This window comes from Podarcis filfolensis (assembly GCF_964270895.1).
Source record: "Podarcis filfolensis genome assembly, chromosome: 10".
Taxonomy (NCBI): Eukaryota; Metazoa; Chordata; class Lepidosauria; order Squamata; family Lacertidae; genus Podarcis; species Podarcis filfolensis.
Window position 1 is genome coordinate 54004466 of NC_139612.1, and position 70682 is coordinate 54075147.

The window sequence follows — 70682 nt, forward strand, 5'->3', positions numbered from 1 at the left end:
CCTTGGTTCATAGATTCCCGCTCATCCCACTGACTTGCACACAGGAGCCATCACAGACCCAAGCTTTCACAGTGCTCAATGTCATGCCAAGCAATGTTAGTTCACAAATTCAGCTGCCACTACATTGTATGCCCTATGTGAACTGCCCAGTGAGATGGGCTGTGCTTGTTTTGAAGAGTGCACCATAATCACCATGGAGTGTTGAGACTAAAGCTGGCTGTGACTTAGATATTTGTTATGGAAAAGGAGGCACAGAGTATAGTTCAGTGCCATGGTGATATCCCCTCTAGGCACACGAGACACACAGGTTTAAAAATAGGTGCTGTGTTTTATAAACAAGTGGCGCTCTGCCTGCTTCTTACTGCTGGGAAAATACCTAGAAAACGAGGAGCGATCTCATAGGTGAGGCAGTGTGCACCGTATGTTGTACACATAAACAGTAACTTCCCTCTCAATGGCATCTATATAGCAAACTGCACTTTTCAGCCTGTACAGCAGAGGGAGCATCGCTCATTTGCCAATCACATACTAATAGCAAACTCGTTTTTTTCTCTTAAGTGCCTAGCCTTAAATAGCACAACCACAAACGAAAGGCAGGTAACAGCAGGCGTTGGGGGGAACCCCAAGTATGTACTGTGCAGAAGTGCACAGAAAATCTGTAGACAGGAAAAAGCAATAATGGGGGTGACGGGAATCCCCACAGCCCAATGAGGACTGAGCATGCTCAGTCCACATTGAATGGGGGGTGGAGTATCCTGGAAAGGGCATGGCAGACTTGCTGGAACCCTGAACAGCACTTTGCGCTGCAACGTTTTGTTGCAGCTCCCACTTATATCTCCTATTTACAATGATCCGTGCACCACTGCAAAGTAGAACCAGTGGCTTCACCACTTTCCTGTGCCAGGCACTCAATTTTAAAACAACAAAAATACATATATATACAAAAAAGACGATACTGATCTCGTATAGGGGAGTTTTCAAAGGGCCAAAGCAAGGCTCCTTATTGAGAAACAGAATTTAAGCCAAGTTGCTGCTATGATCAGCTGATCAAGCACAAAGGCTAAAGCTGCCTCAGAAACCAGATTGGAAGAAGGGACACCCGTCCCACTGCCAGAGGGAGCTCTGCAGCTGGGTATGGAATACTACCATTGCAATCCCCATATGCTGTCTTGGGGTGTGTGAAGTTTATTGCACGGTGTCTCTCTATGCCAGGGGAGCAACTGGTTGTGGGGGTCAGGAGTAAGAGGAACTTCGATTGCTAAGATAAGCATATTACAGGGCGCCTACACTCTTTTTCAGGAGCAAAATCTTATTATCCATATGGGAGGAAAGAGAACTAGCAGGTTGCTGCTTTTCCTGCTTCTCCCACACCCAAGTGCAGAAAAGAGAAAGACAGATAAGAGTTCAGGAGGACAGGTTTTTAAACATTTCTATAGCTCAGCATGTTTTCTCCTAAACAGTTTGCGCAGTTTGTTTCTGATGTAAAAAGTCACATTGGTGCTCTTCTCTTGAAGCTTCTACAGCCTCCTGTAAAGGGCATTATTATTATTATATTTACAAGAGGAAATCTGGCTGGATTACCCAGTTATGGCAGGGCAAATGGGCCTAAAAATCATGTTTTTAGGAAATCAGGAGTCATGTTTTATAAGGTTTTTTAGCCCTGAAAGTTACAAAGACAGGAAGTGAACACAGCTTGATGAAATTTCAGAAGTCAAGGTGGAAGGAAATAACGTAGGCTGGCCAGCAGGCAGGGCAGCTGTGCTGCACGTGCCTCTTTGCCCCTGCCTAGCAAAAGCAAACTAAATTATGCAAAACAAGCAAAGAAGCCATTTTAACTGTGCAATTTACAGCAACCCTGGGCAGACTTCAGGTTTCCTGGAGCCCCGGAGATGCACAAACCTGATCCAGCTACAAAATAGGAGCTGGGGAAGTGGAATATCCAGCCTTGCATTTAAGCACTAGCCTGATAGCCATTACGTGACAAGGTGTGGCATGCAGCGAAGTGAGCGGGGTTGGTGGTGGAGGGATGCAGTGTTCTCTCTATACCCAGCACAGAAAGAAGCAACAAAGATCTTTCCAAGCAAGGTCCTGGGTCAATATTCTGACCTTGTCTTGCACGTTTTTCCTCTGCATTTTCCTTTTAAGAATCCACTCTGTTCCTGCTTCAATGTGTTTCCTGCTGTGAACAATAATCTTAATTCTGTTGCCTGGGAAGAAAGTGGTAGAAGAATTAATTGCCTTCCTCCTGCCTAAGTGGGGGAGGCTGTGGTTTATTTATTTATTTTGCAAATTGGAAGCTGCAGAGAGTTTTGGATTTGAAAACCAGGGCAGCAGATCTTTTCGAGAGAAAGCTATTTCCCTCTCCCACCCTAGCTGGTCCAAGGCAGCCGAGCTTGGGAACTGGTGATCTTTTCCCCCCTACGAGGAATCCCTACCTGCCCCCCCCAAAAAAAAATACCTTCCCCAGGATTGCTCCGTTAAGATAGGAAAGGTTCTCTTAAAACACCCACCATTTGACAGCAAAACAAATGAACAAGGGAAGGGGGTCCTGTAAGTAGTGTGTAGGACTTCATTAACAGTTCCTGCTCCTTCAAATTGCCAGTGCTTCTTTTATTTTCCTGGTCTTGTTCCTGTGTCTTTAGAAAGCAGCCTGCTGCCATGCAAAAATTAAGCAGTGAGGGTTTTTCCTAGCATGGCCGTAAACAGGCATGAAAGGCTTTTTCTGCGTTTCAGACTAGGTGACCAAAAAGTTTAACCTGTGGTAGGTACGTTGTGTTCCAGAGGTACACAGCAAGTGAACAGATTTATGAACCCCATACACATATAAAATAGAATTTCTGGAGTGGACAGCTGAGCCCTGCTGCCCCTTCTCCTTTCCATGCACAAACTATTGACCCTGACTCTGGATCTACATACTTAGCTACAAATATAATGTTCTATCAGTCACTGTCCTGCTGCAGCTTAGCGGTTTGGGAAAAGAAGCAAAACTTAGGCAAAGACCCCAAATTCAAAGGCTTGGTTTGTGCATGAATCAGGACCACCACAAAGGATATCAAGGGGAGCGAATGGAGAAACTGGTGGCTTGGAGTCACATGCTGAGCAATTATTATCTTTCACTATGTAAAATAAGTTACTTAAGCCCCAACGCAGGAAGACTCCTCCCTACAAAACAGCTAAATATGAGGTAGGAGGAAAGGGTTAAGACAGAGGCAGGGAATCTGCTGCCCTCCAAATATTATTGGGACTCCAAATCCCATCAGCGCCAGCCAAGGATGATGTAGTTCAACAACATCTGGAGGGCTAAAGATTCTGCATACATGGGTTAAAACGTAGAAGGAATGCGTCTTCTCTACAGAAAAAGATGAATGCCATCACTATTGCGGCTCACAAAAGGATTCTTCCATTGCATCCACCCTAGTCATAATATATGGGATGTGTTGTCAATAATAATAATAATAATAATAATAATAATAATAATAAAAAACAACTCCATTAAGTATTCCACACAAAGAGTGCAGAACACTAAAAGTCCAAGAGAAGGTCTAAAAACCAAGGCAGCACAGAGAATACTTGAAAAGGTAGTGGTTGATACAGTATAAGTTATGACTAGGCCAAAGAAATCGGAACCAGGGATGGCTCAAACGTACTGTATATTTCTTCCTCTAGTTAAATCTAGCTTTTTCTGCCACCTGCGAATAGTGGCTCTCCAGGCAGAAGAGCTGAAATTATTCAGTGATAGCAATAGAGCTCGAGTTAAGTCTCAAGAGCCTGTGGAGGCAGCATGAAAACACTGGTTAACAACTAACTCTGGCTGCGTTTTCCATTTATAGCGAGGGCTTCGGAGATAGCAGCATTGTCTCGGCCTGTTCCACCCACTGCCCAACAAAGTGCTCTCCAAACCAGGAAGGGGGAACTCAAAGCTCTCCAGATGTTGCCAGGCTGCGACTCTCATGATCTTTGATTATTGACCATGCTGGCTGGAGCTGTTGGGAGCTGTCCAAAAATAGCTGGAGGACTACAGCGTGTCCACCCGTTTTAAATCTCCAATAGACATGAGCAGCCAGTTTCAAAAGTACAAATATGCCACAAAGCAACAGATCCTTTATCGGCGCAAGTTTCTGCGTGTGAGCCTTGGCACAAGTCAAACTAAATTCTAAGCCCAAAAGTCCGTGTTGAACAATGCAAACTTGCAGCTCTGAGAAGTTCCACACTCATGTACTGCATTGGGAGTGAGGGCAGCCAACCAGCTGCCATACACAAGTCCAGTTCTCCCTGCAAGCAAAGCCCTGAGTCGGCGTACAATGAGGTCACTATTATCTACTTCTCCTCAAAGATACGGCCAAGCCCCTCGCTGTAGCGCAGCAGAACTGCCGGGAGATATTTACTGCCAGCCCTCACTGCTTTCAACTACCTCTTCAATATATAATCACACCACCAATGCTCCCGTTAAGATTCATGGAGGGCCTTCAAAATGGAGATGGGACTCAGGTATGGTTAATCCCTGCAAAAGAAAGCACACAAATTGCTTCGTACAGAAGGGGCAACCTCCCAAGCTGTGGCACGAGGAGAATGTACATATATTGAGATAGACAGGAAATTAAATAATATTTAAAAAGTAAACGGGGAGCTAAGTCAAGCAGACATAATCCAGACTAAGGCTGAGATGTGCACTGCTAAAGATGCAGACTGTGCCGGCAGATTCTGCAAAGCACATCTGAGAGCAAGGAACAAGGTCGGTGTGGCGTTTGCGTGTTCTTTTGGAAATGTCTGTACAGGGGGAGAGAAAGGGTTAATAGGTAGACCAATAGAAAAGCCAGAGGCGGAGCCTACCTGTTTTTAAAAGGCTTAGCCAGAGGTTTAGACAGTTGGGAAAAAGCAGTTGGAAGACAGATGGAAATAGAGAGACAGTTAGTGCAGTTGGTTCTTGTGTGAGGGGAGGTAGAAGAGTTAGAGATAGGATAAAATAAGACTAATAGGGTAAAGGGTAACAGTGTTTCGAACGCATTTAAAGTTTATGTGTGTTTGCAATAAATTACAATCTTCATTGTTAACTTGAGAACCCAACTGAGACTAAGTGATTTACCGGGGAGGACCTGGTTGGTGGCAGTGGATTAGTGGTGTACTGGTCAATAGTTTGTGAGACGACCGGGGGCTCCATACGAACGCCATAGCCGGCTGCTCTGGCTTGCAGATGGCGGGGGCAGAGAGAGGGGTCACTTGGTGTTGGGCCTAGACTTTGAACAAGGAGGCAAATGCTGTGACTCAGCAGGGACTAGCAAGAGGATATTCCTCACAAGTGGGATCTTCTAAACAAAGCTGGTCAAAAAAGCAATAACAACAGATCGTTCCTATCATTCAGTCAAGGGAAGGAAAGTACTTTTCCTTTTGAATGACTGGACACGGGAGAAAATGTTGACCCCCTAAAACCTGTCCCAACGAAAGCCTAACCCTTTCACAACATACAGGTAGAATTCAAGTATCTTTTGCATAAAGCGGCTCATTGGCTGGGGCCCTCCAGGTAAGGCTGTACTGCAGCCGGCAATGGCCCAATGTTCAGGGGGTGATGGAGGATGAGAATCAGGCAACACCTGGGGGACCACTGTGATAGGACTGTGCACGCTATAAGAGAACACAAAGGAAATTTGATGGGGGAGGTCAACTACACAAATCATGAAGGCTCAAAGCAGTGTTATTTTTTTTTTAAAAAAAAATCACATTGGTCCCAAAGAGAGTAAAGTGCTTTCCCCACCCACCCAAATTTAGGCTCTTACAACAGCTGGGTTGTTTAAGAGCAGGAAGGGAGGAAGGGAAGGAAGGAAGCAGACTATCAGTTTTACAGAACACAATGAGGGGCAGTGTGACTGCACAGTCTGTCCTGGAAGAGAGAAGCCACAACTTAAGTTATCTCCAAGAGCGATAATTAAAAGTGTGTAAGTGTGTGTGTGTGTGTGTGTGTGTGTGAGAATATAAATAACACTTTCTGTAGAGGGTTCTCATAAATAAAAGGCAATCCTTCACGATTCAAGCTGTGGTGAGTTCCCGCAACGCTGCCCTGGTGCTTCCAGTAGTCTTGGCAACAAGTGGCTGCCGTCCTCTCGCACTTGTTGTGTTCTCTGTCTCCTGCTCTGCTGCCGCCGCTCTCTGCTTTATGTACAACAAGGGTTATCAATGACCAGCATGACATCAATGCCATAGACTTCCAGTAGGTCCATGAGGAAGCTACGGTCGCCTTGGGGGTCCAAGCCCATTCCTCGGGCGTGGTCAGCTGTCAAGGTCTTGTCCTGGCTGGCTGACACCTCCATCAGCGTCTGGAATATCCGGTTGTTCTGCTCCATGAAGAACCTTCAGAGATAATGCGAAATGGAGATGTGTGAGAAGCCCAAAGCAGATCCAGCACCCCTCTTTGATATACTACGCCAGCCTTCTTTTCTCTTTGTTTTGGTTTAGATTTGTGGGGTTTTTTATTGCAATGTATTAGGAAAAGTTTTAATAAAATCTTACTTTTAACAAAATAACGGAAAAAATGAAAAAAGGAGAGATACGCAGACCTTCAGGCTCTATTTTTTACTAGGACTGCCAGAACCACCAACAGGAATGTACTGCAAAAACAGAACGAGAGGATTTTGAGACCCGGAATTTTGTTTTGAGTTCCAGAATTCCATAGGCCTTACAGTCCTCCCACCCACAGAAAAACAGTATGGCTTGGGGAAAACTGGGTGCTGCTGCCCTTTTGTTGCCACTATTGCCAAACAACTGGGAGCCCCAAACCATTGGTGATCTGCCACAAATCTACCATGTTTCACTACCAGTAAATCCTGTGCCAGCTACAGACCACCCCTGCTCTGAAAAATTCCACATGAACAACTCACAGGATAAAAAGGTCCTCTTCACAAGAACTGCAGTCTCCATCCACTTCCTGGGAGTACATCAGCATCTGTCTGAATGACAGAGAAACACAACTGTCACATCAAAACTGCTGCCTCTCAAATGACTCCTCTAGAGACTTCCAAAGGCAAATTCAAGTGATGCTATTGATCTACAAAGATCTGAAGAGCTTGAGAGCCTTGTATATCTAGGGGACCAACCATCTCTTTCCCTACATCCCAACTTGCCCCAAGATGACCAAGGCCACACAGCAGAAGTGGGGGACCTTAGACCCGGGTGCAAAATGCAGCCCTCTGGGCCTCTCTGCCTGGTGTTCAGGACTCTTCCAGCACCACACCCCCTATTCCCAGGCTACACCCCTCAGTGACCCTCCTCTGGACCCTCCTTGAGTACTGTTCTGTGGATGGAGGATGGAGATACGAGTGTGGGTATCTCTAGCTTTTACTGTACCAAGGTAAGAGTCACACCTGTGCCTCCACCCACTTTTACCTCTAGTTCATTACCTGCACGCTGCCCCCTGAAGATTGTGCATGAGGAAATTTGGCCCTCAAGCTGATGAAGGTTCTCCATCACTGAACTACAGCAAACAGATGAGTATTTGGTGGAAGTCTACAGCTAGGGAAGTCCAAGTTCAGGAAAGTACACTATTTAATTTTGACACTTGGTGTGTTTTTTTAATAATTAATTTTCACGTTCCTGGTCTTAAGACCAGTCATCTCAGAGACCTCCAAGGCCACACATATGCTCTGGGGTCCAGATGAAGGGCTCAGAAGTTGGGAAGAATCCGGAAACAATGCCCCCACACTCAAGCCATGGGGAGAATCCACCAGGGAAAGCTTCTGCTGCTGCTACCTCTGATCATTAAGCCTCCGGTACTTTTCTTTGTCGGCGCTGTTAATTTTCAGGAGCGGCTGCAGATGCTCATGGTGGGTCTTCACATTCTGGTTATCCACGTAGACGTCGTAGAGATCCCGCTTCTCCTCAAAGATTTTCTCCGTTGTGCCTGCCGGAAACAGAGGAAGAGAACGGGTTGGGCCCAGTCTACGTTAGTGAAATCAGTATTCATAACCATCAGTTTATTTGTATGCCACTCTGCCACAAAGCATCCCCACATGCAGCCACACACACAATGAAACAGCACAGTCTTAGAAAATGCTGCTCATGATCCCTTAGGTACCCACTGTTAAGGCAAGGCTCCACGAGGGGGCTGGAGGGTAGCAACACGAGAACAGGCCTTCTCTGCAGTGGCTCCCCGTTGTTGGAATGCTCCCCCCGGGAGGTTCAGCTGGAACCTTCATTATACAGTGGTACCTCAGGCTACAGACGCTTCAGGTTACAGACTCCGCTAACCCAGAAATAGTACCTCGGGTTAAGAACTTTGCTTCAGGATGAGAACAGAAATTGCACGGTGGCAGCGGGAGGCCCCATTAGCTAAAATGGTACCTCAGCTTAAGAACAGTTTCAGGTTAAGAACGGACCTCCAGAACGAATTAATAATAATAATAATAATAATAAATTTTATTTATATCCCGCCCTCCCCAGCCGAAGCCGGGCTCAGGGCGGCTAACAACAATCAAATAATCAAACAATCAAATAAACCAACATTCTAAAAATATTTCATTATAAAAATTAATTAAAATCAAGTTGATGGCAACCATTAAGCAAAACTCTGTGCAGGTTGCCAGAGGAGGGAGTCAGGCTGCGCCCTGACCAAAGGCCTGGTGGAACAACTCTGTCTTGCAGGCCCTGCGGAAAGATGTCAGGTCCCGCAGGGCCCTAGTCTCTTGTGACAGAGCGTTCTACCAGATTGGAGCCGCAGCCGAGAAGGCCCTGGCTCTAGTTGAGGCCAGCCTAACCTCTCTGAGGCCTGGGACCTTCAGGATGTTTTTATTTGCAGACCGTAGGTTTCTTTGTGGGGCATACCAGGAGAGGCGGTCCCGTAGGGTACCTCTTAACCCGAGGTACCACTGTACACCTTTAGGTGCCAGGGGAAAAGATTCCTCTTCAACCAAGCCTTTGGCTGATTGACATCGATTTTAAATGTGTTGTGGGAGGGGGGGATTCTTGGTTTGTTGTTGTTCTTACTTTTATTACAATTTTTGTATTTTAAATTTTGTAATTTTATGTTGTGAACTGCCCTGAGATCTATGGATGAAGAATACAGCATTAATTATTAATTAATTAATAATAATAATAATAATACTGTATGTAACAGTTTATTTTTTACTTCAGCCCAAACCCTTGCACAAGCAGAGCTGGAGAATTTCAGGGTGACAAAGCAAGCAAACAAACATGTGCCTATGGAAAAGGTGTGAGGAACCTTTTTCAGCCTCGGCTGCACTGCATCATGGGAAATCTTCTGGGGGCCACATTCCAATGGTTGGCAGGGCCAGAAGGAAAAGTGGGTGGAGCAATGGGTGTGGGTCTTACTACTGTTGTACAGCAGGCTACCTTTCAAGCCCACAAAAGCCAGAGGGTCCTATGCATGCACGCTCTTCTTTCCATCATTCATCCAGGCAAGCAAGACTCAATGTCACAGTTAAGGTGCCTGTTCCAGCCAGGCAAAGTGGTAGCGGAGGGTGCAGACCAGGGCCAGGAAGGGGCGTGGCCTCAGGAAGAGTACTGAGGGCTGGGCTAGAGGGGCCTGGAGGACTGTTCCCCCCACCCATTGCATGGGATGCTTCATACTTACAGGCCACATACGACACTTCCGTCTCCAGCATTTCAATGTCAGCCACGTTGACGTAAAAGAAAGGCTTGGACTCGGGAACAGTCCCACCGATTCCAGGCAAGGAGACATTGGCAAGGCAGCAGCAGCAATAAACTGCAGACAAGGGCAGAGAGAAGGCATGGCATTGTCTTCATCAAAATGCTACCCCATATCCCTGCTCCCTTGCCTTTCATAAAGATTCGCCGTTTCCTTTTTATTTATTTGTAACCCACTGGATTTTTGGTAGAAACTGTACATCTGGATTAAAACTTTGGGGTGTGTGTGTGTGTGTGTATAGACACACATACACATAAAGGTAAAGGTAAAGGGACCCCTGACCATTAGGTCCAGTCGTAGCTGACTCTGGGGTTGCGGCGCTCATCTCGCTTTACTGGCCGAGGGAGCCAGCGTACAGCTTCCGGGTCATGTGGCCAGCATGACTAAGTCACTTCTGGAGAACCAGAGCAGCGCACGGAAACACCATTTACCTTCCCGCCGAAGCGGTATCTATTTATCTACTTGCACTTGGACGTGCTTTCAAACTGCTAGGTGGGCAGGAGCAGGGACCGAGCAATGGGAACTCACCCCGTCGCAGGCATTCGAACCGCCGACCTTCTGATCGGCAAGTCCTAGGCTCTGTGGCGCCACCCGTGTCCATATATGTGTGTGTGTGTGTGTGTGTGTGTGTGATGGCATTTTGATGAGTACAATGTTGTGTGGATGCAAACCTTGCATGCAGAAGCAACACCAAGTCTGTAAACAAAGAGCCATGTGGAGGCACTCATCGTTTCTGAAACAGCTGCCCTCATGAGCAAGCAGGCACAAAAAAATCCAAATGCTATTTTTGTTTTATCATCAAATCTTTTCTTTTTTTTTAAAAAAAACTCCTGTTGGTTTTTCTTTATATGAAACAATTGATGAGTTATCAGTAAGAAGATCCTTTCCACAAGACACAGCGTACCAACTAAGATCAAGGACTCAGCTAAGATTTGTATGATGAATGAACAGCTCTACTTTCTCACCTACGGAGCACAGAACATGTGCTTGGTTCCCCCCCTGGCCATTATGCCCAAAACTCAGCCAAGAGGTGTCACAATAAGGCAGCAATCTTATACCCACTTACCTGGCAGTAAGTCCCACTGAACTCAATGTGACTTATTGCTGAGTAGGCAAAGGGTTGCGCTATAAAACACAGAAACGCCCTAACTAGGGTTAGGAGAGCTGGAGAAAAAATTCACATCGGGCAACCAATGGTTTCAGATAGCATATGAGTAGACAAGTCTAAAAAGCCCAGGACACAAATTTTCATGGCCCTCTAGCAGCTGTGGTGGCTCATTTACCAGTAGCAATGTATTTATTGTTAACTCTGGAATTATATATATACTCTGTTCTGACCAAACTAGCCTCTCTGGAGGCTTTTGCTCTGGGTAAATGAGTCAGCATAGCCTCTAGAAGGCGGTGGAAATTTGTGTCCTGGCCTACCATGTACTATCTGAAACCAGAGGGGTGAATAGGTTGTCAGATGTGACAACCTGCGGATTAGCATTCATATTATTTGAAATGCTGCCCCTGTTTTGTTCTGGCTGCAGGAATTTCTTTTCTCTCGCTGCATTTTGTGGTTTTGCGTTTGCTGTCTCAAACCAGCAGCAATTATCTCGTGTGGATTACGTTTTATTCACAGTTTCATACACCGCTTTGGAATCTGCTGGTGCAGGGCGTTTAGAAAGAAACATTTCAAGCAAACAAACAGCAGAGGGGAGAAACTTTCACCGTGCGCGATTTGATAACACGGACCACATCTCCCATTTTCTACGTACCTCTATAGCAGACCACCCCTACGGGAGGCGGGGAAAATATCAAAATGCGTTTCCGAAGCAAGGCGAACTTCCAGAGAGTCAGGATCTGCTCGCCAAAGAACTTAATGAACTGAGACATACAGCCTGCAGGGTGCGTGATCTGCAGCCAGATAAAAAAACAGAGCAGGGAGTTAGCAACGAAACAGATACAAGATGGCTCCCATTTTTGCTGCTGAGGTGATGACTGCTAAAAACAAACAACAGATCCGAGAAAGGGGAGAAGTACCCTGGAGCTTTGAATGTCCAGAAACTTCTATCCTTTCAGGCAAACAGAAGCAATGAACCACACAGCTCACTTTGCAACCTTGGGTCAACACCCTCTCTCTCAGCTTATCCTAACACACAAGGTTGTGAGGGTACATTGCGGAAGGTGGGGAAGATTCATGTACGTTGCCCTGAACTCTTTGGAGGAGGAGATGGAGGTGGATAAAAATGGAACAAACGAACAAATAAAAACACTTTTCTGTAGAGCACCTGCTCTACTCCTCGTTGTGAATTAGAGCAGTAAACTGGGTGATAGAGTGCACTGAATTTCCCAACTTTCCAAATTCCAAAATGAGAGCTGCTAAAAAGTTGTAACCTGACTTGGGAATTCAATATATTTTGGTTAAATTAATATAATTTGGTTTTGCTTGGTAAGTAAAATATGTGCAAAATTGCAGAGAAATCATTAAAAAATGATTGCCAAGTACTTATAGTTGTATATATTTATATTATTTATTTATTTATTTATTTATCTATCTATCTATCTATTTATTTATTTAGCAGTAAATGATATCTTCAGAAGGCAAAATTAAAATTATTTGGTTTTCCAAAAGCAGTTTATGTGCTTCTTCAACAAACATAAGACTTACCAAGCTAAATGTGCCCAGTCACAAACATAATGTCAGCTTTGAATTACTAACATCCAAAAACATTTTTAAAGGCCCCTCACAATGAAGAAATTTGCAAAAAATTAAGTTTCATGCCCTACTGTCACAGAATGCAAGAGGCCTCCAGAGATCCATCTTGGCCGCTAGCTAAAGCTACTTCGTGGCATCTGACCAGTGTGGATCATTGGCACGCTCTGCCTTCATGCGAAGCTCAATAACCGCAGCATATTTCTCACCTTCATCTCTGGGTACATGTATCTGTGGATGGAAGGCAGCCAGTGGACGGTTTGCTGGGAAACAAGAGTGCCAGCAGGGAGGACCCCTTTCTTGTCGTCATAAAACGCCTCCAGGTGAGAGTAATGCCCTGGCATCTCCAGCTGATGTCTGTAAGGCAAGCAGAAAAGCAAGTCACAAAGGGTAACCAGAGAACAACCCTCCGTTTACAAGCCAACGCTATCGGTTTTGCATCAGTGGCACCTGAGGGTCCCTCTTGCCAGTTCTGGCTCTTTGGTGGTCACATGATTCCTTTCCTATAAGAACACAGGAAGAACCTGCTGTTCTCACAGGGAGCAACCAGATGCCTATGGGAAGCCAAAAAGGCAGGACCTGAGTGAAACAGCAACCTCCCACATGGCTGCTGGTGCAGCACAGCTTCCATGCTTAAGCACCTGGTGGCCTAAACAGTAGCATCCAGCCTCCATGCATGCGTCTTTTCAGTGCCGTTATGTATTTCACTTACGAATTGCTTCCTACGAGGCACCTTGCGGTGGTTTGCAATGAAACAAGAGCGCGTTGCAAACAATCGCAAACATAAAAACAGTCAAAACGACTGCATTTATAAAAGCAAAAAAGGCATTGTACATAAAACCATTAAAACTACAATTACATATATATACAGTGGTACCGCAGGTTACATACGCTTCAGGTTACAGACTCCGCTAACACAGAAATCGTGCTTCAGGTTAAGAACTTTGCTTCAGGATGAGAACAGAAATCGTGCTCTGGCGGCGCGGCAGCAGCAGGAGGCCCCATTAGCTAAAGTGGTGCTTCAGGTTAAGAACAGTTTCAGGTTAAGAACGGACCTCCGGAACGAATTAAGTAGTTAACCCGAGGTACCACTGTAATTTGTTTCATGTTCAGTACATATACCAACAACATTCACTTGGGAGGCTTGTTAGAAAGAGAAGAATCTTCAACAAGTGCCTAAAAGACAACAGAGGTGGTCTGACTTCTACACGTCCCCGCTGGAAAATGACTTGGCAAAGTGGGTCATCCAAGTCACATCTGAAACCACCCCAGAAAAGCCACCACGGTATTCCAGCACGAACTAAACATTTCTCCCGAACCACTTTATGGTCCAGTAACAACCTCCCTCCCATGCTCCCTTTTTTTCTAATAACGTACCTGACCTGGTTCTCCAGGAAGTGCATGTATCTATATAGCAGGGTGTAGGAAGGAGAAAGAATCCCCACAGACTTCATCCGAGCGCCACGCTCTAACTCGCTCTCCACAGGCATGTTGGCGAAACAGGCCAAGCCAAAGCAAAGGCCTTTCCGGAAGTAACTGGAAAGGAAGATAGAATGGGAATAAATAGGCAAATTGGATTGGGGAAGGCATGCAGGGAAAGCAGGATGGAGACACGGTGCTTCCTGGATTGCAGGGGGTTCGACTAGATAACCCTCAGAGTTTCTCCCAAGTCTACAATTCTATGATTTTTCCAGATACGCATGTGTGTGCACTAAAGACGCACTGAATTTGGACACGAATCACATTTGCTTGCTTTCCAGAACAGCAGCTGGATTGGTCTGTTGTGCTACAAGAAAATAAATCCCTCTGCATAGTTCTCTGAGAGTTACTCCATGAAACCAAGTTGGCCTTACTTCAGAGTAGACCTGCCCAGGACTAGGAAATAATAATAATAATAATAATAATAATAATAATAATAATTATTATTATTATTATTATTTATACCCCGCCCTCCCCGGACAGAGCCGGGCTCAGGGCAGCTAACACCAGTAAAATTACAGTAAAAACATGCTTGGGGGGGGACACAATGTAAAATACAGGTTAAAATGCAATTTAAAATCCATCCTCATTTTAAAAGTAGCCCATAGATCAAAACCATAAGGGTTCTAATTTGAGAGCACCATGATGAGAGTCGAAGGAGGGCAGTCTTTATGCTGGGCTAGTTAATCCAGAACGTTTAGTCTCTGGGCTCTCCCCGTCATCAGCTCTGGCTCTGCTCACAACTAATGGGCTGCCTCCAACCAGGTGCTGGTGTGGGTATCTGTGCACAGAGCAAACCTTCCCTCCCCCCCCCCACAGACACCCAAAAGCCCTTGCAATATGCACTCAAACAGGAGAGTAAGGGCGGGGTATAAATTCAACAAATAAATGATTATATAACAAATATACCCTGTTAGTCTACAATGGTAATCGCCTCGTCCATTTCACCAGGGGCAGTCTGTGCCGTGTGCTTTCTGGACAATGAAAGGACACGCACAACTGAACAGGACAAGCAGGACCCTGGGGACGTTTTGTACACTCACATGAAATCCGACTGAACTTTATGGGACCCGCTGGCCATGGATTTGAACTCGACGCCTTCCAGGTCAATGTCTTGCGGCAAACACCACTCAACCATGTTACCTGTGGAGGAGAGGGGAGAACGCAGCATGAACACACACCTGGACACAAACACCAAGGCAATTGGCCCGAACGTATTATGCAGACAAGCCTACAACAGTCAAAGCCAGGTCACTAATTCTGCTAGCCGTGGGGAGGAAGAAGAGGCTACGAATGGCAAACTGCTCCTCAACTCAACAGTCCCACACCAACCTCTCAGATCCAAACAGAGTGGCTGGGGAAACCCAGCCAGACGGGCGGGGTATAAATAAATGATTATGATTATTATAGAGCAGAAAGAGACGGGAATCATGGCCACTCCATCAGCTCAGCTGAAAGAACAGTTTTTGCCTCCTTCCCTCCTTGAACAGTTTTCCATTGCTGCTTGTCTTTACAAGCACTCTGTAAATAAGATATAATGCCTGAGCTCGCTTTCACCCCCTCCTCCTGCCCAATCCCTTTTCCTCTTGTGTCGTGTCTTTTAGACTGCAAGTCTGGGCGCAGGAGCTGATTTAATAGAGATATTTGAAAGGCACTTTGGGAGCCCTTTGTCAGCTGAAAAGTGGGGTTAAAATGTTTATATAAGTCCATCTAGTGCAATAGTGTTATCTCTGACAGGCCAGAATTCTCAAGGGGCTGAAGCAAAGACAGACTTTTGACTTGATCCTTTTAAACTGGAGATGCCATGGATCTTCCACATGGAAAACCTGTCTCTGCTCAATCCTCTTGAGTTATAGTCCCTCCTTAAAATCTGTGCCTCTCCTGCGCCTTATCCCCTTTCCTTTTGGCCTTGTCCTTTTAGTTATCTTTACTGATTACACAGTTATCCAGCCCTTCATCGGAGGAGCTTGTGTCATCCTCACAACCCCCCAGTGAGGTAGGTTAGGCTGAGAAAATGATTCGGCCCAAGGTCACCCAGTGAGCTCCACGTCTGATGACAGGAGCCAGCCACCAGTAAATCACACTGAGCAAGTTGGAGTTGACTCTTTATTAGCAAAAAACAGGGTCTGCACAGGAGTGCCAGGCCTAATGAGAACAACAACTCATCTCTGGTCGGTCTTGCCCCCATGAAGCAGTTGAGGAGACTGCAGGCCCCTGCCTCCCCACAGCTGCCTAAGTCCCCTCTTCTTCAGGGTTTTCCCCATGCAATCTGAAACTGTGCCTGTGTGAAGCTAACTTCTCAACCCTTTCCATGCCTCTTTTGGTTCTGGGAGACCAAGGGGGAAGGGAGGGAGCTACTTGCAGCAGGAGAGGGAGACACCTGTGATTCCTCACCAGCTCTGGCTCTTGGCCTGCCTTATCTCCATCCTCTGCTTCTGCCTCTGATTCTGGACTGCTCTCTGTCACAGCCTCTTCCTGCTCACTAAGTCCTGTTACCTCTTCAGCCTCTGACACCTCCTCTTCCCAGTCTGCTCCCTCTTCTCCCTCTGCCCACTAATCGTCGTCCCACCACCACTCCCCAGGCTCTGAGTCTTCTTCCCTTGGGGTTCCCCAACTGTTGCCTCCCACCACTCCTCCGCATACAACCAGTCCATCACACCCGAGTTGGGATTTGAACCTAGGTCTCATGGTCATGATTTGACACTCTTAACCAGGCATAGGCAAACTCGGCCCTCCAGATGTTTTGGGACTACAACTCCCATCATCCCTGACTTCTGGTCCTGTTAGCTAGGGATGATGGGAGTTGTATTCCCAAAACATCCGGAGGGCTGAGTTTGCCTATGCTAGATCTTAACCATGGTATCAGACTGGCTTTCCACACCACACCACCGCCTGGGTGAACTTAGTCACAAGGATGACGTTGAACGAAGGTTGCCACTTATGAAACCTAGCTCCACCAAAAACACTGCATTTTTTTCTCCAAGAGAGACTGCGAAGGCTGATCCTCAAAATAGACGCTGCCACACTCAATACTTTTCAAGGTGAAACACGACCAGCATAGCAAAGGGGTGGGGAAAATACTTGAAAAGCACCCAATGCAACTGTTGTAAATTTTAGCTGATGATTGCAGGCTGTTTATCTCAGATGGGCAGAAATGACAAGCTTAGATTCTAGGCCCCCAAAAGTAACAGCTTTATTTTCCCTGTTCCAATCCTCTGCCCTAAAAAAACAACCACCCTGTATCCACTGGGATCCGTACACTGGAAAAGCTATCAAGCCCACAAAGATGTCCATAGCCTTGCTATTATGTCGTTGCCAATCGGGTTGTGTTTTATATAGAAATTTCTCATTGCATGCGCAAACATTGATCAATAAAATTATATTTAGCTGCTGAAATCAAGCGTTGCCTATCATGTTCCTTCAGGAGCCTGAGTAAGCCCTGGGCCTAGTTAAGCAATATTATTTGCTTCACGGAAAGAAAACCTTCATGCGTTCAGCCATCTTAACTTAGTAGGTAGCAGAAAATTATTATTACGGAAACCACATTCTCTTTCTCCCAAGAGCTGCCTGTTTAACATGCATCATTTTTCATTCTGGTACCTAACTACTTCACTTGAGCTGTGCCTCACCTCAAGCAAGCGGCCTCCTTCTCATTCCTCCTTTTACAACAAAATACACTGAAGAACATCTGATAATTCAGGGATGGGGAACCTGTGGTCTTCCAGACGCTACTGGAGTCCAACTCCCATCAGTCCCAGTCAGCATTGGCAAATAGGTCAGGAATAATGGGAGTTTATGGATGTATTTATTACTTTGATATCCCACGTTCTCCTTCAAGGAGCTCAAGGTGATGTTCGCCGTTCTCCCCACCCCCACAACAGTGTTAGAAATTAGCCAGGGGCCAGGCACGTTTTGCGACTGGCGCGGGTCCAGCTGCGACCAAGTTGAGATCTCTGGATGATAGGTTGGCAGCTGACATCTCCACCTGCCTGTTCCCCCCAACCTTTCTTAAGCAGGTGCTTATTTATTTGCATTTATATCTCACCTTTTTCTCCAAGGAGAATGTGGTTCACCCCCCTCCTCAGTTAATTCCTACAGCAACCCTGGTAAAGAGGCTGTGACTGGCCCAAGGTCACCCAGTGAGCCTCATGACTGAGTGGGGATTTGAACCCAGATCTCCCATGTCCTTGTCCGACAATCTAACCACTACACCACACTGTCTTCCTAGGGTACTTCTGCTATGCGGCAGCTCTATAAATTAAGTAGGTAAATAGATATGGGGAAGGCAAAATGTCACTTAGAGAAGGAACTGAAATATTTTCCTGGAAGCTTGAATTTTATTCTGGATTGGTTTATTTGATGTCTGAATGTGTTGTAAACTGCTTTGAGGTTTTTTGTTTAAAATATAAAGCAATATAGAAATGAAATGATTGATAATAAATAAATAAATATAATTCATTGCAAAACAGAGAGAGTTGCCTAGACTAGATCTAGGGATGGCAGGCTTGTTGGTTTTGAATATCTTATGTAGATTTATTTATTTTTCAATTTCGTTGTTCTGTATGGGACAATGACAATAAAGATTATCGTATCGTATCGTATTGACATTCCCTTGTAGTGACATTAATTAGTGTTTAAGGTGGCATTTGGGAATTAGCTTATATATCTGAGTTTGTAACATTGCTCTGCAAGGTAGGTTAGGCTGAGAGGCAACGAATGACCCAAGGTTCTCCAGTGAGCTTCCCTGACTCTGTCTCGCTGGGAGTTGCACCAGTTTTCCGAAAGCTTTGGAGATGAACAGCTGGGTGTGGGAAGCAGAGAGAAGAGCTTGTTTGCCAGGATGAAATGCTCAGCTGCCTGGAGCGTTATCTCACCTCCAAATTTGTGTTTGTCTTAAGCAGAACAAACACAAGGAACAGGATGGGGAGGTAGGAAGGAAGAATACTGACGCTAAACAGGGCTGTGGTGGCAACATGTTAAACCACTTAGCCGCATCTCTGCCTGCTATGGGTTCAAGTGCTGGCACTCTCATCCTTTCTGTTTAACTATAAATGAAAACCTGATCTTGATTAGAGGTGTGGCGGGGACGGGGATGAGAGACGAAGTGGTATAGTAAACTGTTCAAAACTGGTGCTTTAACTGCACCAGTTCGACAGATGAAGACAGCTAGATTTGGAACTAGGTGACCAAATGTATAAACCACTTATTCTCTTGTTTCAATTTGTATTCCTCCTCTCAACCCGAAGGCTCCCAAGGCGGTACACAACACAACATTAAAAGATGCATACCGACACCCCCACACAACACCCCAATAAACCAAAATAATAAAAACAGCAAAGAACCAAATTTACAGACAATCCAGCAGAAAGTCCAGTTCTCATAAATAGAATCAAGAGAACAAACAAGCAGCCTGTGCATTAAAGCCCAAGAAGTGCTGGGTACAGTAGACCTCTCTCCCCCCCCTGCCCCCCTCCCAAATCCTGAAAAATAGCGTGTCCAATGCTTGGGAAACATTTATCCCTTCCCTGCTCTCTCCCCCAGGCCCGGCAGGCTCACATGAAGTCACTCCTTTGTTTGTTCTTTGTCTTGCCCAACTGATTTGTATCTCTCCCCACCTACTCACCCAGACGCACATTTTTCTTGCCACGTCACCCATTTCACGCTCATGGAGCAAGGTGCTGAGGCAAGCCCTTGCCTGGTAGACGCAGGTAAGTTTGGCTAATGGCTCCTAACAGATGGTCAGCCTCCTCTGGGAAAGGCATTTTCTCACCAAGTCACACCAAGTGTGTGTGTGTGTGATATATAACATGCCAAGTAGGAAGACGTGTGCTGTGTCAAGCAAGCTCAGTGCTTTAATTAGAAGCCTCGTAAGTCATTAGTTTTGTTTGCTTTGAGGAGGACGCAGCTGTTTGAAACAAGAATGAGGGTGTTTGGGTTATTTTGGTCATTTGGGGGGGGGGACGGGATTACTGAACCCACACCCTCGCTCCCTCATTTGAACCCGGTTCATAAAAGCTAAATTATTAGAAATGCTCTTCTGGCAGTTTCCCCATCACCTTCACCGAGACAAGATAAGTAACCCTGGGACTGTTCTGACATAAAGCCAAAATATAGCTTGGACATCACATGAGTGGGCGTTAGGCCAGTATGTTTGCTCCCCTCACTCCCCTCATGTCTGGAGATAATCACGTCCTATTTGGGTTTCTTGCAAATCATAGTTTCCTGGTTTTTGTCCAAACAGGCAAACCATGGTTTCACACGCCTGCAAACCAGGATAGCCTTAAAAGAGAAAAGGGAGAGGAGGTTGGACGTGAGACTCCTCAGGACTCAAACTTGGGATGCGTCTGAAATAATCTATTGCCTTTGCGACAGAATAGGACTGCTCCTCAAAACAGGTTTTCACCCAAACCCTGAGTTCAGGAGTCACAAACTCAATGAAACAACAGTTGCTGGAAACCATAGGAGAGGAAAGTGCCCCCGTACTCAGGTAATGCTTGCAGGTTTCCCATAGGTATCTGGTTGGCTACTGTGAGAGTAGGATGCTGCATGGGCTCTGGCCTGATCCTGCAGGCTCTTACGTTCTTATTGCATGTTCAATGCCATATGTCAGCCAAGCAGTGCAACAATATACAGTGGTACCTCGGGTTAAGAACTTAATTCGTTCCAAAGGTCTGTTCTTAACCTGAAACTCTTCTTAACCGGAGAACAGAAATCGTGCTCTGGCAGCACAGCAGCAGCGGGAGGCCCCATTAGCTAAAGTGGTCTTCAGGTTAAGAACAGTTTCAGGTTACACCTGCACTATACATCTGAAGCCTTCTCATGCCCCTTTAAACAGTCTTGACCCTTGGTTTCCCACAAGTGGTATCATACCAATTTAAATGTAAAGTGCAGACGAGTTCCCAGTTAAACTTTTTCCCTTCCCTGTTTCAGCTTCTACTTCTCTCTTGCGTTCTGCGGAATGCACACACAACGATAAAGCCAAAACAACGGTATTTATAAAATGGAATGGCATGCGCATCACTGAGGAGATGCACCCATAAATTACTCCCACAACCAGGTTGGATTTGATTTAAATCACTAGTCAGTAAGACTTGATTTAAATCTTTTTTCTTTTCTTTTTTACAAAAAGACTCATTCTTGCTGGTATAATCTTAATATTTACAACCAGAGGAAGGTTTCGTTTTTGGAATAATACAGTTATATAAAAAATGACTGATTTGGTTATACTATTAGAAACACATAGAGAGATAATTACGAAATTGTTTTGAGGTTTAAGAAGTGAACTGTTTATATTTGGACAACTTTTCTGCTGTACTTTATTGAAAGGAGAAAATAATCATTTCCTTAATAACAATTTAAACAATTTAACTAACAATTTTAGTTCAGTTAAACCATTTATTTAACTAAAGCAATAACATTATAGCATATGTATCCATGTTTTTGTTTGTTTGTTTGTTTTAAAAAAGCTTAGATGGAGCTTTAGCACACATGAAAAACTTAAAACAAATCCTTATTTCCTGATGAATAGAGTTTGGACTATAATGTAACTTAAATAGAAAACTATCTTTAGAAAGATTTTTCCTTCCAAAGCATTTTATTTTAAAAATCCGATTTAAATCAAAAAAATCTGATTTAAATAAAAAGAACCCAATTATTATTATTATTTTTAATCATTTATTTTTATCCACCCTGCCCACAACCCTGGCACAAGTGCATTCCATACCGTACTCATAAGAGCTACGGACGCACTGACACTATGGGAAAAGAAAAACGTTTCCCACAACTAAACAAGGCAGTTTAAACAGCGGGAATTTGGGTATCACTGCAAGTTCTACGCTAAGGGAAGAGGTCTAGATCTTGGACAGAAGCACAATAGTCCCCTCCTACTGCAGTTCACCTGCAACTGGTATTTGTGCTGCCTCTGACACGTTCATACCGTACAGTTACACACTTTAAGCAGCCATGGCTTCCCTCGAATAATCCTAGGAGCTGTCGCTTGTGACGGGTGCTGAGAGATACTAGGGGACCCCTATCCCCCTGACAGAGTTGCAGAGTTCTCAGAGTTCTCTGCAAAGAAGGACTGAGTGCCAAACCACTCCGGGAAATGTTCGCTGCGAATGTGGCCACAGACATTGTGAATAGTAGCCGCTGGTGTTAACTGATAGCGCGTGTTTGCAGGGGATAAGGAAAGTCCTCCACAAAGTGACTAATTCTGACATCAGGAAGACTTTCAATTGAGCCCAAAAGCAGAACTTGAACAGCCCCAAGATTAGAACTGCAAATTTGTGGTCAGGGAAATAGCAGCGAGGCAATCCAGACTTTACTTCCTCCCATTCCTCAACATTCGCAAAGAACGTAACTGGTAAGGCGAAAGGGGAGGGGGAGAGAGAGTCTGTTGATGTTGTCATTCGCTTCCTTCCACAGAAGAAGAGGCAAAAGAACTTTGTCACATGAGGGGATGTGAGAAAACAGTGCATGGTGTTTCTATTTAAAACTGCTATCCTAGCCTGTGTGATATTTAAGCTACCGTTTCGTCATTAATCATTTTATTTTTTAATATCTAGAAATGACATCTTGCTATAACTTCCTTGTACTTTTAAATGCATTTGTATTTGCATATTTGGACAGCACTGCGGCTCGACTGTTTGTGCAAGTAGACATAAATCCATAAACTGTAATTTGAATTTTTCACTAGTGCTTAACCCATGGATACTAAAAACAAAAACAAAAAACCCCACTTCTCACTGTAGTCTGGTTGAGGCTGGTACTGTCTGCGAGCCTGTCTACATTCATAAATGACCAACAAATGACTCCACCATTTCTTCGAAGACATCCGAGGGACAGACTTGCAGCCAAAACTCAGGGAAGGCAACAGAGGGGACAAAAAGATGTGGGCAAAGTTGCAGGAGAATACAGTGACATGGGAAGATGCCTTATACAGTGGTACCTCGGAAGTCAAACAGAATCTGTTCCGGAAGTCCATTCGACTTCCAAAACATTTGGAAACCAAAGTGTGGCTTCCGAAAACAGACGTTCGGGTTCCAAAGAAGGTTCACAAACCAGAACACTCACTTCCGGGTTTGCGGCATTTGCGAGCCAAAACATTCAACTCGCAAGGCATTCAGAATCCAAGGTATGATTGTACTGAGATCAGACCATTGGTCCATTGCTGCCTACGATGACTAGCAGCAGCTCTCCATATTCCCAGCCCTACCACCGAACGCATATGAAGTCTGAAGTCACCCTCCAAGCACTTCCAACACAGAGGGAGAGAAAAGTCAGCCTCACCAAACAGGAGGATTAGAGACCACCATGCTCCTTTTGCAAGTACTTCTTTCCTCAACCCGCCCCAAACATAGCAGCCATGCAGACACCACCAGAAGCAACATCCCAAGGACGATCTAACACGCCATCACACACCTATCCACAACCATTTCATTACAGGTTTCATAATCAACCCAGCAGATTTTGCACCACATGGCTCGGGAATTTGCAAGGCATTTAAAGAACCCTTGAAGTTAAGTGCTCTTCAAGCGAAGCATTAATTATTGAGCTTCACAAAAGCAAGAAGCCACTCCACAGTCTCTCAAGCAAGGCCAACTCAAGTGGCTAAGACAAAACTGGATGCATGTATGTAAACTGCCTTGGCTGAGCATGGGCAGGGAGGTGAGCCATCAATACCTGAATTAGGACCAAATAAGATATAAGCTACTTGAACGAACTTGTTGAAGGCGAGCGTGGCATCGGTCAATGCTACAGGTTACCCTGGAAAAAGAATCAGCTGGAACGCAGCCCAATCATTTAGCGTTTTTGCTCAAGTTCAATAGGACTTTATTCCATACAAGAAGAATTGTAGGACTGTAATTGTAGGATACCCAGGTCATTTCAGGAAGGCCTAAAAAGGCTAAATAAGAGCTCAAGAGCCATGTTAAAGGTAAAGGGACCCCTGACCATTAGGTCCAGTCGCGGACGACTCTGGGGTTGCGGCGCTCATCTCACTTTATTGACCGAGGGAGCCGGCGTACAGTTTCCGGGTCATGTGGCCAGCATGACTAAGCCGCTTCTGGCAAACCAGAGCAGCGCACGGAAACGCCATTTACCTTCCCCCCAGAGCAGTACCTTTTTATCTACTTGCACTTTGATGTGCTTTCGAACTGCTAGGTTGGCAGGAGCAGGGACCAATAAACGGGAGATCACCCCGTCGCCATGTTAGAGAGGGTCAAAGGCTTCTCACTGTTTTCACCTGGCAGATGCCCCTAGGATTCCTGCAAGCAGAAGCTGAGTGCAATTGCAGTCTCCCCACCTGAGGTTTCCAGAAACTGGTATTCATATTGCCTCCCATAACATGATCGACCTAGCTGGTAGACACTGATAGACTTATCCCCCATGAGTTTTATCTAATCCTCTTTTAAAGACAAGCTGGCAGCTGTCACCCTATCTTGCAGAGCTATGATGTTATCTTTTTTATTTAGACAAAATGTTTTTTTACTTAAACAGGCTTTTGGCCTACAAGCCGGCTTGTGAACATACTGAAACTGGTTTTCACTAGGTTTTTTAAATGACTGATGTTTTTTTACCTGTCTTGTTTTTTAATGGTGTATTTCACAGCTATTTCTATATCTATTTTTAATATATTTCATTGCATTATTGTTGTTAGTTGCCTTCAGTAACCTCCAGTGAAAAAGCAGGAAACAATTTTAAAAAACAAAACCCACACAATTTGCATATATTTCCAAAGAACTTGTTTAAACTGTTGAAAACCTGCCACATATTCATGCAACAGGATGTAGGTAAAGGACACAACACAAGAAATGAGGAAATATTGAGCCACTCCAAAAAGATTCACGCTGCAGAAACTTCACAGTGAAAATGGTACTCAGTTTTGCTTATCCTTACAAAAGCAAGGCTGGGCTTAATTCTTCCTGTTAATGTTCAAAAACAAAGATTACTCCAGGAATATGCATCAATGCCTTTAAGCATGTGCAGAGTATTTTTCTCCCCACCAGCCAAGTAACCACAAACAATCCTTGTAAAGCTGGAGTTAAAGAGCAGGACATCCAGGATCAATAGCATTTGGGAGCTTTCTGATGCCACAAATCTCTCATTTTAACACAAGGGTTGCCAACCTTTTTGTGCCAATGGGCACATTTGCAAACCGGATAAACTATTGCTGGCACCCCACAACATTTCCAATGGGCAACAACAGAATTTACCCATTTCAGCCAGAAGGGAAAGGACCCTTCTGGTTACAGGGAAGGGCTTTGCAAGCACGCTGGTGACCTCTAACAGGTTTCATACTATATCGGCTTAAGACAGTCCTTCCAACTACTCCTAATTGGTAACATTCATACAGAACATAACAGAAAACATATCTTCAACTTTGCAGGTGAGAATGCAATGGGGTCTGACCCAAGGCCCATCTAGTCCATCATTCCGCTTCCCAGAGTGGCCAATAAGACACCTTTGGGAAGCCCACAAGCAGCGCTTGAAGGCAACAGCCTTCCCTTGTTATTTGGTCTTCAGAAACTGGTAGTCTGTGGCATATTGCCTCAGAACAGTATGGCTCCTTTTAGCCATAATGGCTGGTAAGACCCGTCTTCCTCCACGAATTTGTTTGATCCTCCCCAAAAGCTACCTAAACAAGCCCACAGCTCATTGCTACATTCTGTGGCAGCGCATTGTGTAAGGCAGTGCAGTGCTTCTGGATGATGCTGGACTACAAATCCCATCAGTCTCAAGCAGCATGGCCAATGGCTGTAGTTGATGGGAGTTGTAGTCCACCAGTATCTGAAGGATACCCCATTGGCTACCCTGGTTGCAAGTTAAGATACGTAGTGAGAAGCGATACACCCTTTCTGTCCATCCACAATCAACACCCATCAATGTAATTGGGTAATTCCAAGTATTATGGGAGATGGAGAGAGAGAAATCCCTTCATGTCTGCCATTAAGAGCAGCAGAGACAGACAGACCAACCTGGGCATCTAAGGGTACTAGGAAGTCCTCTTGGGACAGCTCCACCAGAACAAGCACAACTGTGCACTTGTGCAATTCAATGACACTTCCACTGGAAAACGTCCCAGAGAATCATGCCCCATGTTCATGGATGCACCAGTGGGGAAGGGGGAACCATATGTATTTTTCACACCAGGCATCCAAATGCTTTGGGCTAAGCCCCTGGAGGTGTACCCTGAAGTTGCAGTTTGAGAGGTCAAGGGTCAATGGTGCAGGCCCTACTGCTTCCAACAGGGCCTCTCTGAACGCAGTGGGTAGACAGCGTATGACTCTATCCCCTTCCATCTCTGGAGATGTCTTCCGAGGGATACCTGTGTGGGAGGGGGATGCTACACAATTGGGGCAAACATGGCACTGTCCCACTAGCTTCAGTTTGCCCTCAGCCAGGCCCCACCTGCCTGTCTTCTCTGCTTACAACCAATCAGACCTTTCACCCTCAACGGGCATCATCAGCCACCACTGAGGTGGCTGCCACGAAGGGCATCCATGACTCATAGTGGGTGGAGACACTATTAAGTTTTCCATTAGGAAAAGCCTGGTGGAAAAGCAAACAGGTGCAAGTCACCTTCCCTGCCCATGGCTGATATCTTCATGGCTGATATCTTAGGAATCTCTATGGGCATCATAAGGTAGAAGGAAAAGAGGTGACACATCCCTAATGCCAACCTACCGGTTGGTTTCCTTCCTGGGAAGGTGTATGCCGACCTGCAGCAGCAGCTTAAAGGAGGGCCAGGGGAGCGCCCTTTGTGCATGGTCAGAGGAACTCGGTTCTGCCAGAAAGCAACCCAAAGGGGGAGAAACCACACACACACACAAGCTCCTGCTGAGGTCTTGCTGCTGTAAAGGCACCCACCACCGCGCGCAACCCGGGCTGCCAAGGAGGGGGGGGGGGACTGGGTGCGAATCCGAGTTCCTTCCTCCTCCACGGAGGAAAAGGGAGCTCCGGCGAAGGCATCCCTAAGCGATTCTGCTGCAAGCAGCCCTTACCCGTGCGGGGATCGAAGGTGACCACGAACACGGCCAAGATCTGGTCCTCCTCCACTTGCTCGGCTCCTTCCTGCTCCTGGAGGCGCCCGCCGGGGCCGCCGCCACCGCCGGCGGCTGCCTCCCCCTTGACGCCAGAGCAGGAGCCCCCCCAGCCGCCGGGCTCGCCGGGCTCCGGGAGGGAGACGGCCGGGCCCTCGGCCCAGAAGAGCAGCGGCGCGTCGTCGGCTTGCTCCACCATGGCCCAGCCAACCAACCAGCCAGCCAGCTGCGGCGCTTGGCGGAGCCGAGGGGCGGCGCTTGGCGCGCTCCGACGACGCCCGGCCCCCTCGCTTCCCCGGCCGGCCGGCCAGACGGGGCCTTGCGCGGGCTGCGGGCAGCTGACGCCCAGCTCGGAGGAGGGACGCCCGCCTGCCTCTGCCCGCGATCCTCTTGGTGCGCAGGGAATCGGCCGCCTGCAAGCCCGTGTGCGCGCTGGCGGCCGCGCGCAAACTTGGGAGGTGGCGCACGGGCCTCTGGACGCTTGTTCGGTGGGAAGGAAAAGTCCCGAATAAACACGCGCAGCGCTGCACCTGAAAGCCTAACTGCCCGATCCGTTTTACGCTACGTGTAAATACCCCCACCCCATTAAACTGCTCAAGGACTTGCACTGCAAATTCTTGTAGCCTTTTGCCTTTCTTAAAAGGCTTAACAGGGACGCACGCGCCTTTAAAATGAATGAAATTTTCTTCTGAGTTTGGAGGTTCTTTGTTTCCCACCTTTTTCTGGCAACAATCCTGTGAGGCTGAGTTCCATGCTATGAGGATTTGCACCCAAGTCTATTGCTCTAACCGTGTTGCTGGGTGTTAGTGCTGGCCTTTTGAATGGGGCTTACTCTGTGGTAAGCGGGGTTAGGAGTGCAACCACACATATCCGAAAGAAAAAGTCTGTCGGTCAAAGTGCCACCTATGAGTAAATACGCATAAGATTTGGTTGCAAGATACTCTGCACAGGATTACATCCTAAAGGCACAATCTCTGGGGGTGTCCAATCAGAAATGGGACTTCTTTTCTGGCACTCCAGCTTACGCACAATTATTTTCCACCAAGTTCAGTAGGACTTCCCTCTGGACTTGCCAATATGTTGGTTTGGACTGCAAGCTAGGTTATATATATGAATGCATATCCTGCCTATTTTTCCAAAGAGGTTTACCATCCAGAACACAAACGCAATACATAACAATAATACAAATACTAACAAATCATAACAATTAGCTTCAGAGCCAATCAGCCAGAAAATCCAAAACATGCAGACACTAAAGATAGACCAGCAAAGAGGGATCATGCCAAAGCATACCTGCCACTGATACCCTTACCCTTCTCTAAAGTGCCTAATTCTCTTTTAAAGCCTCGCAAGTTGGTGGCTGACACTGCCTCTTTTGGGAATGAATTCCATGGTTTTAACTATGTGCAAAAGTCCTTTCTTTTGCCTGTCCTGAATCTTCCAACATTTCAACTGCAGTGGATGGCCCTGAGTTGTGGAGAACAACATTTCTCCAACCACTTTCTCCATACCAACTCTACAATATCCTTCTTGAGGCAAGGCGGCCAGAACTGTACACGCTACTGCTCCCAAGTGCAGTTACACTGCAGATTTCAATAACTGCTCTGTGTTTTATTTTCATTTCCTAATGATCCCTAGTACCATGGTACCTTGGGTTAAGTACTTAATTCGATCCAGAGGTCCGTTCTTAACCTGAAACTGTTCTTAACCTGAAGCACCACTTTAGCTAATGGGGCCTCCTGCTGCCGCTGGAGCACGATTTCTTCATCCTGAAGCAAAGTTCTTAACCCGAGGTACTATTTCTGGGTTAGCGGAGTCTGTAACCTGAAGCGTATGTAGCCTGAGGTACCACTGTATGGAATTTGCCTCCCCCCCCCCCGCCCCACTGCTGCCACACACTGTGTCAACATCTTCAGTGAGCTGTCTACTGTGACCCCCAAGGTCTCATTCCTGGTAAGTTTAGACCTCATGAGCATATCTGTGAAATCATGTCCATTTGGAGATGTCCTTTTGGACCTCTTTGCCACCTTCTTTCTGTTTTAGCCACTCTGAACAATTTTGTATTGCCAGCAAACCTGGCTACCTCACTGCTCACCCTTACTTCTCATGGGCAAGCACTTTCCAGTGCTGAGGGAGCAGCATGGATGCAAGTCCTTGCAGGATGGACCATGATGAAAAACAGGAAGCTATATAGGGAAGGGAACTGCTCTTAAGTGGCATTTTGTAAAACCTCAATCCCAGCATGCACTGTAAGGCCAGACCTGCAATTCAGTAGGTTAAGCAGGAAGGAGAGAGCAGGAAATGGTATGGGGTCATTTTGAACACAGGTGATGCTGTGCTTTTAATTGTTGGTTTTTAATGGCAGTGGGTTGGAGCACTTATAAATTCTGTGAGGGCATTATTCAGGGCCAGTTTTTCCAGTCAGAATGGGCTATGTCAGAAAATGTTTGCTAGCTGGCTGGGTGCCTTTGCATCTGGCTGTGGCATAGGGCCTTCCTTCTGGAGATCAGTGTAAAGGGATTATTATGTGGGGCTTTTCTCTGCCTAGTTTCTGTATGTACTGACTTAACCCCTTGTGCAAGGACAGCTGTGGACTAAATGCTTATTCCTGATTAATATGAGACCTGTGTGCAGCCACAGACTATTCACATTTACTTGGAAAAACTCCCAGTGAGTTCAGTGGGGCTAATTCCCAAAGCAGTGTACATAGAATTTCAGGGTTAATATAATAATGCCCTTATTCCTGAGTCTCCTCAGAGTCTTTCTTTCTCTCCCTTACTATTTTTCTTTTTAAAATGCTGTCTTATTTTCAAATGGAGTATGTCTTCTCACGCCAGTGTAGCTGTGGGATTATTCAAAATGGATGTCTGTATATTGAGTAAAAGCTGAAAACTAGCTCTCGCAAGCAAATACAACTCTAGGGACAAAGTCAAGGTAGTTTGTGTGGCCTTTGCATTGTGTGAAATTGAGCAATTGAGAAGATTGAAGGGGAAAGTATCTAAGAACTTTGTTTTGAAGGAATTTGTTCCTGGAGCCTTAGGCTAGGTGTAACTTCCAGGGCTGAGTCAGGTATTGCAAAAGGCTAATCTCTGGGCTGTGTGTTTTGTTTCTTTCCAGCAACCATGGATGACTGGGAGAGCAGTAGTGGTAATAACTTCATCCAGAAGCTGGATTTTTCAAGTTGTGGAGAAGACACTGAGTTGGAAGAAGACAATAGCATGCAAGAGGAGGAGCCAAGTCATGTCACCCCTCAGAAAAACTGGGAGACTGGGAACTGGAGAGTAAACTGTCCTGTTCCGGTCACCCCACAGAGGCAGCTGGATGATCTTTCTTTCCCGAAATCGTGGGCAAGTCCAGTGAGGAAAGGTAAGGAATCTCTGAGGAAGAAACCTCTCCCATTGGAAGATTATCCTGGGACGCCGCTGCACTACATCACCTGGCAAAAGCTCCAGCTCTGTGACACCCCACATACTCCAAAGGTAAGGTGATGTGGTGTGTGTATTTATATGGCACATTGTGTATAAGTATTCTCAACGGGGGAGAGGCGGCTTTGGTTGCAGTTTAGACTTTCAACGTGGTTGAGGAGTCTTTGCGAGCATCCTTTTTTTCATTCCACAAATCTTAGTATTTCTACTATAACTTTTAGACCCAATCTTCCTCCAAGGGGCTCACGAAGTGGCGTACATGGTTCTCCCCCTGCACATTTCATCCTCAAAACAACCCTGTGAGGTAGGCCATGAGGCAGTGACTGACCTGGGGCCTGGTGAACTTCATACCTGAATGGATATTTCAACTCGTCTTCCAGGTCCTAGTCTGATATGTCTCTGGTGCCCTGCACTTAGCAGTGTTTTTGGGTATGTGTGCTTCCTGAAAACAGCATGATAACCATGGTTGGACTTTTCTCCAAGCACAGAAAGGTGGGGAGGCTGCTTACTGGATGCCTTCCAGTTGTTTATGCTTGGGGGTTTTTTAAGCGAAGTCTCTCTTACTTTTAAAGAAATGATCGTGGAGAACTCTCTTTTTAAGGACTTCCCTTGAACAAAATCATTTGACATACTAATCTCAAGCGCTTGGTAGCCAGCTTCCCTATCTTCCCGTGCTTTAATTTGAAGCTCGGGGGAAGATGTCATGAGGCAACTCGTCCCATGGGTCTTCCTGAGATCAGGAAGTGTGGGCAGCTGGGAAGACTGCAGAGTGCTGGAGAAACGTTTCACAGAAAAAGAAGTGCACAGGCCACCTCGCAAATGATACGATAAGTTCAACTGTGTGTGGACTGAGATTCTAAAGTACCATATGCATAAGCCAGAAAAATAGAAAACTCTTTCAAATGACAAGAACTGCTGAGAATTTGGGGACAAGTTTCGTTCTAAACCACAGAGCCTGGGGCTTGCCGATCAGAAGGTTGGCGGTTCGAATCCCCGTGACGGGGTGAGCTCCCGTTGCTCGGTCCCAGCTCCTGCTAACCTAGCAGTTCGAAAGCATGTCAAAGTGCAAGTGGATAAATAGGTACCGCTCAGGCGGGAAGGTAAACGGCGTTTCCGTGCGCTGCTCTGGTTCGCCAGAAGCGGCCTAGTCATGCTGGCCACATGACCCGGAAGCGATACGCCGGCTCCCTCGGCCAATAAAGCGAAATGAGCGCCGCAACCCCAGAGTCGGTCACGACTGGACCTAACGGTCAGGGGTCCCTTTACCTTTACCTTTCATCCTAGAACCAGACTGAACACTCTTAACTGCAAATTCCGATGTCTCACATCAAACTTCCAGGGAGGCAGCCAGCACCACTAAACACTGTTAGTTTACAGAGCCCACAAACTCATCTCTCTCCTTCTCTGATCTGGTTTAGACATATAACACTGAGCTATAATTTAGGGTTATGTGAATGAGCCTGCCTGAGCCTTGGGCTTTTTTTTTTTTTTTTTTTTGCTTTCCATCTCCTTAGTGGTCATAAGGAGCTCAGAAATTGGTTCCTGGTTTCATTGAACTGCTATTTAGCATTTTGTGTGCCCCCTGCTTAATCTTAAGTGTGGTATATTGAAACTAGCCAGCTTCATAAACTGAATGTGCCAGCGTGAATGCGGCATGTTTCAGTAAACCAAAGTAGTATACAGTACTAAAGTATAGTAGGTCAGGGTTTGGACATAACACATAGCTGTGGTTAGAATGGAAATGAGAGCTTACAGAGTGTAAGCTCTGAGTGTAGCCACACTCAAAAAGGGGAGGACATGAACCTAAAGCCCGCCCAGGTCTGTTCACATGCTCACCTAGCCCTCTATCATCTCTGTTCCCTTTCACAGATACCCACACATACCTAGATTACATCTTTAGCTTGGAGTGATAAAGTCAGTTCCACTTTCCACATATTTCCAAACTACTCAGAAAGCAACCACTACCACTTAGCTAACGGCCATCCTAACAGGACATACCTGGCAACTTTTCCACTGACTGTTAAGGAACACTTGCAGTCATTCTGGTGCCATTAACTTTTCCTGTCCAGTGGCCCATGTCCCCATAGTATGGTACCTATAAAAGGAAGTGCCATGCCGTGTTAGTGTCATAGACCGAGACTGGAGAAACCCAAGTTCAAATCTTCACCTGGCCATGAGCGACCGCTCTCTCTGTTGAATCTACTTCACCGGGTTGTCGTGAAGGTGCAATTGGGGAGCAGGCAAAGCATGCCTGATGCCTTATGCTCCATGAAGGAAAGGTGGGGTGTAAATGGATTGCACACCTGCTTAACAAGTGATGCTGGGCTAGGTAGACAGGAACACCTTCAGTGGTGGTTCTTCTCCCTCTGTCATTGTAAAAGCTGCACCTGCATTCTCTCAGATGAATAGTTGACTGTTGAAGTTCTTTCTAATGGGTGCACCATACTGTGAGTGTATTTATATATTTTTACCATCAAAAGGACTTCAAGTAGCATTGCAGGAACAAGCTTTACTTCAAAGCAGCTTCTGTCACTTCCAAGTCCCAGGCTTGGATGTGGAGCTTCTGTGAGCTATAAAGACACAATCCTGAGTGAGTCTCTTAATTGCATTTTTGCTCTCTTAAGGTTTGAAATGGAGCAATTTAGAAAATCCCCTTCATCTTCCTGCTTGTTAAGCTGGATGCCTGCAGATCCTCCTGGCATCTGCAGTTCTGTATTTAAGCTTTGCTGCCAAAAATAGCCTACTGTGCTAGTAACATAGTTGAAAGGACCCCTTTTTGTGATTTAAATCCATATGGCTGACAAGGATTTGACTTGACGGGAAGTCAAAGCCTACACATGACTCTGATATTCCAGCTGCAATTTGTGTAGCAGCTGCAGCCATTGTGGATCCTTCCAGATGTGGCTGGACTTCCATTATCCTAACACTGGCTTGGATGGACCTTGGTCTGATGTAGCAAGACAGGTCTTTTACATTCCTAACCCACTGGCACTTTAAAGCATAACAAAGGTGGGAAAACTGGTTCTCCAGATGTTGTTGGACAGCTCCCATGGTCCCTTTCCATAGGCCAGGTTGACTAGGCTTGATGGGAGTTGAGAATCCAACATCCGGCGGGCACTACATTGCCTACTCCTGGCTTAATGTGCTGTACAGTGGTACCTCGGGTTAAGAACTTAATTCGTTCTGGAGGTCTGTTCTTAACCTGAAACAGTTCTTAACCTGAAGCACCACTTTAGCTAATGGGGCCACCCGCTGCCGCCGCTGCACGATTTCTGTTCTCATCCTGAAGCAAAGTTCTTAACCCAAGGTACTATTTCTGGGTTAGTGGAGTCTGTAACCTGAAGCGTATGTAATCTGGAGAGTATGTAACCCGAGGTACCACTGTACAGGTATTGGTGAGTTTGGGAATAACAAGCACTATGACCTTCTTCTTTATTGCAGGATGATGCTAGTGGACTAGACTGTTCTCCGTTGACTGTCTGTTGTTGTTTTCTATCTAGAGCCTCTTGTCTAAGACTGCTTTCCCTTCACCTGTGGGAAAGTTCCCCTCCAAAGGGATGAGGAACTTGAGGTTCACTTCCTGCCCTGACTCCGAGGAAACGCCCCCCGCTTCCTTAGTTAACATTAACCCCTTCACACCGGAGTCTTATCGGCAAATGGTTTTCCATCCCAGTGGCAAGAGGAAAGCCAGAGGGGAGCTGTGAGTGTTTTCTCCTTTTTCTTAAGAATATATATTCTATAGGGGGAAAAGGGAGATACGAGGGTAGCCATCTTGTAGCCCATTGGTTTTTAATACTGTGTTGCAGGGCCTCATGAGTGAGAAGTTTGATATAATGGACAAGCTTCTTCTGACAGCTTGCCTGCTATAAATTTCTGACATTCCTTTGCAACAACAACAACAACAATAAATAATTTAATTATACCCTCCCCATCTGTCTGGGTTTCCCCAGCCACTCTGGGCGGCTCCCAACAGAATATTAAAAACACAAGAAAACATCGAACATTAAAAACTTCCCGAAACAGGGCTGCCTTCAGATGTCTTCTATAAGTCAGATAGTTGTTTATTTCCTTGACATCTGATGCGAAGGTGTTCCACAGGGCATGCACCACTACCAAAAAGGCCCTCTGCCTGGTTCCCGGTAACCTCACTTCTTGCAGGGAGTGAACCATCGGAAGGCCCTCAGAGCTGGACCTCAGTGTCCGGGCTGAACGATGGGGGTGGAGATGCTCCTTCAGGTATACGGGGCCGAGGCTGTTTAGGGCTTTAAAGATCAGCACCAACACTTTGAATTGTGCTTGGAAACGTACTGGGGGTCGATGTAGATCCTTTAAGACCAGTGTTATATGGTCTCGGCAGAGTGTTCTGAAAAATGCCTTCACAGTGGTTGAAGAGGCCCAACTGGGCTGGCCACATGAACTGAGCATGCGCCCTACAATCCACATAAGAAATCTCTCCAGAGGCTGTACAGTCATCTATGGAGGGGGTAGTTTGGAAGCTCCTTTATCTCATATCAGACTATTGACCCACCAAGCTGAGAATCATCTGTTGGGACTCCAGGGTTTCAGGCTGTTGACATTCCCAATCCTACCTGGAGATGCTAGGGACTAAACCTGGGATGTCTTCTGCATGCAAAGCAGATCACTCCTCCTCCTTCCTCGCAGTTCTTTGCAAGATGGTTTGCGTTTCAAATGAAATCTAGTTCAGTATCCCATTCTTGCAGTGGCCAGCCCAATACCTACAGGAAGCAAACAGCACTCTCTCTACTTGTGCTCCCCAGAAACTGGGCACCCGGGCATAGCGCCTTGAGCATCAGAGGTAGAAGATGTTTTGTTGAAGCTCAATGGGTTTGTAGGTCAATACAGCTTCTGGATTTTTGGAGGCCTTCCTGGGAGCATGGCTCTGGTGTGGGAAGGCTGTCCTGCTCAGCTGCTTCACTTCAAAACACACTCCATTGCTGTTGGGGATGCTCTGGACTTCTTGCATGAAGCAGGGTATTGGATAAAACTGTCGGGATTCTGGGAGTTCTTGGCAGAAAGGTTCTCTTAACAACAGGAAGCTTTGAAAGCCTTTGCCTCAACCCAAAGAGGGCTCCTTTGTCTTTGCTGCGTGTAAAGGAGACATCCAGCAAGTGCTGTGTTGATCAATAAAAGCGCCACTCTAATAACCTCTCTGTGTGACTCTCTTAAACCACTGGAGCACACCGCAAAGCTAAGAATTGGCAATCTTCCTGGAGGTGGGCGGAGGGATGCAGAAAGCGTTCTGCGTTGTGTCTGTTTCTTAGTGTTAAATAATAGGCTGTGTGTGTTTTGTATGTTTACAAAAAATAGATTAAAAAAAACAATAGGAAGATTATTCCTCCCCCCCCCCCCGATTCTCAAAGCCATGCCTAGTTGGGGGAGCTAGCATGCAGGGAGTATTGTATGAGTGAAAAGCATAATGGCACTTGACTGTAAAGATTACTGACAATGGGTCGTGGTACATCTAATCGGATGGCCTACTGTGGAAAGACAGGTTTCGAACTTCACTGGTCCAACCAGCAGCTGTCAATTGTCAATGCGTAATCAACTGTCACTAAGCAATCAGCATTGCATCAATATGGGTTCGGATGCCAAAGGCTAACTGAGAAGCTTAATTGCTTTCAACTGCAGGAGTTATTCCTGTATCTTCAGGCACAGGAAGGGGGGGGGAGTAGGATTTCAAAAATTAAGCTCTCTGCAGGTAGGGATGGTGGAGGATGTCATTTGGTCTGCATTTTAAAGCAAACTGAACTGATCTGCACCTCCCAGACTAATAGCACAAATCTTTGGGATTCTGCACTTCCCTGAATTTTGCAGTACTGCCGGCTCAAAAAGAAAGAAATGTACCAAAATGCATTAAGCACTTTATTCAAGAAATGCAAATATTGGAATATAAAACAAATATTTAAGTATGTGTGTTATGATAAAATACTGTTTAAGGATATGATTAAACACATTTTTTCCTAAATTTAAAAAAACAGAAATTGCCAAGTTACTGCAGAAATGGGACAGGGCAGGCTTATGAATAAATACATGCAAAACTTAACATGGGCGTAGCAGTTGCCCCTCTCTAGATCAGGTAAAACAACAGAAATACTTAGCTAACCAATCACGTCGGTTCTGCTCCCACCCCCGCAACAAGAATCCTGGCTATGCCCATGAAACAACATGGATTGGAGGTATCACCAAATCCATCCCCTAACCTCAGGTCTGTCAGAGTTGCATGAATGCTTGTTTCCAAGTGTCTCGGATTTCACAAAGACTGGGATTGGATTTCATGCCTTTAAAATGCTGCATCACTAACCCCCTCTGTCTGCAGATGTCAGGGCAGCTGTGCATTAATTTGAAATCCGAATTGATTGTAAACTAGAATGTCGATCACCCTCAATTGAGGGCTATAGCCTCTGTGGTCTTTGAGTGATTTTTTTTCTAGTGGTCTCTTATGCTTATGCGGAAATGCCTACATAAATACTTCATGCGGCTTGAGAAGTTCCTGAAGTTGGTGTTTGAAATATTTAAATGGTGAAACTGAATAATAGAGTTGGGAGTTGTGTCTTGTCTTTGCAGCCGGGATGCTTCTTCACGTGATTAAACTTACCGTTTCAGGGATGATCCCAGCCAGAAAGAGAGCCAGGTGGAACCAGGGTTGCCAGCCAAGGTGAGTAGTGTGTTTCTTCAAACAAGTGCACAAAATGCATCATGACCATAAGTTATCGGTTTAATACTGAAAGAGGGAAAGCTGTTTGCGAGCCTATAGCAGCAGACAACAGTATTACTGTAACACAAAGAGTAATCTTAGCACTGACTTTCTTTTCATTGTACATTTTCCAAGAAAGCCCATAGTTTTATATTTTAATGAAATGGAGTGGGGAGGAAAAATTCGGTGGTGCAAGACAATAGTTATCACAACACCACACAGTTACTTAACAGGCTTTAACAACAACACCGTTCAAAACTAAACTATGTGTTGCATCAGAACTCTGTTTTAAGTTATAAAGTACGGCTAATAAGCTGAGGTATAGGCTGAAGGCCAAGTTGAAAGTTTACTTTGGTTCAGCTTTAAAACTACATGGAAGTTCAGCTCCCTGTTTTCTTCCAGTTCTACCCTCTCCTGCCCATTTTCAATGATTCTCCTGGTAGTAATGCACTTGCCATAAATGAACCTGGTGGAGGAGGTTTTCAGGTATTAGACTAGGACTTGGAGAACCAGGGTCAATTCCCCACTCAGCCATGAAGATCCTTGGTTGACCTTGAACCAGGCACTGTCTCTCGGTCTAACCCACCTCACAGGGTGGTTGTGAGAATAATACAGCGAGAGGGAACACCATGTATGCTAGCTTGAGCTTGGAGAAAATGTGGGATGCAAAAGCAAAAATAACTAAAATACTCAGACTCACTGTAATGAATGGGCCTAAGCTACCAATGTTTATTGAAATTAATGGGTCTCATCTGCATTGGACTAACTTTAGACGCAGCCCTGTACATGGGTTGATAATATCTTGGTCAGAAATCAACAAATTCCTAAATTTCCATTCCAAAAATCAACAAATTCCAACTTACACAAAATGCTTATTTGCTTGCTGTGTACCTTGATAAAGCTAGCTTAGGTTTGACCGTATGTGCTCCAGTCTTTTCCTCAATTAAGCTAAGTGAAATGTCCCCCCTCCCCCAATCGTAATGTAAACTCTAATAAATTATAGAACAACCTGAAGAGTACTTCCTTAGCATCAATAACAATCCAAGAAGTGAAGTGATGTCTGTGTAATGCAGTATCTGCCTTAAGATGGTGGTACATTCAAACTCCCGTCAGGCCCAATTAGCATGTGCGGTAGTCAGGGATGATGGGGACTGTAGTCCAAAACATCTGGAGAGTGCAGGAATGGGGGAAGAAGCACAGAGTTCTGGGGGCCACTGGTTTGATCTGGTTTGACCTTCACTCCTGCGAACTTGCAGGCAATGTGGTTTAGCAAGAAACTTGTCCCAGTCCATATCTAACTCTTCAGGCTTCATTAATTTGAAATGCTGCTGGGAGCATAGGAAGCGGCCTTCTACCAGGTGAGAATCATTCTCTATCTTACCAATATTGGCCGCTCTTTGGGTCAGGGTCTTTTCTAAGGGATTGAACTTGTGGCTTCCTGTGCACATAGCATGCCCTCTGCCTCTGAGTCAGCACTGATGCTATAACTTACACGCAGAGTGAATTATTCAGCCAGAGTTGTGGGCTGAGAGGGAACAGAGTGCTGACCATAGCCGTCAAAAGCAATCACATGCCAAGGGAAACAAAATGGGGCAGGGCAGGCACTTTTATGTTGGCACGGCTGCTGGCAGTATTTTGACTCAGCATATTGGATCCATTTCCATCTGCCCTGAAGGCTTTGATGTTTGTGCCTCTCCAAGTTTAATTCTAGGTTAGTGCTATGATCTACTAGGAGCTCTTAGCAGAGAAACGGTGCCAACACCATTGATTAAAATCTGAACATCTGTCGTAGAATATGTTTTGCAGGAGGGGTGCTAACAATAGCATTTTCTGCAAGGGCATAAATACATACTGGGTGCAGTTCTTTGATATATCAGGCTTTATATTTTGCAAAATGTTGACACTGAGGCTGCAATTTGAAAGCGGGTGGTGGTGAACCAGTTGCAAAGAAGGGGGTGTCTTTAATAGTTCGCTTTTGCACTGCTTTTTTTTCCTGCAAAAAATCATGCCCAGTCCTTCCCCTCCAGCTGCTTTGACCCTGCAAGTGGAAAAGATACAACTTGGGAATTTTGTTTCATCTGCACCATGCTGCATAGCAAACTACTCTGAACACTAAGGGCACGTTCCAAAGTAGTTTGTGAAGTGACATAGTGTAAGGGTGGTGATCTTCCTTCATTGATAAATCAGGAAGAAGATAGGAAGCTTTTCCAGCGGAGCAGGATACCATACTGTGTGTGCAAAGTAGGGTAGCCAACTTGGTGCCAACTCCAGATCTTGCTGGACTCAAATGCCCACCAGGCCCAGCCAAGGTAGCCAGCGGTCAAGGATGATGGGAAACCAATGTTGGCTATTTCTGGAAGGACATCACTGCATCCGGGAACCAGAACCCAAGGCCTCACATCGCAAGGTCTCTTCAAGTCGTGCTCGGGATTTGATGGGCAAACCTGTCTTAAGCTTACGTGGATTACTTTCTCCCTCCTCCAGAGATTCCTCTTACGTGAGAGCAACATGGTTTCCCGCTACAAGAAGGAATTCTTGGAGCTGGAGAAAATAGGTGTGGGGGAATTTGGTTCCGTGTACAAGTGCGTCAAAAGGCTGGATGGGTGCGTCTATGCCATCAAGCGCTCCAAGAGACCCCTTGCTGGTTCTTCAGATGAGTAAGTGACCACTGCAGAACACACACAGACACACCATGATGAAATGAGTAGAGCCTTGGCTGGATTGGTCAATAAATTTCTGGATTGAATGACGCTAGAAGTTGTACCACGGCTGCTTATCTTAACTCTCACCCCACCCTTTTTTAAAATAGACCATGATAGGTATTGTCATTGTTCTTCCCACTATAGGCTCAAAAGGCAATGTTTGCATCTGGATTCCCTAAACCACATTGCACATCCTCTAAGATGCTCTCTAGCCAGTGTGTAAATAAGTTGGATTTGAGATTAGCCAAGTATTGGAAAAGGTCATGCGAAAAGCAGACTGAAAGCATTTAAAAATGACATCCGCCATGCGTTTCATGAACCTTTTCCTTCCCCATGTCATTCAGCGCCTGCCTTTCCTTAGTCCGTGCCCAGCGCTCCAGTGAAATCTAATCTAGTATTGAATTAAGAACTTTTGTTCCATAACAATACTGTTTCCTCCCCCCACCCTCCCACCCCAAAAAGAGATCTTTTAGCAGTGAGAGACTTCAGGGTCACCAGCGCTTACCTTTCTATTGTTTCTCTAAGTGTGGGGGTGGAGAAGCATATCCCCTTCCAGGTATTTCCCAGCCATTTAAAGAATAACTTTGTCAAGTTCTCCAGGAAGTCTTATCTGACTCCATTAACCCTCCCCTGTCCAAACTCCTGATCTCGCAACAATATTGTTCTTTGAATGATGGGTCATTTCTCTCCCCCCCCCCCCTCTCTCTCTCTCTCTCTCATTCTCTCTAGGCAAATGGCTTTGCGGGAAGTCTATGCTCATGCTGTGCTCGGCCATCATCCCCATGTTGTGCGTTATTACTCGGCTTGGGCAGAAGATGATCACATGATCATTCAGAATGAGCACTGCAATGGTAAGGATACCAGTGGGGGTAGAGGTGGCGGCTTAGGATACTGCTCAACTTCCCATGTTAACTGAAACTTTAAATTCACATGCACTTTGTGAAGTCCTTTGTGTACTTAAATTGAGATTAATGGATGCTCATGGAGTTTGGAAGTCCAGAAGAGCAAAATGAGCTGCCACCCTGTTGCTTTCTAGACTCATAAACTGCCACAAGGAATTGAAGCTCTCCACCTCCACCCCAAATGCAAAATCTGGGCTCTCTAAAGGACCAAACATGAGGAATGGTGTGGTTAAGGACCACCCTTGCATGAGGTCTGCAGAGTGTACCAAATCCACATGCGTTCATTCGACATTAGCAGAAGGATCTGCAGAAAATGGGTGTTCCCATTGCACGTACACTTCTGCCCAGTTCTCCAATCAAAATGATGTGTATAAAATGCATATACTAAGGGCAGGTGTCCATAAAATGCACATGTAAGGTTAAAATAAGGCAAAATTATATTTAGGGAATGGCTTGCAAAGGTTGACATACAAAATATGCATTGGGAGAAATTAGCACTAAAACACTGGTGAAATTATTTTAATAAAAATAAATCACAAACTGGTATGGAAATGTGGTAAACTGAATTTAAGATATGTAAAAAGACACAGTACTGAGAGAAAATCTACATGGGGGCCTGGCTAGCACAAATTTTGGGAGTTTCCTTATATAAAAGAGCCAATGCAAAAGATGTCAATCAAAACCCTTTGAAATGCAAGGATGGAAGCTAGTAGATTCAAACCAAAACTCTGTCTAGCAGATGTCAAGGCAATAAACAACTATTTTACTTTTAAAAGACAACTGAAGGCAGCCCTCTTTAGGGAAGTTTTTAATGTCTAATGCTGTATTGTTTTTAATATTCAGTTGGAAGCTGCCCAGAGTGGCTGGGGAAACCCAGCCAGATGGGTGGGGTATAAATAATAAATTATTATTATTATATTATTATGTCTAAGAGGCAGAAGTATGAGGCTACCACTTAACTGTTAACCAGATCTTCTAAATTCCTGCCTTCTAAAAGAGAGCAATCTGCTTCAGAAGAAGGCTCTGTGAACAAGTGGGCGAGGAACTCTGTCTGCTGTGATCTCTTGGCTTTCCACAGGTGGGAGCCTTCAAGATGTGCTTTTGGAAAAGGCAAATACATCGGATTATTTCAAAGAATCTGAGCTGAAGGAGATCTTGCTGCAAGTTTCCATGGGACTGAAATATATTCACACTTCTGGCCTGGTTCACTTGGACATCAAACCCAGTAAGCATTTCTGTTCAGTAATGCTTTGTTGTTGTTTAGTTGTTTAGTCGTGTCCGACTCTTCGTGACCCCATGGACCAGAGCACACCAGGCACTCCTGTCTTCTACTTCCTCCCACAGATTGGTCAATGCTTTAGGCATCAAGTATTTGTGAACAGCATGCATAAGCACATTGCCATAACCCTTTGAGAAAAGTGAGTTAAGCACAGTTGAACTTTTAGATGGGATGGGGGCCATTAAATGGGAACTGTGCCAGTCCTTGTTTAGGGTTTTGTTCTAAGGAATAAGGAAACTTGAGCCTAGCTTGTTACTAACTTGGACATAACCCCAATTACCTGGCCAATTGAATTCAGTTGGACCAACTTCTGCGTAGACAGGGTTGAGATTACAGTTTAATTCACTGAAGCTATGCATCCAGGAAGCTGAAATGGACCATATGAGGATAGGCTGAAAGAACTCTAGGTATGTTCAGCCTATGGAAGAAAAGACTGATTGGAGGTCAGGGTTGACGGTGGGTGAAAACACATAGAAGGGGACAAAGGCTCTGCTGCCTAAATCTAATGGGCTGGTATAGTTCAATCAAACATCAAGAGAAACATATTTATGGTAAAGGCAGTTTGTCAATGAAACCAATTATCTAGGAGGGTGGGCTGTCCCTTGTTGAGACCCCTTCCAGCAGAGACCATATAGCAATGGGGATATTCTAAATGTGGATTTCCTGCATTAAACAAGGGGCAGTTTTGCAATACTCGCCTTTCCTCAAGGATTCTTTGAAATAAAATAATACAAGCCCTACTGTACCCCGATTGCTGGAAAACTCTGGAAATACATCTTCTTGGGCTTCATTTGAATTTGGGGGTGATGATGCTTAGAACCGTAAAATCAGCCATAGCTCCATCCAAAAGGAAATCCACTTGTCTGTCTGACAGCATTTCCTAGACTTCTCTCTTCCCCAGATTGGATATTTAGTGGCAGGCTAGAAAGTGATTGTGGAATGCAGACTGCAATTTATCTGTGTGGACATTTCAAGCTTCCATGCTGTTTTTCTGTCTTTGCATTTACAGGCAATATCTTTATATGTCATAAGCTGATTGGGCCTGCTGGTCAGGAGGAGAGCGACAGTGAAGATGACGGCTTTGCCTCTTCTAATGTGGTGTATAAAATTGGTTGGTAGCGTAAATACTCTATGCTTCTAGGGCTAAGACTTGAATGGTTTTTAGGGTGTATATACCAATCTCTCTGCTTCAAATTCTCAGATGGGACCCATGGAAGAGAGGGCCACAATAAGTGGGAAGAGGGGCAAGTAGAACTGTTCTGGGTCCTGAATAGATATTAGAATGGGTTCAGCAAGAATCAACTGAACGCACATAACTGCATTAGGTTGTTTGGGAGTTGTTTATTCCATTTTTTAATGCATAGAACATATCCAACAAGGTCACCCATGGGACGATTCCTGCTTTGATGGATGGATTGCCACCCTTGCCTAATCAGGGTGCTGCTGGGCTTGAGTAATATAACCTGAAAGTTGCCTTCAGCCTGCTAGCTTCCTTCTCAAGTGTAGACATCACTCAAGAAATATATACTGTATGTGTGAGCCTAGAAGACTGAGAGGCTCAGGCCAGAAAAGCCAGCCATAGGTTCCAGCATGCAGGAAGAACCCTCCAGAGATTGCAAGATTACAACTGTCATCAGTGGCTTTGCTGGCTGGGATTAGTGGGAGTTGGACTACAACCACATCCGGAGGACCACATCCCTGGTGTATAATTCCCCTACTCAACAAATTTATACCTCGTCTTTCCTCCCAAAGAAACCCAGGGTGGCAAACAAATCTGTAATAAAAATACAAGTAAAAATAAAATAAAATTCTGTAGCACATGCTGAGTTTCTCCAGCAGCCTAATCTGTCTTGTGTAGGACTTGCTGAACGCAGAAAGCTTGCAAAGACCGCTGGCACATATGAATGCATTTCATGGCTCACAAGTTTCTTTTTCTTAGGGGACCTTGGACATGTGACATCCATAACCAATCCCCAGGTGGAAGAGGGTGACAGCCGATTTTTGGCCAATGAAGTCTTGCAAGAGGTAATGATGTGGGCTTTCTTTGACTCATGGGGGCTTCAGCAGAAGCAGGAACTTATACACTTCCCAGTAAAATCCCCTTTCCTGAAGAGAGATGCTGATTTGAACATGTTCAGACTTGGGTCCATAACCTCTCTTGACTGTTTTTTTTTCTTTTAAAATCTTCTTCCTCCATAGCAATACTGCTACCTGCCCAAAGCAGACATCTTTGCTCTTGCACTGACCATCTCTCTGGCAGCAGGCTGTGGTTCCCTGCCTACCAACGGCACCCTGTGGCATCACATCCGCCAAGGCAACCTTCCGCTAATCCCTCAGCAGCTGTCGCGGGGCTTTGCAGAACTGCTCAGTGTGAGTGTCCTTTGGGGGAGGACTGTAGCTCAGCGGTACAGCATCTGCTTTGCATGTAGAATGTCCCAGGTTTGGTTCCAGTCATCTCCAGGTGGGGCCAGGAGAGACCCCTGACTGAAACCCCAAAGAGCTGCTGCCAGCCAGTGTAAGCAATACTGAGCTGAATTGACAATGGTCTCATTCAGTATAAGGCAGCTTCCTAAGTTCCTAGCATGAGGAGAGCAGTGACATTTCCACGCATCAATAATGGTGCCGTCAGATCAGGACTTTGAGGCAGAAGTTAAGGACTCCACTCAGCAGAATGAGGAGGGTGCTCAAATCATAGAATCAGAGAGTTAGAAGGGACCCTGAGGATCATTGTCCAACCCCCTGCAATGCAGGAATACTCAGCTGTCCCATATGAGGACTGAACCCATGACTTTGGGGTTATCAGCACCACGCTTTAACCAACTGAGCTATCCAGTTATGTAGCAGGGTAGGCTTACCACGTAGCTGAAGTAATGCCCCAAACACATTGCCATCTAAAGAGCCTGCCCTCCCCCCCCCCCAAAAAAAATTCAGCATCTAAAATTACCCAACCGCATCACTGAATATAAAAACTTCTCTTTCCTCTGCTTGCATCAGCTGATGATTCATCCTGATCCGGTTGTGAGGCCATCAGCCACTGCACTAACCAAACACTCCATCCTCCGGCCTTCTCTTGGGAAAGCTGCCCAGCTTCAGGAACAGCTGAATGTGGAGAGGTTCAAAATTGCCATGCTGGAAAGGTAAAAAAAAGACCTTCGTGCTTCAGTAGCCAATCAAGATTTGCAAACAACAAGGGCACTGGACTACCTGGCTTGGAAGCAACTTCTCCTTTGCAGGGAGAACATGTTCTTAATCAGGTGTGAAGAACCATTGGGTCTCCAGATGTTGACTGAACTTCAGCAGCCACCAGGCCCCAAGCAAGCGTGGCCAGTGATTATGGGAGTTGTAGTTCAGCATTTGGGTGGCCAATGCTTCCTCTATCTGTTCTAAATGCAACTGTGGCTTTATGTCAGGGAAAAAATCCCAGCCATGTCTTTTCCTCATCATAGAATTCTGACATCTGGGTTTCCACATGCCTCTGATACAATCCTTCACTGGGAGTGGCACCTCTTTCTCGTAGACATTACCTAGACTAACTTTCCATGCCAGTTTTATTTACCTCCTGCTGCTATTTTAAAGTGAGGAGGAGGGTCTGTGACTTTTCATGCTAGTTTTGAGTGGGCAGGGCAAAGGGAAGAAAGGAGGTTGTGGCAAACCTACACCATGCAATTTAAAGCACTCTTATGCCACTTTAATCCATCTTGGCTTTCCCAAAAGAATCCTGGAAAGTGTATTTTGTTGCGGGTGTTGACTTGTTAGACGACCCCATAACAAACCACAACTCCCAGGATTCTTGGGGGGGGGGAGCCAATAAAGTAGCAAGAGTTTTGCCCATCCACACTGCAACCAAGCACACTGTTATGTACTACACCACAACTTACTCTGTTATCAACAGTAGAAAGCCCACTTTCAACAGTGGAAGGGGGCCCTGTGGGCAGGAAGGAAAGTCTGTATGTGCAAATGTGTTTGCGATGTTGGCAACCCCCTGTGTTAAATCGTATCAAATTCTCTTTTTTTCAGAGAGCTGAGAGCAGCCCGTCTTGCCCAGAGCTTCAAAAAGGACAAGTTTTTGGAATGTGCCAGGCCTCAAGAATCTGGAGCCAACTCAAAGCACCCAAATAGCAAGAAGCGTCTGGTTGGAGGGAAAAATGCCCGGTCGTTTAGCTTTACTGCTGGTGGCTTTTGATGGTTTAGGCTCCTCAAATCACTGAAAACACACCCCTTAGAAACAAGAGACACCTTCAGATTTAAGGGACTGTGTTTTTACTTATTCCATCATGCGATTGTCATAGTACTAAATCTGGCTACCTGCAAGAGATAGTTGCTACCCATCACATTACAACATAATCTCTTTTTAAACCTGTCTGTCGCTTCCTTTTGCCTGAAACGAGTGGGTTTGTTTTCCCTCCCAGGATTATCAGAAGAGTGTACAACTTTATTTCTTTTCTGTAGCTTTTAGGTTATCCTGTGTTTTCAAGACTCCTTGTGTTTTTCACTTTAAAAAAACAACAACACACAGCCCCTAGCTGTATTTCAAATGGAATACGATTCAGGCAGCAAATGGCTTGTTCCTCTTGCAGTTGGGGAGGGCCCTGCCATCACTAACATTTAAGTCCCATCTAGCGAGCCCGAGAAAGTAACCAATGCAAAATATATATTTAATATTCAATAGACCTAATGAACAGGATCCTTCTAAAATCAACAGATTAGCCCTGCTGCCAATAGGGGTTGAATAAAATGAGTATATTTGGAAACAGATTATTTTTTCCATGAGCAATAGCAGACAGGATACAGCCTGGCCTTGATGGCTGTCTTTTTTGTGTCCAGGATAGAGCACCCGCTGTTCTTAATGTGGGTGGCTGACAATACTGACAGGTAAAGGATTGATCTGTATTTTTGCCAAGTGTCGTCTGGGATGGGTGGTTGGTGTTTCAAGCACATTGGAAGGGAATAATAAATGCTTTTTAGAACGCCTTGATGTTCTGGGGATTATGTTATGTAAAGTGTTCATAAATAAAATAAAGTAAACCTTATGCCCCTGTCGAAGTGTTAACTTCTGTTGTGGTTTTCCTGAACACAAAATACTGCTTTGTTGACTAGCCCAGTCATGAAGACTTGGCCAATTGCAGCAGTGTCTTTTGGGGGTTTCAAGCCTCTCTGTGTGAGTTCCCCTGACTTTCCTGAAGATAGCTTTACTTCACTAGCTGCTGGACAGCACAAATTTTATAGCTGTTGAGAAATGATTCTTTTTCTTAAAAAAAGAAAGTGATACATTTGTGAATAAAGCTTCTAATTTTGTTTGCTTCTAAAGTGTGTGTGTGTGTGTGGAAATTTTGTTTCAGATCATACAAGGGAGGGCTTGATGACATTACCTGTGACCACACAGCTCTTGTGGCTGATTCAGGATGCATCTTGACTTGAGTTGCTCCACTGTGGGCTTTGCCAGAGTCTGTTGCAAACATTATGACATTTTTTGCTGTGCAAAGGCTGCACCGGGGGCAGGCTAGAGCTGGCATAACCAATATGGTGCCCTCCAGAGGCTTCTAGACAACATCTCTCATCAGTCCAGGTCTTTGGTCATGGTAGCTCTTCCTAGACTTTGGAACTCTCTTCCTAGAGAAGTCAGACTGGCTTCCTCCTTGCTGTCCTTCTGCCAGCAGGTGAAGACCTTGGAGTAACAGGCCTTTGGGAACTGGCTGCTTTTAATGAAAGGGCTGGTGCTGTGCTGGGTTTATTGTAATTATCTGTATGTTTTTAATAGATATAGCTTTAATTCCGCTAAGGGGTTCAAGCCCACCCAGGGCAGAACTGTGTTCCGACATCATGTGGAGGGCACCGTGTCGGCCGATTCCTGTGCTCGGTAGCAACATACCTGCGTTCATACATATCTATAGTTCTCACAACGCCCTTTGGGGGTTGTGAGGGCAATTGTTAAGAGTGCTGCTGGTATTCAGTGGACCCAATTGCCAAGTCCAACTATCCCCCCCCACCAGCGAAGCAGAAGACACGCACAGGCAGCATTCTTAAAAAGTGGGTCGTTTTGGTTGCCCCCAAAAGGCGGCTGGCCTGAGTGAAGTCTTCCTCGGATTCATTCGTTCCAACGGGTCTACTCTGAAGTAGGACTGGTATTGGCTTCCTCGTGTGTGTATAGGGAGAAACAAGGACAACCCCCCTTGCTTATTCCTTCTCCGGAGTCCCTTTTAAATACTCCCGCTTTTGCAGGCGGCAGGAAGCCGACGGGCCTGATCCCGCCTGGTCTCTGCCCGGCCTCCCTCTCCCCTCTGGTGGGGATGGAAATAATAGCGCCACTGAAATCCGGAAACTGGTCCAGGGGCTATAGAGGAGGAGGGAGGGAAAGGCTGCTGCTGATTGGTTGGTTGCTCGGTGCAGAGCCCCAACTTCCGCTTTAAAGGCGCCGTTGGGTCCTCGGCCCTCTTTCCGGTGCGGCGTCGCTCTACCCCTGCGCCTCTCTATGGTTCAACCCGGCGTGGTCTGCTCTGTAGGGGTCCCAATTCCATTTCACACCGGAAGCATCCGCGCGGACCCGCGGTGGGTTTCTCTGTAATTGCCTATCTCTTTGGACCCGCGTAGCCCCGAGCGCGTGAATCTGGGGAGGGCAAACGGAGCCTCGTTTCCTTCCAGGTAAATAGAAGGTGCAGAGGGCGCGGGGAGAGAGTATTCAGGGGTGCATTTTTCCTAATGCAGTAGATCTCCAGGTTGTTGTTGTTGTTGTTGTTTAAAGCAAGCCTTGCTTCGATTTTTACCTGCAATTTGATTTTACCTGTAATCCGCCTTGAGTCCCGCCCGGGAAAAAGGCGGGGTATAAATAAATATATTATTTTTATCACGTATTATTATGATCATTACAAACAAACCGCACGGTGCTCACCACCCCCACCCAGGATATCCAGCCTCTTGCATCCTCATGTAAAACCCCTGGAGCTGCACGCCCGCTGCTTTTGCCCGCGTGACTCCATGCACGTGTCCGCATTTTGGCCTTAATTGCCGCGGATTCAGACGTGCCTCTCCTGTTCATACGTGCATCTTAATTTTCTCCCTGATCCCTCGTATTGCACGTCGAGCGCTCCCTTCTCTTATCTCCCCAAAGCGGGTCCTGCCGGGAGCGCATCTCCACCTCTTCCTCGGCGCGCATCTCTCCCAGAGCCGTCAGCATCACAAGCTTATTTCCCCACCACCACGATGGGTTTGTTGTGAACTTTATAGAGAGAGCGACTTCAAATTTATGCTCTCTTAATGCAGTTTTTAAAGCACGCGGTTAAAACCCCATCTGCGCTACACATTTAAAGCACCGGCATATCGCTTTAAACAGCCATGGCTTCCTTCCCCAAAGAATCATGGGAGCTGTAGTTTGTAAAGGGTGCTGAGATTTGTTAGGAAGCCACTGTTCCCCTCACGGAACTGCAATTCTCAGAGTGGTTTAAGAGACAATCCCTCTTCCTAGAGAACTCTGGAAATTGCAATTCCAGGAGGACTTGCACAATAAACTAACTGCCTCCAAAGATCAGGCTTTGTGCAGTAAGGAAAGTGGAAGGAAAATGCACTGGAAAATGGCACTTGCTCTGAGGCAATGTCATGTAACCTCCCTGCCAGCAAATCGGAACGAATGCTTACTAACTAACCAGCTTTGTCTAACCTTCACCGCAAACAAGGGAGAACGAACGCTTAGCTGGCTGTGATGCCGTGTTCTGTGTATTGTGTTCATAATTTGTAACTGTTCGGTGAAAGTAATATGTCATCTTTTGAATCATTGTATCTTTTCACCCCAGATTATTGTCTCATTCTTCTCAGCCATGCTACTACATGTGAGCCTGCTAGGGTGAGCAGAGGTTGACAGGGTGGTGACCCTGTAAAATGCACCCACACACACCCTGCCCAAAGTATTGATATTTTGGTGGTGGCAGCTAGTGATTGTTTGGGATGATTAAGGGCATGGTTTAGTCCTGATTATAACCCTGGGGCAACAGCCAGAAATCCACTTAATTTGTCTTGTCTAATGACTCCTGTGGGCTAAGGAAAAGGGTCAGGATTTTCTGAAATACTTTGGGGGTCTGCCACAAAACGATTCACTTTAAAACAGGAATAAGGAATCTGTGTCCCTCCAGATGTTACTACGACTCCCATCACCCCAGACAGTTGGCTGCACTAGCTGGGGCTGGTGGGAGATCGAGCACCACAACATCTGGAAGGCAGGGTTTAAGTTATCCCCTTTTCTTCCATGTCTGTTAAGATGGCCAGACTGTATATGCAAGGTCTCTGATGAGATACTGCGTTTCTTCAGCTACTCCTGGCTTGTTTCTGTGCTTCCTATGCCTTGTGCTTTAGATGCATAGCGCAGACGGGACTTATACCAAATGTGAAGTGTGCAGAAAAGACAAAAGGGATAGCTTTATTGTGTTCTAAGAGGAGACAAATTGAGTAAGGTATTATGGCAACAGGAAACTGATTGTTTTAATAGCTGCTTTGTCTTTCAGAGGAACTGTCAAAGCCCCCTAAGAAGACGTAAAGAAAGCAGCAGAAATGTTGCGCAGGCCCTTACTGCAGGTAACAATTCCATATTCTTTTGGCACAGTTTTTAAGTGCTGTTTTCTGTGAAGTAGAAGACACATATCAAAAGCAAAGTCAAGGAGCTGGAAGTTGCTTATGGTTGTATGCCTGCTACTAGGCCTTCTGGGCAGGCTGTGGCTTTGAAGTGTGAGAAGTGGTACAAAGAAACTGTGAAGAATTGCAGCCCAGCTTAATTGCAAAAGACCTTTGCAGGCAAATACTTCAGACCTCTGGCAGGGGGAGAGAAAAGCAGTAGCCCTGTCCGCTTTTGCCATCAACTTCTAACAGATTACTCACAAAGGAATGTCACCCTCAACTGGAAAACAAAAAAGTTCCTCAGCACAACATGCCCTGGATGCCTGCAGAACCCTAGAATGCCAGCTTTAAGCAGCTACTTGTCAGCCTCTTGCTGCTCTGTTGTGGCAGGGTCCGAGAATCCCAGCCAGACCTGACCCTTTTAAACAATGTCAAAACCATATAGGTAAAGCACTATTATGCCACTTTAACAGGCATGGCTTCCCCCAAAGAATTCTGGGAGCTGTGGTTATTTAAGGGCACTGGGAGTTGTTAAGAGACCCATATTCTTCTCACAGCACTACTCTTTCCCGAGGGAACTCTGGGAACTGAAGTTCTGTGAGGAGAATGGGAGTATCTTAACAAACTACAGTACCCAGGATTCTTTGGGGGAAGCCTTGCCTGTTAAAGTGGCATAATAGTGCTTTGAATGTATGGTACAAATGTGGCCTTATTAAACCTTTTATTTATTGGCACTAGCAAATGAATGAAGATTGGTGATGGCTGTTAGCAGAGCTGAAGTGTGTCACTGGACACCGAACTACACAAATGGCTAAAACATGGATGCATCCTGGACCACTCACATCACCTTTTCCCTCTCCCCCACTCCCCCAAAATCAAGTGACAGTCCTCACCAGAAATGCCCTATTGCAGGGATGGTAGCTGTGGCCTGCATTCTAATTTCATGCAGACTGGAAAGAGAACAAAAATGGAGGAAAGGGGTGTGGCAAAAAGCGGGGGGAAGTAGCTTTGTTCCTCTCCCCAGCTCCATCACGTGGCCCCCAAGGGATTACTTCCAGGGAAGTGTGGCCCTTGACAGAAAAAAACACGATTCCCTATCCCTGCTGTATTGGCTTTGCCCATTGTTTTCCTTTCTTCTAGGTGATGCGCCAGTTTGTGAGGCACGAGTCTGAGTCGCCGACGCTGCCTTTAGTCCTTGAACGATGTAAGTAGCTCTTCTTGAGACGAGAGGCAAGCTCTGTGGGTCATGTGGAATCAGTATCAGATCATCCCGTTGTGCTATTTAACTGTCTTTTGTGCTGCCAAGGGTGTGTCAACACAACCATGTTGGTTCCTTCTCTTGTTATTCCTGCTCTCTTCTTCTTCTTCTTCTTCTTCTTCTTCTTCAAAGCCTTGAATCGTATCCAGTTACTTGGCCGTGTAGGACAGGATCCTGTCATGAGGCAAGTTGAAGGCAAAAACCCGGTCACCATCTTCAGCCTTGCAACCAACGAGATGTGGCGATCGGGAGAAAGCGAATCGTTCCAAGGAGGTGAGCTGCTGTCGCTGCTGAGAGCTCAGCGTTGCTAACTGCGACATATTTAGGGGGCTATTCTGGCATTACGCTGTGTTAGATGAAAGTCTCAACTCCTTCGTTTCAGCATAGGTTAATCAAAACCTATGTTATAATGCCAGTTTTTTTATTATTATTTAAGACCCTTTGTCAAAAAGACCACAGGGCAGAGAGCATAATAAAGAGAGTAATAATATACATAAGCATATCTATAAAATACAAAAATCCCATAACCAATATATTTATATTTTATTTATATTTATCTTTTATTGTGAATCGCCCTGAGACCCGCAGGTATAGGGTGGCATATAAATGCAACATAATAATAATAATAATAATAATAATAATAATTTATTTCAACAGTTTATATACCACTTAATTACAGTCTTCTCTAAGCAATGTACAAATCCCTCCATTCTCTGACTCTTCCTTTTCCTATCCCTGCCTTGTGTCCTTCATTGCTCTTCGCTCCGGGGGGGGGGGTCATTTTTCTTTGCCTTCTCCCACTCCTGCCCCTCATCACCTTTGCCATTGCTATTTCTGACCTTAGATCAACATCCTGTTCCCAAAGTTTTGGACAGCCCTTATTCCTGAGGCCACCTTCACCTTCCATCTCCACCATCTCCTGGCCCACTCAGTGCCCTCCAAGCACTTGTCCGTCCCCCACATACAGTACTCTTAACACTGAACAGCAGGAACTAACTCGCCTATGTTATAAACCCAATGTCTGCTGGAAAAGGTCCCTTGCCCAAATGAACATGGCTCACTGTAGGGGTTTCTAGGTAGGCATCTCTCTGGCATTGAGGAAGTTCATGGGGTTGCAGTGCAGCATAGCATGCCCCACTGTGGGTGTCCTCGACAAGCCATACTCTCCATGTCTTGGGCAAAGGGTTCTATGTGTGTAGAGTTCCTCCATGCAAGGCCGTGGAGTGCTGGGATTTGGGGCTAATAACAATCTTTGTTTGGAGGGTCTCTCTGCACATATGGCAACACACTTCACACAGATGCCGAATGCACTGTTGTGGGTGTCTGTTGTTAAGAAACGGGGTGGCTGCACCGTGAAACTCCATGATCGCACATTGAAAGAAGATGCGATGGAGTTGAAGTGAGCTCTTCTTCCACCCCATGAAAGTATTCGCCCAACATGGTGCCGTCCATATGTTGTTGGACTCCCCCTTCCATCAACCCCAGCCAGAAATGATGGGAGTCGGTAGTCACAGCAGCAGCTGGAGGGAGCCACGTTGCAAAAAGGCTGATTTAACCCACCCTCTAGAAAAGACCATGAATCCACGGGTGTTTATCTGTTCTGTGTTTCCTTTTGACCGAGGTGATATTACACAGAAGACGACATGGCACAGGATCTCTGTGTTCAGACCGGGGCTAAGAGATGTGGCGTATCAGTATGTGAAGAAGGGGTGAGTTAAACTGGGGGAAGTCTCCATAACAGAAGGGCGTTACAAAACCTCAGGAGCTTACTGTTGACATTCTTTGTATACCAATCTCCCCTGCACAGCAGACATGGGGGACCTGTGGTCTTCCAGGTGTTACTCAAGTACATCTCTCATCATTCCTGACTATTGGCCATGCTGGCTGGGACTGGTGGGAGTTGGAGTCCGACACATCCAGAGGACCACAGGTCCCCCACTTCTGGTATAGAAAACCTGGGGTTGGTGGCCTGGCCTAATGTATGAACTGAGGCAGGAGACCCCTGGCAATGAAATCACTTAGATGTTCTTAAGCAAGCCAATCTGTGCCTTAGACACAAGTCTACAATAAGGAGGGATACTAAGGCTTACCTAACTCACAATAAGGATGATAGATGAAATATGTTTTAGTGTTCTTTGGAGCTATTTAAATGCATTTTTTGTTGTTGTGGACCTTGACACCTGACGGTTAGGACCCACCCTCTTCTTGTGACTATCTTGTTTTAATTCTGAAATTTTAAGTTGTTCTAACTCACCCTAGGACCTGCAGGTGAAGAACTGGTAATAAATGTAGTGGCCGTAGTAATTAATGGTGCTTATATATTTAGTGGGACGCGGGTGGCTCTGTGGGTTAAACCACAGAGCCTAGGACTTGCCGATCAGAAGGTCGGCAGTTTGAATCCCTGCAACGGGGTGAGCTCCCATTGCTCGGTCCCTGCTCCTGCCAACCTAGCAGTTCGAAAGCACGTCAAAGTGCAAGTAGATAAAGAGGTACCACTCTGGCAGGAAGGTAAACGGTGTTTCCATGTGCTGCTCTGGTTTTCCAGAAGTGGCTTAGGTCGTGCTGGTCACATGACCCGGAGCTGTACGCCAGCTCCCTCGGCCAATAAAGTAAGATGAGCACCGCAACCCCAGAGTCGGTCACGACTGGACCTAATGGTCAGGGGCCCCTTTACCTTTATATATCTATTTGCACTGTCCTCTCCTATTTTGTTCATTACACCAGAATGGAAGCCCACGTGAGCCAGACTGGATAGTATATTTTGGCTGGGAGACCCAGATTCAAGCCCCCATGCAGCCAGCAAGAAGCCCACTGCCTGACCTTCTGACAGTCACTACCTGCCAGCCTAGGCTACCTCACATAAAATGGGAGGAAGGAGGGAACCGTGTAGGCTGCCTTGGTCTCCTTGATTGAAGGACAGAATATAAATGTAATAAATAAATAAGCCCTCGGGGATAGCTCAATTGGTAGACCCTCTTAATCTAAGGATTGTGGGTTCGAGAGCCATGTTGGGTGAAAGATGTCTGCACTGCAAGAGGAGTTGGAATATAGATTATCCTTGTGGTCCCTTCCAACTCTACAGTTTTAGGAGTCTGAGTCTGTAAGCCCACTCACAACTTAAAATAGCCTGTGTGTGTGTGTGTGTGTGTGTGTGTGTGTGTAGACCCAGAAGGACCCATTTCAGTAGCCTGCTGTGATGAGACACCCTCCGGTTTGCACATACACACCCCCCGCAATGGCTTTTGAAATTTTCCTTCCCTCTCACACCTTCTGTGACTACGGAATAATCAGATGAGCGCTATCTGTTAGCGGTAGCTCTTAAACCACTACCAGCAAAATGTCACCATTAATCTCCCCTGTTGTCTTATACTTGGCTTCTGGCAGTGCTCGGATCTACGTGGAAGGGAAGATAGACTACGGCGAGTACGTAGACAAGAACAACGTAAGGCGGCAAGCCACAACAATCATAGCAGGTAAAGAACTTCCTATGACAAGCCAGGCAGGGCAAGCGGGGGAGGGGGCTGTGCTTGTTGCCCATGCAGCCAAACCACCTTTCTCCTTCCTTGCTTCGAACAACAAGGCGGATTTAGATAGAACTGAGAAATGCCTTAAATGCCTAGCCTGTGCCACAAGGTGTCGCTGTTGGGTGCTCTTAGTGAAGACAGCTAAGTGTCTGCTCTGCTTTAATTTTGCACATGCTTCTTCAAGTTCTCCCATTTTATCGTTGGTGTGTAAGTCGTTTTCATTTTAGAAAGTTTGCAGGCAATGCATGCCCTTAAATGCATTTCCTCATGACATATGAATGTTCAGTCATACTTTATCCCATTGTACACATTTTAAAACTTAAGGTAAAGGTAAAGGGACCCCTGACCATTAGGTCCAGTCGTGGCCGACTGGGGTTGCGGCGCTCATCTCGCTTTCTTGGCCAAGGGAGCCGGCATACAGCTTCCGGGTCATGTGGCCAGCATGACTAAGCCGCTTCTGGTGAACCAGAGCAGTGCACGGAAATGCCGTTTACCTTCCCGCCGGAGTGGTACCTATTTATCTACTTGCACTTTGACGTGCTTTTGAACTGCTAGGTTGGCAGGAGCAGGGACCGAGCAACGGGAGCTCACCCCGTCATGGGGATTTGAACCGCTGACCTTCTGATTGGCAAGTCCTAGGCTCTGTGGTTTAACTCTGTGGTTTAAAACTTACTTTGTCCTAAAATACAAGTTCGTTTGTTTTCTAAATGCATCCTGATGTGTCTTTTGAGCTGAGAGCTGCATTCAGAAATTGAGAGGAGGGCAGAATCCAGAGAACTACTACTTCCTTGTCTATGAGCTTTTGCACGCTTCCCCTCTGCCGACTAAGAGGCTGGTCAGACTCGGTTTGCTTTCTCAAAGAAAGCGAGCCTTGTCTGAAAGTTCAGATTTCAGGAGTTTAGCAGGAAATACTTGAATGTCTGGCTGTGCCACCGATTATAGGTTTCCTCCCATCTTCCTGCGTTCTCTGTCCGACAGGGTGGCTGTTGGAGGAGAGGCAGCTTGGAGAGGTGGCTAAGGAAAAGAGGGAGAAAATAATTCCCTTTTAATGAACGAAACACCTGCTAAAAACACCCCATGGTATGCTGGTAATAACTTTGGGTTGTAGCCAGTGTTAGTCCTACTCAGGACTAACTGAAACCTATCAACATCTTTAACTTGGGTTCATTGATTTCAGTGGGTGTGCTCTGAGTAAAACTTAGCTGGATGCAACCCGTTATTAGGACCAACCCCAAAGTTGCAAAACATTTGTAAGCAGCTCACTGCATAAAAGCCATTAGCTTTATTTTGGATAGGTAGTCCTGGAACGGCTGCACCCTCTGTTCTCTCCTCACATACAGTGGTACCTCGGGTTACATACGCTTCAGGTTACAGATTCTGCTAACCCAGAAATAGTGCTTCAGGTTAAGAACTTTGCTTCAGAATGAGAACAGAAATCGTGCTCCAGCGGCGGCAGCAGGAGGCCCCATTAGCTAAAGTGGTGCTTCAGGTTAAGAACGGACCTCCGGAACGAATTAAGTACTTAACCTGAGTTACCACTGTATTGAGAACCCATGTGAGGTGGGTTGTGGGGTCAAGTTGACTACCCCTGCCGGCGCATTAAGTAGCCATTCTCAGCAGTGTCCACCCATTGTCTAGTATGTGAATGCGTTCTACTTGCCGTCTGGACAGTTGAGGACTTGCCTGCTCTGGATGGTGGTTTTCTTGTATGGGCATCTGGTTTTAGTCTTCTTTTAAATGCTTCTGCTGTTTTCATAGTTTTTAACTTAATATGTGCGCATCAACTTGGGATGGTCGCTTAGAAGGTGACTAATAAATCAGTGGTCTTTGACTCCGTGTTTGTGTCCATCCATGTTTGAATGCGTAACTTGTCTCTTTTTCTCTCCTTGCAGATAACATTATTTTCCTGAGCGACCTTCTTAGAGAAAAGGAATGAGCGGTCTGTCCTGGGACCAGGTTTTCAGCTGTTCCTTTTTCTTCTTCTTTTGGTAGCATTTCCTAATTCTGCAATCATGTGTCTGCCTATAGTTTCTTTTCCATGATTAAAAATAACCTTTTGTACAAATAAGGAGGTTGGTGTGAGTGTTCTGTGTCTATTTTTGCAGCCCGTCCTCCTCTTTTCTTGATTCAGGCTTTTGCAGGGCTTTTTTTTTCAGCCGGAACTCTCTGCAACCCAGTTCCTGCACCTCTCAGGTGGACACCATTGCCATTCTAAGAGAACGAGGGAGTCATTCATGGTGACTTTTTTCTAGAAAAGAAGCACTGGGCTTTTGACATCTCTGTGTTTCACTTTGCAGAGAAAGCTTGCAAAAGCAGGGTGTGTGTAAGAGAGAGAGAGAGAGAGATGTGTATTGTTTTTCACTTGTTAATTGTAACTGCTCTTCAGTTCTGTGGAAAATGTTGTGATTGGTTTCAAAGATGGTGGGGAGCTATGCAAATCAGCAAGGCCCAGACCAGAGCCATATTTGATAGCAGGACTAGCCATATTCCGGCATTCTGATTACTTGTGTGTAAGCAAATGTGTGAGGAAGCTCTGCCTTCTCCACTGCATTCTGTTCTCCTTTTTTCAGCCTTCTATGAGCAAAGCTGAGAAATATTTATTTCTGGAACCTTGGTGGAGCCAGTCAGAGGAGGCTTCACTGGGCTGGATGGATCAATGGCATGGCTTGTTATAAAGCAACTTCCAGTGTCCCAGGTCAGCGTCCCTAAGTGCCTCTCAGATCTGCATTCTGCCCTTTGTATAGCCTGGTCTCTGTTTGAGACCCAGCATATCCCCCTTGAAATTATGAGGCTGCCATTTGACCAGTAAGGTTTACTGCGAGGAGCCCATTACCTGAGATCCCTTAACTTGAGGAGTGCAGGACATTTTTATGTCAAGGGCCACATTCCCTCATGGGTAATCTGTTGGGGGCCGCATACTAGCAGTGGACAGAGCTAGAGCTACTAATACACAGAGCTAGATGGATTAACTAAGCCGGAATAAAGACCACCCTGCTACAACTTTTGCCAAGGCAAATGCTGTTTTGAATCCCCATTCCTGTGCCGGTCAACTTGGATGTAAGCGTACAGGGTTTCTTTGAAATAAAAGTATACAGAGGACTTGCTTATTCTTAGTAGTACAACAGACCAATACGGCTACAGTTCCAGGAAGCAAGTGAAAGCAATTCTTTTCTGCTTGTAGTGTGCAGATTCACACTCTCTGCAGAAGCCTACCAATTGGTTCTTGGTCAGCTGGGGGTGGGAGGAATTGTTTTCTCCAAGCCTAGGGCACAGAAGTATAACTAGATGGGGAAACCACTTTTAAAGGTCAGGAAAATTAAGGGCAAAATGAACAGGAAGGAAGCAACTCTGCTGGGATGGAAGGATTGGGGCAACTTCAGGAGGCGTCAGACAGAGGTCAGCTGTTTTTTAGCTGCAGGGATTGAATCTATGACTTGCACTGAGCTCAGCTTTGCCTTTCCTCTCTAGGTGTTACAGGATAGACACAGAGATTACATGTCCCTGAACTGCATTCTTCTGGGATCATGTTTAGTTTCGTGACCTTTTTATGTTCCTGTCGGTTCTCTGTTCAATATTTGCTTAGGTATGCATTGTGCCATCCTTTCCGCATCGCTCCATGGACTTGCCCCTGCCCTGGCCTCAGGCCCTCCCGACTGAAGCATGGCTGCATTGGCAAAGGGATGTGTGCAAACTGACAAAGTGCAGAGGAGCCACCTTGGGAGGAGCGGGGGGTTGTTTGTAGAAGTGGGGGCAGCTGAATGTGGGGGCAAACACATGCTGGCAGTGTGACTCAGAGCACACTCTGGCCAGTGTTTGCAAAGCAGAGTTTGTGAATGCTGGATTCTGCTTTGCTTCCCTCTGGCTTCTCCGCCTCTTTAGGAGAGCAAACGAAAGAGCAGGACCCTTCTGACAGCTTCAGGCATAGGTAAAGGTAAAGGGACCCCCGACCATTAGGTCCAGTCCCGGACGACTCTGGGGTTGCGGCACTCATCTCGCTTTATTGTCCGAGGGAGCCGGCGTACAGCTTCCGGGTCATGTGGCCAGCATGACTCTGCATGACTCTGGCGAACCAGAGCAGCTCATGGAAACGCTGTTTACCTTCCCGCTGGAGTGGTACCTAATTATCTGCTTGCACTTTGACGTGCTTTTGAACTGCTGGGTTGGCAGGACCAGGGACCGAGCAACGGGAGCTCACCCCGTCGCAGGGATTCGAACCACCGACCTTTTGATGGGCAAGCCCTAGGCTCTGTGGCTTAACCCACAGTGCTACCCACGTCCCTCGCTTCAGGCATAATCGCCAGCAAATTGGCAGCCAGTTCAGACCACTCTTGTGGTCCTTTTCAACTCTATAATTCAGTGCTGACCAGGTCTCGCTCCTCTCAGCAACCGTGCTGCAACATTCTGAGATTGGCTTAGCTCCTTGGGTGGGAGACTGCCAGAATCCCCAGTGCAGGAGCAGTATCATAGGTGAAAAAGAATACACAATTATTATTTTTTAAAATTCCCACCATCTGCAAATGGTACAGCCTGGCAAAACCGGCTCTGTTTGTTTCCTTTTCCCCTGCTCATTAGGCGGGGAAATGGTTTACAGGCTCTTTGCGCTGCAGAAAATAATCCATTTCACTCTGAAATGGATTGTTTTGACAGTGGCCAGGGTTGATATTGTTTATCCATCTTTTAGGGGGAAATGAGGGATTACAAACAATCACAGGAAGGCTGGCTCACTGACAATATTTGAGATGTGTTTATGGAATGCACATTTCCTGGGTGGTTTGCTTTTATCACATCCCCCTCTTGTATACCTAAAAAGCTATCCCCTTAAAAGAAACATCTGTCTACACAACCCACTGCGGCGAGAAACAATTCAATCTTAAAATATTTTAGGGTGATGCAAAGGTAGGGAGCCACCTGGTATTGAATCAGACCCCTGGTCCATTCTGATCAGTTTTGGACTAGTGGCTCCTGGTGTTTCATCCTTGGCTGAAGAGGGCACAGACTGAACCTGGGACCCGCTGCGTGTGAAAGGGCGGGGAGGGCCATAGCTTAGTGGCTGACCATCTGTTTGGTGTGCAGAAGGTCCCTGGCATCTCCAGTTAGTGCTGGGGGAGAGCCCTGTTTTGTAGATGAGCATAATGCAGATTCCTGTGTTTGTAGGCAAAGCAGCACCACCACCACTGAGCCACAGCACCTCTTCCCTATAATAGCCTATGGCTGTCCTGCAGCCAGCCACAATTGAAATGAATGGGCCTGTGTTTTGCATGTGCGTTTAATGCACCTGAATTCAAGGTTCTCTATACTGGAAAGCAAAAGCAGGGCACAGAGAAAGTCCCAGTCCTTGGCATTTCCCATTCAAAGGATTGGGCAGGAGGTAGAAGGGAAAAGGACCAGAGAGCTACAGCTGCCCTAGCAGTGTGGGGAGATAGGGAAGATGCCTACAAACCACCACCACTGAGCTTGCTTACAGAGAGAAGCTGTTTGCACCTCTCCTGTTCAGAACAGGTAGAAAGGTGAGCATCCAGGGAGACATGGGCATGTTTAAAGGGGAGCATTCAGTGCTTTTTTCTGGGGGGAGGCATACCCTTAAACATTTGCTGAATCTAAGTTTGGCCTCATTGAGAAGCAGTATTTCAATATGAGTAGGAAAATGAGAGTACAGTGGTACCTCTGGATGCGAATGGGATCCGTTCCGGAGCCCCGTTCGCATTCTGAGCAGAACGCAACCCGCGTCTGTGCGTGTCGCAATTCGCCGCATCTGTGCATGCGCGTGACATCATTTTGAGTGTCTGCGCATGCGCGAGCAGCGAAACCCAGAAGTAAGCCGTTCCATTACTTCTGGGCACGCAACCTGAAAACGCTCAACCTGAAGCTACTTTAACCCGAGGTATGACTGTACCCCTAAACATTTTTTGTAGAAAAAAAGCACTGGGTGTGTTTAATGCAGGAGTAGCTGAGCTCAGTGCAAATAGGAACTGAGCAGGAACAGCAAACAGTCTCTTGTGTATTGTAAATCTTTAAGGGTATATTTACTGAGGCCTTTTATGGATGTCACAGAGCTACAGTCAATCCCTTTTCCTGGAGAACTCTGGGAGTTGTAGCCCTGGGAACAGGGGTCTCCTAAAAACTCTCAGCACCCTTAACAAACTACAGTTCCCAGAACTAGATGAGGAGAACCTGTGGTCTTCCAGATGTTCCTTGACTGCAACACCTGCATTCCTGACCTTGCTGGCTGAGCCTGATGGGATTTGTAGTCTTAACAACTTCTGGAAGGCATCAGTTTGGGGGGGGAGGGAGGTTGCTGTAGACTCTGGCAAGTTGTTCAGTGCATGTGTGAAGCCTTCCTTACATTTGAGAGTGATGTGCTGCCAATTACCTTGCCTTGCCACACTGATAATTCCCTCATTGTCGACTTACGTAGCTTATGAACAGGAGGGAGGCTGGACTCACTCCAGTTTGCAAATGGGTGTCATTCTGACCTCTTGGGTTTTGGATGGTTTGTTTGGTCCTTGACCTTTTCAACGCTGCTTGATTTGGCGGTTTCTGCAGGTTGGGGGATGGGATCAAAGCAGTCTTTTGAAATGCAGGTACTTCAGCGTAGCTCTTTCCTGTATGTATGTGTTTATAATGGGAGGACGGACATCTGTGGCCTCCAGATGTTGTTTAATCCAACTCCCTTCACCCCACTCTGCATGACCAGCAGTCAGAGAGGATGAGAGAACATCTGGACTAGTCTAGAGGCTTGTCTAATGCCAGGCAGGGGCCATTCTAAGCTGGGTATGTTTAGCCTGGGGAATCAAAGGTTTGAGAGAATACTTGAAGGGCTGCCACATGGAGCAAGCTTGTTTTCTGCAGCTCCAGAGCGTAGGATCCGAACCAATGGATCCAAATTATAAGAAAGTAGATTCCAACTAAACATCAAGAAGAACTTGGTGATGGTAAGAGCTGTTCGACAGTGGAACCGGGTCCCTCAGAAGGTGGTGGACTCCTCTTCATTGGAGATTTTAAAGCAGAGGTTGGATGGTCATCTATGAGGAATTCCTTAGCTGTGGTTCCTGCATTGCAGAGGATTGGACTAGAGGACCCTTCCAACTCTACAATTCCATGATTCTATTACTAGATGGGCCCTTGGCAGACTTGTCTTACATTCATTTAGCTGTAGCAGCTGCATATAATGAGGGAATCAGTTTAACCTTCCAGCTGGTCATATAAGGTTTTTATCGTACATGCAGTTAAAATCTTAAGAGCTCTGTTAGATCAGGTCATGGTACATCTAATCCTGCCTTCAGCTTCATAGAGTGGCCAGTTAGATGTTTTCAGGGCAATGAAGCAGCAACCCCTACCCATTCTTTGTCCTCAGCATATCATATCTTGGGATAGACTGTCTCCGGATATGATAGGGAGTCATTATTTGACAATCACGGAGGTGCATTTTTTACTTACAGCGGCTAATAGCAGCCGATGGATTTGGGCTCTGTAAATTTCTATCTGATTCTTTTTTTTAAAGCCGGATTATCATTCACAAAACTGGAATTCTTAAAAAAGGGGGGGCGCCAGTGGCGTAGCGTGGGTTGTCAGCACCCGGGGCAAGGCAAGTAATTTGCGCCCCCTAACCCGTGGATTTGCCCTAACCCCCAGATGTTGCACCCGGTGCGGCTGGCCCCCCCTGCACCCCCCACGCTATGCCACTGGGGGGCGCTTGAAGAACTAGGACTGGAGGAAGCCAGTTACATGAAGAGTGGAATGTTTTAGAAGCAAGAGGGGGACGGAAAGAAAACAAAGAGCCATGGTGTGAAACCAGCTTATCTGGCTGGCAATGGCTGCGATGTGGGACCTGGTCCCCTATGCCCCAGGCCATCTACATCACTGGGACTCTGCACATGTCACAGTGTGAGTACAGGATTGCCCTATGAGCCAATACCTAACAAGGGAACTTTAATCTGATAAGAGAAGCCGCTCAACCGGTTCATGTGATCGCTCGTCATCGTTTATCTTCGAACTGTTCCAGTTCAGTTGTGAGCAGGAACAGAGGCCTAGATGTTGATCTCCGTGAGCTCTGACTGTTTATCTTTATGCAGAGGGCATTCAAGAAGCCAAAGTCTGGTCCAGAGCTGTTGTTCTGGATAGGCTTTGAAGCCAACCAATCTCTGCAAGGGAAGGGCTGTAGCTCAGTGGTAAAGCATGTGCTTTGCATGCAGAAGGGCTCAGCTTCAATCCCTGCTGTCTCCTGTTGGGGCTAGAAGAGAATGCTGCCTGAAACCCTGGGAACTAGCTGTCAGTCAGCAGTGGCGTAGTGTGGGGGGTGCAGGGGGTGCGGGCCGCACCGGGCGCAACATCTGGGGTTAGGGCAAATCCATGGGTTAGGGGGCGCAAATCCACGGGTTAGGGGGCGCAAATCCACGGGTTAGGGGGCGCAAATTACTTGCCTTGCCCCGGGTGCTGACAAACCACGCTACGCCACTGCCAGTCAGTGTAGACGATATTGAGCTGGATAGATCAATAGTCCGATTCTGCACAAGGCAGCTTCTGATATTCCCATGCTCCTGCAATGTACCATGTGCTATGCTTTTGCATGTGTAAAGGTAAAGGTAAAGTGACCCCTGACCATTAGGTCCAGTCGTGGCCTACTCTGGGGTTGCGGAGCTCATGTCGCTTTATTGGCCAAGGGAGCCGGCGTACAGCTTCCGGGTCATGTGGCCAGCATGACTAAGCCGCTTCTGGCGAACCAGAGCAGCGCACGGAAACTCCGTTTACCTTCCCGCCGGAGTGGTACCTATTTATCTACTTGCACTTTGACGTGTTTTCGAACTGCTAGGTTGGCAGGAGCAGGGACTGAGCAACGGGAGCTCACCCTGTTGCGGGGATTCGAACTGCCAACCTTCTGATCGGCAAGCCCTAGGCTCTGTGGTTTAACCCACAGCGCCACCCACATCCCTCTTTGCATGTGTAAGAAGGTACAATTAAGGAAGAATGGGGACTTTTTACAAATTATCTAAAAAGACAACAAAATGATTTGGACTCCTTGGCAGGTTTTGAACAAACATCCACAAATTTATTAGTTGAATACATGATAGACAAGGCAATGATATGTACAATTTTATAATATGCAGAGAACAATATGTGCAAAAAAACCAGAGAGGGGAGCTGAGGGAAGTCCTGGGGGGGAGGGAGGGAGGGGAGGGAGAGAGGAAAAAAAGAGGGGGAAAATGTAAATGGTTATACTGATTGATAATTTTTTGCTAAAATTGTTCAATAAAAATATATATTAAAAAAGAAGTAGGTACAAGAGGTAGTGATGGCCACCAACTTATATAGCTTTAAAACCACTTTGAGGTTTTTTTCTTTTTAAAAATAAAATAAATTCACAGAGGATAAGATTATCAACAGCTACTAGCCCTGATGGCTGCCTCTGAATACCAGCCGCAAAGAATCACAAATGGGACTGCAAATGTTGCATTTAGGTCCTGCCTGTAGGCTTCCCATAGACATAATGGTTGGCTATAGAGAGAACAGGATACCAGACTAGATGGGCTATTGGCTTGATTTAGTGTGGCCCTTCTTGCAGTCTAAGGCAGCTTTCTATGTCCCTGTTCCATTGGAAAGCTGGGAAGGAACTTCAGAATGACAGACATTACAAAGCAACACTGTGAATTTTGCAATTTTTTTGCTGGGAAATAACTTGGCCTTTGAGCCAGTTGGAGTCATTGGCCCTTATCCTGATAGCCTTTGCAGTTTCCAATCTGAGTTATGAGGAAACCCTGCCCTTGCCCTTGTGCTTGACTGGAATGGTTCAGTTAAAAGCACAGCGGCAGGCACATTGCCCAGTGCAAGGTTTTGGACGTTCATAGAATGAGCTTTCGTAGATTGCAGAGCTTTGTCAGCGACAGCTCTGGAGTGCTGTGCTTTCAGATATGCTGCACTGAGTAGCTACAGAAAGGATGGGGGACCTGGACCCCTTCTGATGTTGCTGAACTACAACCCTCATCACCCCTGACCATTGGCCACACTGGCAGGGGCTGATGGGAGTTGGAGTCCAACAACAGCTAGAGAGCTGCAGGTTCCCCAACCCATGATATAGGATATCAGCAGAAGGGTGGGGGCTATTCATAGAATGGGGCATCATTATTTTTTTTTGCTGTTGTTTAGTTCCTAATTTCTCATTGTACGGAATAAGACGATTGATTCAGATAGAACAGGGACTGCAAGAAGGGGCTTCTCCATCTAGTTCTTGAGGCTCTCTCCAAGCCAGACTCCTCACTTGTTCTGCTTCATACATTGGATGTTCCTGAGCTAGAAGCTGGTTGGCTCTGTTTTGGCCAAAAGGGCACAGGTAAAGGTAAAGGGGCCCCTGACCATTAGGTCCAGTCGTGACCGACTCTGGGGTTGCGGCGCTCATCTTGCTTTATTGGCCAAGGGAGCCGGCGTACAGCTTCTGGGTCATGTGGCCAGCATGACTAAGCCGCTTCTGGCGAACCAGAGCAGTGCACAGAAACGCCATTTACCTTCCCACCGGAGTGGTACCTATTTATCTACTTGCACTTTGACGTGCTTTCAAACTGCTAGGTTGGCAGGAGCAGGGACTGAGCAACGGGAGCTCACCCCGTTAGGAGATTTGAACCACCGACCTTCTGATCGGCAAGTCCTAGGCTCTGTGGTTTAATCCACAGCGCCACCTGCACAGAGCCCTTTATTAAAACAGCAACTTTCTTTCTTTCTTTTTTTTAAAAAAATACTATTTATTACTTTTCCAACAATTTAAACACTACAAAACAAAATGAACAATACAATACTATACAATACAAAAACACTACATAACACTAACACATTAGACTAACAAAACAAACACATTAGACTAACAAAACAAAATAAAAACAGTTTAAAACACATCAAACAATTTCAATATCTTATCTTTCATTCGCTTATTTCAACGACCTCCTCACACCTCCCTTTTTGTATTCCACTTCTGTTAATTGTTTCAGCAATTCCTTTCCATCTTCCTCTGTTTTCTATCCTATAATTATCTTAACATATTCTAACCTTATTTTTCCCTTTAATGCTCTAATAATCTATTTATACTTAATTCCTTATAACATTTCTACTAAAGCCATATAATATCATTCCCACCTTTTTCTAACATTCATTAATTTTACAATATTTCTGTAAATAGTCTTTAAACTTTTTCCAGTCTTCTTCCACCGACTCTTCTCCCTGGTCTCGGATTCTGCCAGTCATTCCCGCCAGTTCCATATAGTCCATCAACTTCATCTGCCATTCTTCCCGGGTGGGTAAATCTTGTGTCTTCCAATACTTCGCAATAAGTATTCTTGCTGCTGTTGTTGCATACATAAAAAAATTTCTATCCTTCTTTGGCACCAATTGGCCAACCAAAAAAACAGCAACTTTCTTGGTTGTGTTCTTTGCGGGTTAGTTGTAGGCTGGAAGACTCTTTGGCCTCTAGAACGTAAGAACGCAAGGAGAACCTGCTGGATCAAGTCAGTGGCCCATCTGGGACAGCATCCTGTTCCCTCAGTGGCCACCTAGATGCCCGTGGGAAACTTCCGAGCAGGACCCAAGCTCATGAGCACTCTCCTCTACGGTGGTTTTTCAGAAACATTCCTGCCTCTGCACCGTGTGTTGGGATTTGTATTCTACAAAGAGCAGCCACTTAAGACTGGTCACTTGTACAGGCTGTGAGAATGTGAAGGTGAACTGACTGGGGAAGGGGGTCATAACTGTGTGGCAGAATACAGTGGTACCTCAGGTTACATACGCTTCAGGTTACAGACTCCGCTAACCCAGAAATAGAACCTCGGGTTAAGAACTTTGCTTCAGGATGAGAACAGAAATTGTGCTCCAGCGGCGCGGCGGCGGCAGGAGGCCCCATTAGCTAAAGTGGTGCTTCAGGTTAAGAACAGTTTCATGTTAAGAACGGACCTCCAGAACAAATTAAGCACTTAACCCAAGGTACCACTGTATAGACCTGTGGCCTGCTCAGTGTTGTTGCACTTTAGCTCCCAGTAGTCCCAGCCAATGGTCAGGAATAATGGAAGCTGTAGTCCAACACCATCTGGCAGGCCACAGCTTCTGCTTTACATGGAGAAATCCCCCAGGTTAAATCTTCTTGTGTACATATAATTACTGTTTGTTTTCAAGGAGTCCCGCCCCCTCCAAAATACATATAATTATACTTTACATTAATTACATCGGAAACATTAACACAACTATAACAGTGCAGTGTGCAGCTTTTAACAGTGTGAAGGGAGGGAAGCGAGAGGCAGAGGTTTACATGCAAACAGGGCCAGTTATTCCACACTCATCGGAAAAGGCTCAGCAGAAAAGGTATATCAGTAATAAGTGCAACCAGAACTTCTTCCAAATGTGTGGCAGCTGCACAGCACCTCTCTGCCCAGCTACATAATCATACATCTTTTAAACAGAAAAAGATGAATGCCATTTAATACAAACTCCGCTAAAGGTTATGTGAGCACAGTTGAAATTTTGCTTGCAAAAGGATCAGATATAAACAACCTCACACCCTCTGGCCTAGCATTTCAGAATGTGTTTCATGATGTGAAAACCAGCCTCCAGCCGGGATAACATTGGCACCCTTGTCGTCTTCTTGAGAAAGGAAATGTCACACCTGCACTTTTTGAGGAGGCAGCACTTTTGTTGTTGAATACTTGCATGTAAAGTCTAGGTAAAGCTAGAAGGGCTGGACCTTCCACTGGGCTGAAGGGGTAGATGCCTCAGGCAGAGGATGCTGGGCTTTGGGTGGGTGCATAGTCCCATCCTCCCGTATCCCTGTCTGCTCATGTGTTATGAAGCTTTTGCCTGAGTGGGCTGGAAACAAAAGCTACATTGACAGGGCCTTGAAGTTGCCCATTGACACTTAGCACCTGGAGCAGACTGAGCAGGCAGACAGGTCACAGTCTTCCACACTATGAGGAAATGTGTTGCTATTTAAATTGCAGCAAGGATTTATATAAGGTGTGCAATTAAAAGGGATGGAAGAGCTCTGTTGCAACGAATCTATTTCTAAAAACCCTGGACTTTTTGCAGTTAGGTAAGTGATAGGGAAATGCACTTCATAAGTGAATGATTTCAAAGGAAGACACATAACCATCCTGCATTCAAATCAGGACGGATCTTCGTTGTGCTATAATCTCCCCACAAACAAATCAGAAGAAAGCTCAACTGATCTCCACATAAACAAATTGGAAAACAGGTTGTCTGGAAGAGCCTCAGGACTATTCGCCACGGACATCCTATAATCTGGGGATTGGGAAATGCATATGGTAGGCAGGTGATGTTATGAAGACCAATTAATCAACGCTCTCCTAAGGTGGCTTTTGTCCTTCAATGTGTACTGTATTGAAAGCTTGCAGAACTGGGTCATGTTTGTTGATTTATACACCACCTTCTGCCAGTGCATTCAAGGTAAATTATAATTTTTAAAAGCCATGCTTTGCAATCTAATGCCATGATGTGGAAGGAATAAAGGTGGAGAGGGAAGGAAGAAGAGGAAAACAAGCAAATGTACCAGCTCTTTCATAACAGTTACATAATGAACTAGTGGACTATTTGCTTTTGTTGCACCCTTTGAAATGCACCTTGGAACAGAAAAAGGTGTCACTGTTATTCTTACAGAGGTACATCCAACTCCACCCTTTGGTTGAAGTGTACTTATGCCATTACTATCTTGCTCTCTCTCCCCACCCCACCTCAGTTTTCCTGTAATCTGCACTTTACATGGGAGTCTTGTTGTTGTGTACATGTTAAGTGTGTCCTGCCAAATGCTGTAAAGTATGTGGGGAGAAACGTGTCTGTACACATACAGGGACACGTGCCAGGGCTGACCCAAGTCATTTTGCTGCCTGAAGCAGAGCACCAAATGGTGCCCTCGCCCCCTGAAGTCCAAGGTACATAGTACCAAAGGCCAGCCAAATTTGTTTTGGCTTCTGAGGCAGAAAATCCCACAACTGCCTCTCCCCCTCCCTGTCAAGACAAAATACAACAATGATAAATTAAATAGCTTACAATTGCTCTTTCGTGATGCCTGAGGAAGCTGCCCCACTAAGACGAACAGTAGGGCTGGCCCCATTGCAGGCTGGGAAATTGTGGTTTGATAGAGCTGGCTTTCTGACATGTGTCCCTTGTATGTTTATTTAATAAGTCCCTCACTTTTGTGAGTCCATGCCATGGTTCCCACTCCCTTTGTTGTTTTCAGCAAACCACATCATATTTATCTGGCTGTGTGTAGCTGGAAGAAGGGGATATACCATGCTAGGAGGAGGAAGGTTCTATGTCCTGAAAACATGGTCAATGAGGTACAAAAGTGAAGCGAATTGCTATGAGTTCTAGTATGGGCCCTGCTTGTGGGCTTTCTATGGATGCCTGCTTGGCCACTGTGAGAACAGGACACGGGACTAGATCACTACCTGATCTAGCAGGGCTATCCTTACAGACAGGGCTGGATTTAGGTTTGATGAGGCCCTAAATTACTGAAGGTAATGGGGCCCTTTATATGTCCAGCTGTCCTTTGTCAACAACAAATTGTCCCTTTTTTGTGTGTTAAATATATGCTATATGGTAATTTATGGACCTAATAGGTATCTAAGCCATTTGCACAAAACAAAATATGTATTTTATCATTGTAGGGTTTCTCTTGTTTTTTTATCTTATATTTTGGAAATGTGCATCCAATTTTTTCCCCTTTAATTTTTGGGGGGGCCAAGAAAGTGGGGCCCCAAGCTATAGCTTGCTTAGCTTATATGTAAATCTGGCACTGCTTACAGATCTATGAGTCTGTGGGGGGAGTTATCTTTAGCAGGGGGATGAATAATAGGCATGGTTGCTCAGAGTCCTGTGAGTCCAAGGGGAACCTCGACTACTTAACTCACTTTCCAAATTCTTATCAGTCACTTTTTACATCTCCTAACCTAACTTCGACTTGTCCTGAGTTTTTCAACTCCCCAAATGTTCTTTTTGATGTGCCCATATATTCATCCCTCGCCCCCGTTTTGGATCTGGCTTCCCCTCCCACACCTTTTCTTTTCAGCTCTGCTCTGATGTTTGCTTTCTCAAGAAAAGAGAACTTTGCTCCCAGTTCCCTATAAAGCAATCAATCCGGTTCCAGAGAAACTCAGTGGCAACTTGGTCCCGGACATTGAGCTGCAAGGAAGAATCATAGCCCATTTCCTGTTCCCTCCCTCCCCTCTCCAGTGTTAAGAGGTTAATTTCCCCCGGGTCTACTTTCAAGGCTTTATTTTTATTTTGCTCCTCCAAAAGTAGGCGGGGCTTTCCCCAAAGCTGTTGTCTTGTCGCTAGGTCATTGGCTGCGGCGCGCGCCACTTTCCGAACGTTGCCGGTCCCTCGGAGCGGCTGGAACATCCAGGGCGGAAGGCTATTGGTCAGGG

The 70682-nt window shown here is 45.9% G+C and overlaps 4 protein-coding genes across 11 annotated transcripts in view; 3 read left to right on the forward strand and 1 right to left on the reverse strand.

The window, feature by feature from the left end:
- Positions 1-5706: 5706 nt before the first annotated feature.
- DENND11 (DENN domain containing 11) lies at positions 5707-27068 on the reverse strand (the record flags this gene model as incomplete). Its single annotated transcript, XM_083572380.1, has 9 exons — positions 5707-6342; positions 6870-6938; positions 7738-7888; positions 9578-9709; positions 11413-11551; positions 12560-12707; positions 13728-13886; positions 14873-14972; positions 26831-27068. 9 exons carry the CDS (start codon positions 27066-27068, stop codon positions 6147-6149), a joined length of 1332 nt encoding a protein of 443 aa, XP_083428506.1. The 3' UTR covers positions 5707-6146.
- On the forward strand, positions 19480-47199 carry WEE2 (WEE2 oocyte meiosis inhibiting kinase; the record flags this gene model as incomplete). 7 transcript variants are annotated; one of them, XM_083572351.1, is made up of 13 exons in its annotated part: positions 27222-27357; positions 28786-28822; positions 29987-30348; positions 33795-33994; positions 36919-36970; positions 39494-39666; positions 40441-40562; positions 41692-41838; positions 42902-43003; positions 43832-43917; positions 44092-44262; positions 44887-45029; positions 45910-47199. In XM_083572351.1, the coding sequence occupies 11 exons, from the start codon at positions 29992-29994 to the stop codon at positions 46073-46075; spliced, it is 1719 nt and encodes a 572-aa protein (XP_083428477.1). In that variant the 3' UTR covers positions 46076-47199. The 7 variants fall into 7 exon arrangements, with proteins under 7 accessions (XP_083428476.1, XP_083428474.1, XP_083428477.1 ...); XM_083572350.1 differs by lacking the exons at positions 27222-27357; positions 28786-28822 and adding an exon at positions 19480-19537; XM_083572348.1 differs by lacking the exon at positions 28786-28822 and having other exon boundaries at positions 27067-27262.
- Positions 47200-50365: 3166 nt separating this feature from the next.
- On the forward strand, positions 50366-57340 carry SSBP1 (single stranded DNA binding protein 1). Of its 2 annotated transcripts, none has more exons than XM_083572430.1 (6): positions 50366-50451; positions 51631-51694; positions 51881-52020; positions 53363-53457; positions 55133-55221; positions 57165-57340. In XM_083572430.1, exons 1-6 carry the CDS (start codon positions 50428-50430, stop codon positions 57206-57208), a joined length of 456 nt encoding a protein of 151 aa, XP_083428556.1. In that variant the 5' UTR covers positions 50366-50427; the 3' UTR covers positions 57209-57340. The 2 variants fall into 2 exon arrangements, with proteins under 2 accessions (XP_083428556.1, XP_083428557.1); XM_083572431.1 differs by having other exon boundaries at positions 50382-50451; positions 51881-52021; positions 53370-53457.
- A 13295-nt stretch (positions 57341-70635) lies between these two features.
- The window catches only part of CREB3L2 (cAMP responsive element binding protein 3 like 2), a 72358-nt gene continuing 72311 nt past the window's right edge, over positions 70636-70682 (forward strand). Inside the window, exon 1 of the mRNA XM_083572361.1 lies at positions 70636-70682. This exon is cut by the window's right edge and continues 737 nt beyond it. The gene's annotated coding sequence lies outside the window, so the exon portion shown is untranslated.

What these genes read in the sequence shown, in the direction of transcription:
- SSBP1 (XM_083572430.1), top strand. Translation starts at nt 50,428, where the DNA reads ATGTTGCGCAGGCCCTTACTGCAG. An exon ending in TATCAGTATGTGAAGAAGGG is followed by an intron (nt 53,458 to 55,132) that starts GTGAGTTAAACT and finishes GGCTTCTGGCAG; the next exon opens with TGCTCGGATCTACGTGGAAG. An exon ending in AGCCACAACAATCATAGCAG is followed by an intron (nt 55,222 to 57,164) that starts GTAAAGAACTTC and finishes CTCTCCTTGCAG; the next exon opens with ATAACATTATTTTCCTGAGC.